The sequence below is a fragment of the Magnolia sinica genome, chromosome 1 (genome assembly GCF_029962835.1).
Source record: "Magnolia sinica isolate HGM2019 chromosome 1, MsV1, whole genome shotgun sequence".
Classification (NCBI taxonomy): domain Eukaryota; kingdom Viridiplantae; phylum Streptophyta; class Magnoliopsida; order Magnoliales; family Magnoliaceae; genus Magnolia; species Magnolia sinica.
Genome location: NC_080573.1, coordinates 133198535 through 133259482, shown reverse-complemented (window position 1 = coordinate 133259482; position 60948 = coordinate 133198535). Strand labels below are relative to the sequence as shown.

At 39.4% G+C, this 60948-nt stretch overlaps 2 protein-coding genes across 8 annotated transcripts; one reads left to right on the top strand and one right to left on the bottom strand.

The window, feature by feature from the left end:
• The first annotated feature begins 402 nt into the window (after positions 1–402).
• On the top strand, positions 403–34483 carry LOC131218449 (protein ROOT HAIR DEFECTIVE 3-like). 4 transcript variants are annotated; one of them, XM_058213020.1, is made up of 24 exons: positions 403–504; positions 6515–6661; positions 10514–10580; positions 10694–10796; positions 12055–12125; positions 12253–12316; positions 12402–12467; positions 12594–12641; positions 12739–12801; positions 14558–14614; positions 15270–15428; positions 15522–15590; positions 15684–15775; positions 17078–17156; positions 18437–18602; positions 25958–26082; positions 26268–26530; positions 26610–26706; positions 27083–27244; positions 28442–28546; positions 32579–32647; positions 32923–33017; positions 33108–33204; positions 33630–34483. In XM_058213020.1, exons 1-24 carry the CDS (start codon positions 501–503, stop codon positions 33933–33935), a joined length of 2574 nt encoding a protein of 857 aa, XP_058069003.1. In that variant the 5' UTR covers positions 403–500; the 3' UTR covers positions 33936–34483. The 4 variants fall into 4 exon arrangements, 3 of the variants coding, with proteins under 3 accessions (XP_058069003.1, XP_058069007.1, XP_058069012.1); XR_009157758.1 differs by lacking the exon at positions 33630–34483 and having other exon boundaries at positions 32579–32630; positions 33108–33161; XM_058213024.1 differs by lacking the exon at positions 32579–32647.
• Positions 34484–36631: 2148 nt separating this feature from the next.
• On the bottom strand, positions 36632–47644 carry LOC131218480 (probable beta-1,3-galactosyltransferase 12). 4 transcript variants are annotated; one of them, XM_058213043.1, is made up of 8 exons: positions 47064–47638; positions 44428–44580; positions 44258–44340; positions 44077–44176; positions 43752–43865; positions 38995–39137; positions 37479–37599; positions 36632–37112 (listed from the first exon to the last, which is right to left on the bottom strand). In XM_058213043.1, the coding sequence occupies exons 1-7, from the start codon at positions 47495–47497 to the stop codon at positions 37511–37513; spliced, it is 1116 nt and encodes a 371-aa protein (XP_058069026.1). In that variant the 5' UTR covers positions 47498–47638; the 3' UTR covers positions 36632–37112; positions 37479–37510. The 4 variants fall into 4 exon arrangements, 2 of the variants coding, with proteins under 2 accessions (XP_058069026.1, XP_058069020.1); XM_058213037.1 differs by having other exon boundaries at positions 37515–37599; positions 47064–47635; XR_009157769.1 differs by lacking the exon at positions 36632–37112 and having other exon boundaries at positions 37549–37599; positions 38995–39144; positions 43686–43865; positions 47064–47644.
• Positions 47645–60948: the final 13304 nt, after the last annotated feature.

Genomic DNA, 60948 nt, shown 5'->3' with positions numbered 1-60948 from the left:
TACCCACCGTTGAAACCTTTCTATGTGGCCACCGTGATATTTTTTTTTTTACCATTCCACCTATTCATAAGGTCATGTAGACGTGGATGAAGTGAAAACATAGATATCCGAAACTTCTCCAGCTCCCAAGAAGTTTTTAATGGTAGATGTTCAATCCCAACTTTGTGGTCCACTTAAGAGTTGAACCTGACTCATTTTTTGGATGGTATCTTAAAATGATACTAGAAAAACTATGAACGGAGTGGATAAAACACTTACATCACGGTAAGCCCCACAGATCCCTGCCCGGACGGATTACCGTCCAGGCGGGGGTAGGACGCAATCCGCGTCCTACCACCTTTTACCCTTCATTTATTGTTAGTTTTTCAAACAGAGCAGCCTCCCATGCGGAGCATTGGCAGTTTGGCACATGAGATTGTCCCTGCTGTCCTCTCCCGCTAGTTGTTTCTCCGTGGATTTATCAATCTCCATCCCGGCTTTCGATCGGATCTTTCCCTCTCATGGGTATGCCTCCGATTCTCCATTTCTTGGATCCACTCTTTCCATTTCCAGGCTAGAAATTCGTTTCTGTTTGTGATCTTTTTGCCGCGGATGATGTGTTTTGGGTGTTGGGTTCCAATGCAGTCTGTTCTTTATCTGCATTGTTAATGGGTTTGTTCAATTGGATGTGTTTGGGGCGTAGGATTCGATTTCAATCTGGTTTTTACGCAATTTTGTGATCTGCGTTTCGATCACTTTTTTGGTGTTTTGACGGATTTATGAATTTCTTGAATTGGAATTTGATGTTGGTTATGGCTGTTTTCATTGAATTAATTCAAATTGCGGAGGGAGATTGATTGTTGAATGTTGCATTCTGTTTTTTTTTTGTTTTTTTTTTTTGGTTTGTTGTATTTGATTTTGGGCCATAATGATGGTGTAGTGGGGTGGGGTGCCTCAGCTTTATACAGTCGATCTTGTGGTTGCTCGATTATGTGATCCATACGTGACCCGCCATTGGTTGGCATGCTATTGAATTAATTTGTTGTTGCGAAGGAACCCTCTGCGGTATCTTCTACTCGAGCCCTTCCCTATCGCACATGCATTGCGATTCTGCATGGCCATGATGACTGGATGTTCGAAAATCAGATATTTTCTGATGTCTTTAGATTGAATATAGACATCAATCCACACATAGCCCAACGGGAAAACTTGCAATTTTAACTTCCCCTGTCCATCCACCCATAAATGTGAATCCTTTTTTTTTTTTTAACCTCCGGTCTGATTGCATTTGGTCAGGATAGTAGATATCCATGGCTTCAGGCCTCCCGGTCCGACCCTCCCTCACAACTCACCCAATAATTAAATTCACGTCATTGCCTGATGGTTGAAGCTTGGCTGCCAGATTGAGAAGCAGATGCAGGAATAATGCCAGAACCAGATGTGAGAAGCCTAACATTTTCAACGTTTTTTTGTAGTGAAACAAGTGCAGAGAAAACTTCTTCTTCTTCTTCTTTTTTTTTGGAAGGAAAGGTTTTTATTGTAAGGCACAGACAAGAAACCGAGAAAAACAAAATGGCCAAACAGCTAAGAAACACTGTTCACCCAACTTGGAAATTAAATGCAATCTACCCAAGACATAACATCCAAATATGCTTTATCAATGTTTTCGGTATCGTTATCGCATAATGTATCGCATCTTTGGGAAACAAATACATATCGGTTATCGGATGGGATATATTATGCGTAATGTATTGCTGTTGTTGGGAAACATGGGGAAATGTTGGGAAATTGGTTGATTTTTCAATGAAACTTCTGGGATTGTTAAAAAAGACATCAATATACACTTAGAAATCAAAACATCACAGAAAACTGGTACACATAATAGATTTCCTTTGTATAGGGTCCTATGCTATGTGCTATCTGACTGAACTGATGTAAGTATATTCAAAGTTTATTCATATAATTTATAAATGTAAGAATACTTGTATGGAAATACAAATAATACATTTAAAAGAAAAAGAAGCAGAAAACTGGAAATATACCTGTGAGTAATGTGTCTATGGCTTAGAACCACACAGAGTTGTGCGGTGGCTCAAAATCATAATCTCCTTCTCGACGGGGCTAGGCATAGTACTGTTGTTCCACAAACCAACAATACTATGCTTAGGGGCTTGTTTGGTAAAACTTATTTTCAACACTTATCATTGAAATATGCTATTTTCAGTGATTTTCCCTCATTTAGACTGTTTGGCAAATTCAAGAAATTAAGTGCTTAATCCGGATTTCACTAAAATTTTTTTTGGTTTTTTAAAGCTTCCCTCAGTTGACTTAAGACTAAACACGGAATGCGGTAAGTGATTTTGTTTAAAACCTTTGGTCACTTTTGACCAAAATATCCTTAAATTTTTTTTTTTTTTAAAAATAATTGACAACCTTACCCTTGTAAAGGACTTTTGTGGAAGCTTTGAAAGGACTCGATTGAAGAATACTTGGCAAAGTTCTGTGGACCCCATCATAGTGTATATGTTATATCCACACTGTCCATCCATTTTCCTAAATCATTTTAGGGCATGAGCCAAAAAATGAGCCAGATCCAAAGCTTAAGTGGACCACACCACAAAAAGCAATGGGGACAATGACGTCCACCATTGAAGCCTTCCTAGGGGCCACCATGATGTTTATTTGTCATCCAACCTGTTCATAAGGTCACACAAACCTGGATGAAGGGAAAACAAATATCAGCTTGATCCAAAACTTTTGCAGTCCCCAAGAAGTTTTCAATGGTAGGCATTCAATCCCCATTGTTTTTTATGGTGTGGTCCACTTGAGCTTTGGGTTTGCCTAATTTTTTAGCTCATGCCATAAAATGATTTGACCAAATGGATGGACATTGTGGATATAACACATACATCATGGTGGAGCACGCACAACTTTGCCACGTCAACACATTACCTAGGTGTCATGTTGCGCTTTGAAAGGAAGCGGATTAGGTGTTACCCGGGTAACACGTTAGTGGGTGTTACCTTGACCATGGGGCTCACCTTGATGTGTGTGCTGTATATCCATGCCTGTCCATCAATTTTTCTAGCTCATTTTGGGTTGTGGTCCCAAAAATGAAGCAAATCCAAATCTCCAGTGGACCACATAGTGTGGAATGAATGCCACTGTCAAAAACTTCTTGAGGGCCACAAATTTTTTGGATCATGCTGATATTTGTGTTTACCCTTCATCCAGGCCTGTGTGACCTTATCAACAGGTTGGATGGCAAATAAACATTAAGTTGGCCTTAGGAATTTTTTAGTGGTGTATGTTCAATGACCACTGTTTCCCATAGTATGGTCCACTTAAGATTTGGATATGCTCAATGTTTAAAATATCGGTATTGTGTTACGTATCGCACCCTCAAGATACAAATACGTATCGGTTATCGCATGGGATATATCGGTTGTATCGTGTAATGTATCGTTGTTGTTGGAAACATGGGGAAACATTGGAAACTGGTCAAATTTTTCAACAAAATTTCAGTGATTGTTAAAAAAGACATCAATACACACTTACAAATCAAAACATTACAAAAAACAAGTGCGTGTAATGGGTTTTCTTTGTATGGGATCCTAATCTATGCGTTGTCTAATTGAATTGATGCAAGTATATTCAAAGTCTATTCATATAATTTATAAATGTAAGAAGACATGTGAAAACATAAGCAATACATTCAAAAAGAAGAATCACTAGATTAGGTTACATACATGTTTGCTTTTGATTTTATTTTATTTTTTCCAATTTTCTGCAACTCGTTCCTTCTCCTCTAAATCTCGAAATTGAAGTTCCCAATCCATGATTTTTCATGCCATGCAGAACATGAAAAAATCATGGATTTATAACAATTTGACACTGATTTAACATGATTTATAGAAAAAAAAAAGGATTGAAAAAAAAAATGTTCACTGGATCGAACATGTGGGATATATCCCCATACTTGTGTGTTTCGTATCGCATAAGTGGGATACAAGATATATCGTGGGATATATCGACCAATATCGTCGATATTTAAAACACTGGATATGCTTCATTTTTGGGACCATACCCTAAAATGAGTCGGGAAAATTAATGGGATTAGGTGGTGTGGATGTACAATATATACATTAAGGTGGGCCCATTGTTAGGGTAGCGCCCATTATGGTGCTACCCCTGCTCCACCAAAATCGGGGATTCGATTCAGTGACCTCTCCAGTTGATGTTGGAAAAGGTCCCACTATGTTGTATGTGTTTTATCCACACCGTCCATCCATTTGTCCATATCATTTTAGGGCATGAGCCCAAAAATGAGGCATATTCAAATCTCAAATGGACCACAACATAGGAAACAATAGTGATTGAACACCTACCATTAAAAACTTCTTGGGGGCACAAAAATTTTGGATCAAGCTTGTATTTGTGTTTTCTGTTCATCTGGGCCTGTGTGACCTATTCAACAGGTTGGATGGAAAATAAACATTACAGTGGACCCTGGAAGTTTTTAATGATGGCCATTTAATTACCATTGTTTCTTGTGGTGTGGTCGACCTGAGATTTGGATGTACCTCATCTTTGGGATCATGCACGAAAATGATCTGACAAAATGGATGGACGGCTTAGATAAAACACAGACAACATGGTGGTGTCCACAGAGCACCGACCAATCTTTGTATCGCCAACTTGGTGTGCTTGTCTCCTAATGACACCAATTAAAGGATTATGATTATTCTATTAATAAGAATATAGTGCATGGTCCATGGTGTTGCCCATCTCACCAGTGCACTTTATTCATAGAACTAAAGGGCACACTTGTATTATTACCCACTCGCCTCATTACACAATCAATTCATGTCGTTGCACGTGGCAAACACGAAAGATCCAAACTATTCATGTACTCAACTTTATTTGGTGGGGGAAGTATTAATTTTTATTAGATTGGACATAGGTATGCCAAATTCGGAGGCATAGCAAAAACAGGTTTCATCTAATACTCTACAAAAGATAGAAATTAAGACAATATGGGCAAATGTGACAAATTGCCAATTTTCAGACATTTGTAATTTGTGTTTATCAAATTAGTTTTTTTTTTTTTTTTTTTTTGTGAAAAAGTGCTTATTTTCAGATATCAAATCTTTTTCCAGACAAATTACCAAATAAAATTTCCAGTGCTAATAAGTGTTAAAATTCAGTACTTAAATTAATTTTCAGTTTACCAAACGACACCTAGGTTATAATAGAAATTGATACCAGGGAAGATACTCTCTAATATAGCGCTGGTATTCATCCTCTCCGATTTGAGAAAATTTAGAGGAATTTTAGATTTTCCCCAAATCGGTGCATCTTCTCCCAAATCCCAAGACACTCCTGAATACTCTGAAATGGGGACCTATTGACCGCTGATTGAAGTGGAATTTTGAATTTATTTATTTTTAACATTTTTAATTAAAAAATAATATTTTTTTTTCAAAAAATCCCCAAATTACCAAGAATCACTAGATCAAGTTACATACATGTTTGATTTTGTGTTTGGACACAGATTGCTACCAACTTATGAGAAATTGGAAATTTTTTATTTTTCCCAATGTTTCGCAGCTCGGCCCATCTCCCCTTGAATCTCGAAATCGAATCTCCAAATCTATGATTTTTCATGCAAAACATGAAGAATCATGGATTTGTAACCATTTAACATGATTTACTAAAAAAAAAGGATCGAAAATCGAAAATGCTCATCGAATCAAATAGGTGGAATATATTGCACTACCTGTGCGTTTCGTATTGCACAAGTTGGATACAAGATATATCAAGGGATATATCGGCCGAAATCATTGATACTGAAAACATTGTGCCTTATGAAAGACAATTTTGGACTGGTTGAATTGATTTTGGAAACATCTATCATTTCTTTCTGCCTTAATGGCCCATAGAACAACTAGGGGAGAGAGCCTCCACCACTTCCTTCCCGATTGGTCCACACTTCTGCCATGCTAGGCAAGGAATAACCTGCCAATAGTTTTAGGCGTCACTCATTAGACTCAAAGTGGACCGATGAAGCTATTCTAGATTTCCTTAGCAAAAGCACAATGGATGAAGAGATGGTTGAATGGCTCTGCGTCCCATGTAGCGAGTTGGCAAAGTGTAGAATAAACATGATGCTATTGTAAATAAGGGCTAGAACCTGATGGGGAGCACATTTGTTGTCTTGTCATTTTGGCATTTCTTTACCCTAAGGCAAATTCATCATGTATGCTTGGGAACTGCTTTTGTTTTTCAAAATGATCTTGCATGGGATGTTTTTTTTATATGGAGTAGTATGATGTGAATTTGGAAAAAAATTTTTTATTTTCTATGCCATGTTTCTTTGTTCTTTTTATTTTTACATCTATTTTATTTTCTCCTCTTTCTTTTCAAACTAATGGTTGCATATTTGCAGGGGTTCTTTGCTGTATGTCTGACATGTACAAGTTCTAAACACCCGTGAGTTATATTTCCTAACCAATATGCTTATTTCTTTCCCCAGAAATAGGCGAGTGTTGCTCTACTCACCTCATCGATGGGGATGGCGTATTTAATGTACCTGGCGTCGAAAATTTTATGAAGGCCGTGAACCTGGGCGAATGCGGACTTTCCTATGCTGTGGTTTCCATCATGGGCCCGCAAAGTAGTGGTATGAGTTGTTTGTTCCTTTTCTCACTATTTGTGTCCTTCATTATCTCACCTCCATTAAGTATCTCTACCATTTTTTTATTATTTAAATGGTCAGCATCTCTACTGTGTTAGGGAGACATCTTCCATATAACTAATTTCTACCAACTCCAAACGGATGATTTAGCTCTCCTTTCCCTTTACTTTAAACCAGTTCCCTTTCCCAGTTATTTTGACTTTCTTGAATGACTTGAATCATGAAAATAGCATTATCGCACATGCACGTTCTTAGTTTAGCATGCAATTAATATTTTTTTTATTGTAGAGAGAGAGAGAGAGGGAGAGAGTTATAACCGTTAATTTTGCATATTTTTTATCGTCGATTTATTTTATTTTTTTTTTCCGTATCTTCAACTCCTATTCTGGTCGAAGAGTCAGATTTTAATCCTTTTAATGGGAGTTGAAGAAGCAAATAAACATGCCAATATACGGGGTGTATCGTGTATGATTTTGATTTTGAATATTAATTTTTATAGCTTGCTTTCCACCCAGACCATTTAATTCTACAGAATGCTTGATAAGAAGGAAAAAGGTCTGCAATTAGTTTTTCTATGTATATAGATGATTCATGGATGTCAGTTTGAAGTTATCGGTATCACCATTACTGCAGCCGCCACCACCATATAGCCTTGTCCTAGTTTGAACTCAATCACATAAAAAATTTCTATAGTTTTTTTTACACACCCTCAAACCCACACACACCACAATGGGTACTCGAACCCATGAACTTAGTGTTGAAACCAGTGAGGTAATTAATTATATTGCAATTTGGGAAACATTTAGAAAGAATTTGGAACTTAAATCTTTTTCTTTCGTCTGTATTATTGCGGTCATTTACGGCCATGTTGGGGAATAGGACAAACAAACCCCTAAAACATTCTATATTTGAGTCACATTTGTTTGTTTAGTATTATTTTAAAGCCCTAAGCCCTAATGTTCCATATGCTTTAATTTTTTTGCAGAATATCTATGACACTTACCAGTGATTTAAGTGTGAAATCGTAAACAACACTTTTGAAAGATCTTACTGTGTGATGTGTATAAATGAGTTACTAATGAGTAACTGCCTCTATGCTTTTGGGTTTTCATTTCATTATTTGAACTTGCCTGATATTTGGTCTCCTCTTTGTTTCTTGTTCAAGTGGGCGTGCACACACACACATATGAGAAATGCTCACACAAACTAGTTGGACATTTCAAATTGGCCTAACTAGTTGTACATTAAATAACAAAATTAATTGTCTCTATTCACATGTAATGCCCCCTCATGAGAGGCTATGTAACATCAAGTCCTACATAAGTATGATGGGAACACGTGTTAAAGATCTGGCCTGTTCATTAAAAAAGGCCCACTAACTAAATTTTATTTGCCAAAAATTAGTAAATGGTCTTCATCACCGGAGCCACATGCAAGTTAAATATGGATTATTGGAATGGATTTCTAACAACCTACTTTTCTTGTCGAAGAATATCCTACTATTAATCATTAAAAAAAAAAAAAAAATTTATGTCCTTCACATGCTTACAAGGTACCCTACCAGATTAATGGGCAGAATTTCTTACACATATTGCATTGTCCGAATACATCACTTGAGTAAAACTTCTCTCTCATTAGCCCCATTTCTTACTCTCTCTCTCTCTCTCTCTTCAATTAAGGCTCACTCTCTTCATTTTATACTCTCTCTCTCTCTCTCTCTCTCTCTCTCTCTCTTCATTTAATGCTCTCTCCCCCTATACGATTGCATTTTTTCATGGGAACTTCATCTCTCTTTAACATCTAGAAAAATAATATATAGGGGAAATGCTAGGGCACGTGTGTAAATGTGACACACATGGGAATACATGAGTTAGTCATCTGGATGGGCCATCCATGTGAATTCCCTAGCCTAAAATCATGCCCATGCACTTATGAAGTGGCACACTAACATGAGAAAAATGAACTATGAGGACGAATGGCAAACATTCCGTATTCAATGTACAAGTTTGGTATGCCTAATGATTAACCAACCTCATTTTTTCGGTCATGACTTTTGTGGTGGGCTCAATCTGATGAATTGTGAAACATTCCTAGCCTTTGATCCATGGATACTTGTTTGTTGAAATAGGACCATTGGATATTTTTATTTTAACTGTCCAATAAATGTCCACCAATCCAATTGTCAGTAATCAACTAAACATAATTTTTGATACACCTAAAAGTGGACCCATCATATGAACAATTAACTGGACTTGTATGTGACACATTCAGTTTCCAAGTAATTTTTAAATGCCCATGTATCATCCATCACTCTCCCGAAGTATCAATTATCCTTCCCTCCGTACTTTAGTTGACCTTTTTGCACTTGCCTCTCACTCGTCAAAGAGGTCCTCTACGAAGATGTGTTGTATCAAAAGCCTGGCTGGTCACACCTGTACAATTAAATAGATGGCTAAGATAAATTGATTAGTGGTCCAAATTCAATGTATATTGTGGCCCACCTGACGATCATATCAGCCTGATTCTTGAGAAAAGGCATCTATGTAGGACCTGCTTGATTGGCTGCTTGGATGTGCCACATGCAGAGTTTGATCAAGTTTTAGTCTATGGATTGCCCATGCACCAAAAGATTGGTGTCCACCAAATAGATGGTTGAGATTGCAAGTGCTGCAACAGTCGACACTCATTTGAAGCAAGCCAAAGATTTGATGGCTAGGACCTTCCACTGTGGAATGGGGAATCCATGGTGGGGCCGATCATACCAATTATCTGGATTACCGAACCGTTTGCCCCAAATTGTGCTAATTGAAAACCCAAGCAAACTTGTACATATTCTCGAGTACATTTTTGGGGTGGCCCCACGTACAATCTAGTAGTTTTTTTTTTAATGGTGGATGTCTATCCCAACCGTGCCCTGTGGTGTGGCCTAGAAGAAAATTACGGGACACACATAATGGCTGGATTGGATGCCATTTAAACATTATAGTAGCCCCACATATTGATTTGTACAAGGGGGAGTAAGTGGAAAACCACAAGCATTTGTCCTTTTGCCCACTTCATAAGTGCATAGGCATGATTTTGGGCCAAGGAATTCACATGGTTGGCCCATTCGGATGACTAGCTCATGTATTTCACATGTGCGTCACATTTACACATGTGCCCTAGCATTTCCCCCTACATATTATTTTGCTAGATGTGAGAGAGATGAAGCTTCCATGAAAGAATGTAATTGGAGAGAGAGAGAAGTAATAGGGGGGGGTGTTTCAAACGAAAATGGGCTAATGAGAGAAGTTCAAAGTTCTCCATGTGTGATGTATTCAGGCAATGCACCACATGTGTAAGAAATTCAATCCGTTAATCAAGTCGGGTAGGAGATAAAAATATTCTTTTTCTATGATTAATATTAAGATATTCTTTTACAAGAAAAGTGGGCTGCTAGAAATTTATTGCAATAGTCCATATTGAACTCGCATGTGTGCCTCCAGTGATGAGGACCATTTACTAAATTTTGGCAGATAAAATTTAATTAGTGGGCCCTATTTGATGAACGGGTGGATCTTTGGCATGTTATCCTATTACTCCTATGGAGGACTTGATGTTACGTAGCCTCTCATGAGGGGCATTACATGTGAATAGAGAGCGTTATTTTTGCTATTTAATGCACAACTAGTTGAACCAATTTGAAATGTCCAACTAGTTGTGTGTGAGCATCTCTCTCTCTCTCTCTCTCTATATATATATATATATATATATATATATTTATATATATATCAGTATTGTTTTACATAAGGGAGATTATTTGGGGAGTCTTATCATATCTGTTATAATTTTGGGCAGGGAAGAGCACTCTCTTGAACTATCTTTTCAGCACCAACTTTAAGGAGATGGATGCTTTCAGAGGGAGGTAAGTTTTCACATCATTGGTGTCTTACTTCTGACAACTTTCATTTTGTTTAGCTCTGCTCGACTTGAACTTTGATAATGTTAGGAAACTTAAAGGGACATCTTTATGTTCAGGTCTCAAACTACTAAAGGCATCTGGTTGGCAAAGTGTGTTGGTATTGACCCTTGTACACTTGTTATGGATTTGGAGGGCACTGATGGAAGGGAACGAGGAGAGGTGTTTTTACTTATTTCTCAGTCTTATTCTTTATTCCCATCTCTATGTGTTTTTTAATTTGCTTTCTATAGGCCTTATTAGGTCACATTACCACTTCATTAGGCTTTACCTTTAGGGTGGAATATCGAGATCCTGTCATTCCGATGCCTCGTTTTCTATTTTGGTTATTAGAATGTTACAAGTCTGATGCTATTTTAATCCCAAAATTATGAAAAAAAAAAGGGGATAAAATAAATTGAGCAAATATCATTTCCTTAGCTATATATTGCTGGAGATAACTGCTGACTGTTTTGAACACAGGAATTTTACTAGGATCTGATGCTTTACCTTAAATGCTGCCAGTATCATTCAAAATAGGAGAGATACAAGATACTCAGTATCATCCTAGCCTTCCAGTCAGCAATTTGGAGTGATCCATGAAAATTTCCTTTCTTTATTGGAAAGATTTGTAGCATTTTCATGTCTTTTAAAAAGATTTTTTATGCATGTTACTACATGCATGGCGCCCACTTCTTCCGTTAGTGCCATCTGAATTAGAGAATGTGGACTGTATAATGTGCAAGATCCTCCTAGAAAGATGCATGAAACACAAAAAGTTTTATGAAATATGCAAAGTGCTCCTAGAAGGAGCACGGAATTTTTTTAAAAAAAGGGACAGTATTGGAACTTGGGAACATCTAGCTTATGTTACATGAAGAATAATACTGATTGGAGGCTCTGCTCTTATTTTTCCATTTTTGGTAGGCTTATATACTCATTGGATGCTCTTGCAAGACTATCATTAGCTATACACTCATTGAATGCACTAAATACTGATTGGATGCTTTTTCTCTTAGTTTTCCAATTTGAATAAGCTTATAGTTTCTCTACCTTGTTCTCATAATTATCTTCCTAGAACAAACCTCGTTACTTATGCAGAAACGATAAGGGTTATGCATGCTTGTTAAGGTTAGTAAAGATGGCTGTTTACAGATGCTCTAGAACATTGTGGTAAACAAAGAGCATATTATTCTTGCCCTTTTGTTGGGCATAATTTCAGATTATAACTAGATATTCAATAAAGAAAATGCTATCGGAAGTTGACACCCAATCTGACTGATAATATCCCAATACTTTGCACTTTTGGTTGGTTTGTTATATAACAAAAAAGTAGAAAAGGTATTGTATTTTCAGTTGAAGGGGGTGTAAAAAGTAGGTTCCATTCAATAAATGCCACAATCTTTTTGCTGTGATATTTATTTTAATATTTTGATTCCAGGATGATACTGCATTTGAGAAGCAGAGTGCCCTTTTTGCTCTTGCAGTTTCAGATATAGTGCTCATAAATTTGTAAGGACATTGGCTAAGCTATGGCCTCTTTTTGTTCTGCTCATTAGTTGGTTATTTTTTTAGTTTCAAGCAAGAGGCCTTGTGTTAGCCTCTCTGATTTTTCTCGGTCCTTTTTAATTCATTTTAGGTGGTGTCATGACATTGGCCGTGAACAGGCTGCAAATAAGCCTCTTCTGAAGACTGTATTTCAGGTATTTTCTGTGCATGTGAATCGAAGCAATTACTAAATTTGAGAAGTTCATCTATTCATCTTTATGACATGCTATTTCTTAACAGGTCATGATGCGCTTGTTTAGTCCTCGTAAAACAACTTTGTTATTTGTCATACGTGATAAAACCAAGGTAACAAATATCCATTGATTCTTTATTGAGAGGTGTACCTGGATAAAGCTTTTTAGTCTGCCTAGGAACTCCTCCATTTTACTTCATGTTTACTTTGTTGACACCTTTTCTTTTGTTTGCATATAGACGCCACTTGAAAATTTGGAACCTGTTCTGAGGGAAGATATTAAGAAGGTACCCTATATGATGCTTTCTTCATATGTATCAGTTACGAATTTACAATATCATCATATTTCTAATGTTATCTCATTTTCTGATACTCTGTATGCAGATATGGGATTCCGTTCCCAAACCAGAAGCACACAAGGAAACCCCACTCAGTGAATTTTTCAACGTAAGACATTCGTTGTAATCATCATCTAAGCATTATCCCAACTAATTGGAGTTGGCTACATGAATCCTTTTTTGCCATTCCATTCTATCAAGGGCCATAACTTCAATTAGACCATAGGTCAAGTCTTTTCTTACTACCTCCACCCATGTCCTTTTGGGCCTTCCCTTTTCCCTTTTGGGGCCTTCAAGAACCAACTCACTCATAGCTGGCGCAATTCTCGGTCTCTGTTGCACATGACCAAACCATCTATCTACTTTCCCTTATCTTAATGCCTAATGGTGCTACCCCTAACTTCCCTCGAATGCATTCATTTCTAATTCTATTGACGCAGGACAGCCCTAATTATGATGCATGCTCATGGAGATAATTAAACAGCGGAAATAAAAGGAATAAATGATCTAAAATTCTAACAATAATCATCATAACTGAGAAAATCATAAAGGAAACATGCAATGGAGCGGGCCATCACTACAACCATGGAGTATGGAATTCAATTACTACTTAGGTTGGATCCGGCGAGGGATGAGACCTCCCGATCTTGCATGGTCACACCCAATCGATCAATGAAGATCACTAGTCCGAAGAACCAAGAAGTTTCTCGGATTAGGGATTTGAGAATTTGGGGATTTAGGGTTTAGATCGGTTCTCAAGATTTTGATCGAAGAGGAATTAGCCAAAACAAAAAAAATAGAAGAAAGAAAGTTATTACCTTGAGGAAGTTGGAGGGGCACAAGAAGAAATTAGAAGAAGAAGATCAAGGGGAGAGAAGAAGCACCATTAGAGAGAAGAGAGGAAGGAGGCAACCAAAGGGTTTGCTTTTCATTCATCAATAGTTGAAATTCGTGTTTAGGGCTTTACCCCACTTAAATAAGCACATAAAGACATAAAATTACTAAAATACCCCTAGGATAAGCAAATAAAGATATAAGATTACTAAAAGACCGCTAACTAAGTCAAAAAACGTGCAAATAACATAAGTATGGGAAAGTTTGGGCGCTCGGTCCTCTTTCTCCAATCTTCCTTCACATGTGTCTTCCCTAAGTGGGGTCTTTTATATGTCCAATCACATGTGAAAGGTCTTCAGCTCCTCAATATTCGCCTATCCACAAGGACGGCACTTGTGGTTGGCGCTTTCTTCGTTGGTACACCTTGAATGCACCTGTGTCCGCATCATCTATACTTCCTTGTCTTGCCACTCATCCATCTCAACATCCTCATTTCAGCTACTCTCATCCTATGAACATGTTGTTCCTTAACTGCCCAACATTCTGTCCCATAGAGCATGGCTGGTCTTGTAGCCATCATATAAAATGTCCCTTTCAGTTTGAGTGGTAAACGACAGTCACATAAAACTCCAGAGGCACCTCCATTTATTCCACCCCGCTTGAATTCTATGGGCAACATCGTTCTTAATCTCTGCACTCTCATGAATTATAGATCCAAGATATCGGAAGTGGTCATTTTGGGAAGCTGTCAGCAACGTTAACTAATTCCTTGTTCCCTCACCTATTTTTACTAATTGCACTCCATATACTTGGTTTTAATTTGACTATATATATCCTTTTTATTTTAAAGCAACCTTCCATAAATCTCGCTTTGTGTTTATACCCTCCCTCATCTTGTCAATGAAAATATCATTTGCAAACACAATACACCATGGGAAGTTGTTGATCACCAATAGAAGCTGTGTTTTGCTTCCATAGCCATGAATGCATCTCTAGCTATATTCTTACTATGACTATTATTAAACATTCAGGTTGAAGTTGTGGCTCTTTCAAGTTATGAAGAGAAGGAAGAACTCTTTAAAGAGCAGGTAATTCACCTGATATACTGGACATATGTCATTTGTATATGTTAAAATTGGAAAAAGTTCATTTTGATCATTTACTGTGCAATTTTTTGATGAACTCTTTAAAAGTTCATTTTGATCTTTTATTGTGCAAATCTTATTCACCTTGAACAGTATAAATAGAGGTTTGCTAGGCGGTCTCACTGCTCAGAGGTCCCCTTTCTGTCGCACTACATGGTGATCCAGACCACTCATGCCGTAGGCTGTAACTTGGATGGCAAACAGAAGACATCCTTCTGATTAGAGATCCACATCATCCATACATGTTGAAATCTGGACAGTTGCCTCTAACACGCATTTGCATGGGAAGTCAGGATCACTTATCAGCAAGGATTTTGCTGTGTGGCCCTTCTACCATGGGTCCTTTTCTATGAACAACCTGGATCATTGTGGTGGGGCAGAGGGATGAGCTTCCCTGGTATTTCTTATATAAATAATAGTCGGCAATCTATATGCTCATATAATAAAATCAGTTAATGCCACATACATAGTACTGATAATATTCACCGGTAACTTTTTGACTAAATTTGCTCTTTGTAGATGATTGAATTAGCCTTTTTTTTTTTTCCTGAAGAGTTGATTGAATCAGTTTTAACTCAACTCTGATCGTTAAATGAAGGTTGCAAGTTTAAGGCAGAGATTTTTTCATTCTATAGCTCCTGGTGGACTTGCTGGAGATCGGCGGGCTGTTGTTCCGGCGTCAGGGTTTTCTTTTAGTGCGCAAGAGATCTGGAAAATTATCAAGGAGAACAAAGACCTTGATCTTCCTGCTCACAAGGTGAATTTATTGTCTCAAGTTGAATTATCCAAGAAAGGATGCACTTTGCCATGGTGGTGATTGTCATCTTCTTTTTAACCATTCCATTTGCAGGTTATGGTTGCCACCGTGCGTTGTGAAGAAATTGCCAATGAAAAGCTTGCTCATCTAAGTGATAATGAGGTACTTGTCTTCAGCATCCAAAGTCTGTTAACTTCTAATCATTCCACAATGCATAATTGTTAATTTGATCCACAATTCTATGAGGATATGCAGGATTGGCTTCAATTGCAAGAAGCCGTACAATCTGGCCTAGTTCCAGGATTTGGAAGAAAGCTCAGCTTAATCCTAGATGCATGTCTGTCAGAGTGAGCACTCTTCCATTGTTCGAAAGTGGTTCTATGTTGTTGTTCAGTATCTGTGATGCGGTTTATAATAGGAACTGGCACTACTTGTAGTTTATGGTTACATGATTGTTTGTCAGCACCCTGTGGGTTAAGTTGCATGGTTGTGGGTATGGCTGCTAGAATCTGACATGGTTACAAGTGTCGGATTTGTCAAACCCCAAAACAAAGATTCATGGATTCGGAAGTGTAATTTAGTTTGTTTTAGAAACTTTATTTCTAATATAATATATGGGTCATAATGGATCATATCAAGGGGGCTGTGAAGTATCATATAAACTCAGTGGCATATTATCCATATCAAACATTTGTATTTAATAGAATAAGTGTAGCTAAAATGAGGATGTTTAAATGGATGAGTGGCAAGACGTGGAAGGATAGAATTAGAAATGAATGCATTTGGGGAAACTTAAGAGCAACACCAATAGGTAATAAGATGAGGGAAAGTATACTCAGATGGTTTGGTCATGTGCAACATAGAAAAAGAATCGTGCTGGTTAAAGGAGTGAGTTGGTTCGAGTTGAAGGCTCTAACAGAGCAAGGAGAAGGCCCAAAAAGGGTGTGGATGGACGTAGAAAGAAAATACTTGATGACCTATGGTATAATTGAAGGTTTGGCCCTTGATAGAGTGGATTGGTGGAACAACATTTATATGGCTGACCCGAATTAAGTGGGATGAGGCTTAGATTGTGATGACGGCGATAAAACATTTCTATTTAAGAAGGGTGGAAAACAAAACTTATGGTATATTTAAGATTATGTTGTCTAATATGTAAGTAAAATAAATAAATAAATAAATAAATAAAATGGAAGTGTTATGTTGGAACTTGGAACTTGTGACATCTAATATGGGTAATTGGCCTTGGAAGAGTCTATGCAACATGTTTATAGGCTAATAGTACATTATGCCAATTCACCTTGACCTTAACTTTCCACGCAGTTGAAAGTTCATCTGTTGTGAAAATTTTCATTCGTTTATTCACATACACAAGGGGTTAATAGGCATGTTACACCTTTAATTGTTCCTAAAGAGTTCATGAATGCCTGTAGACTGCATTGCTAATACCTTTTATCCTGATGTTGGTTGACTTAGTATGGCTTTATTTCTTTTATTTTTCTTTCTTATCTCTTATCCAGTTGTTCAGTTGTCAGATTTCTATAGCCTGACACTCTTTAAGGACCCTCTTTTCTTTGTGTAAAATTTGTTGATCTTCTAGTTGACTCGTGGTACTTAATTAATTGTTTACTTCATTCTTCTTTTCACAGATATGACATGGAAGCTACTTACTTTGACGAAGGAGTCAGGTCTGCAAAGAGGCAGCAATTGGAATTGAAAGTGCTGCATGTACGGTTCTACACATCCTCTCTTGGAGATAGGAATTTTTTGTCCTGTTAATGTTCGACACATAACAGCCTAAATACCAAATGAAATAGGTGTCATCGTTGTCATTTCCATGAGAATATGGACTTCAGCAACCCATCAGAAAGGTTGGGGTCCTGGTTTTCAAAGAAATAACTTCTGCTATTGGACATACATCTTAGATACATCTTTTTTGACCATGGAAACTTTTGTCTGCATTTTTTATAGATCTTCTAACTTTGGTTTCAGAAAATCCTTGTTGTTAAGGGTCCCTTAAGAACCACTATTTTCTCAAAACTGCAGTTAGAAAAAAAAATAAATTTAAATAAAGAAGGCAGGGAGTTTTCTTTATAAATATCAATACATGCAAATAAATAAAATTGTTTTCCAGCATGAATCGATGTATGAAGCATAAAAGAGCAATAAACAGACTACACTATGACATGCACCAATTTTATTGTTTGATGTATTGGAAGAATTTGAAATTAAAAATAAAAAAGAATAACTCTGCTCGTCTTCATTGCCATTGGGCTCTGTACTTTCTTTTTTTCTGGTTGGTCACTGCAAATAAGGTTTGCAAAAATACATAATGGTAAGGGCGACCATTCACTATCCCATTTCGAGAAGATGAGAATGTTAAGGTATTAAGCATTGAATTTGGTAAAATTGGTGGTATTGAATCTGCTAAGAGCATCCCCCATGCTGGGAGTATCCTCATTGAAACACTTCTTTGGATGTTTCTGAGATGCAAAATTATATGTTGCGGATGAGATATGGGATGAACAAAAGTTACTGTTGAATGCCTCCAGATGCACATTTGCATTGTTGGCAGGTGTACTATCTATCACTGGTGTCCCCTTTGGCATGTCACAGTAACAAAGGTTCATCATAGGCACGTCCATTTGGTGTTGTTAGAATGCAAAAAAAAAGAAAAAAAAGAAAAAAAGATACCAATCTAAGGTAATCCGTCTGGTTGGTACTTTTGTATTGTTCAAATATTACGTGATTAAACCCCCCATGTTTATATACATTAGTCTACTCAAGTCACATTTCCCTGGATTCCAAACTCTAATTTTATAAAATTTGTGGGGTTCTTCGTTAGTTATGCTGATTCAAAGTCAGAAAGAAAGGCCAATTCGAAGTTGATTCAAGTTTTTGATCATTTAAGAGATGTTTCTTAGTAATGTAAGTTTCATTAAAAATCAAGAAAATGTTCAATCCCTGTTCTTTTTCTCATTGCTTTTTTTTTTTTGCTAAAATTGTAGCTAGTCCATCCTGCGTATCAATCCATGTTAGGACACCTACGGTCCAGAACTCTTGATAATTTCAAGGAAGCCTTTGATAAGGCTCTAGAAAAGGGGGAAAGATTTGCTGTGGCTGCTCGTGTCTGCATTCAATCTTCGATGTCCGTATTTGATGAAGGGCGTGCAGGTACCTAATCAGAATTTTCCTTATTGTTGTGATCAGTGTTTTAAATATCGATGATATTGGCCGATATATCCCACGATATTTCTTGTATCCCGCTTGTGCGATACGAAACGCACAAGTAGTGGGATACATCCCACATGTTTGATCCGGTGAGCCTTTTTTATTTTCGATCATTTTTTTTATTTTCTGTAAATCATGTTAAATCAGTGTCGAATTGTTACAAATCTATATTTTTTCATGTTTTGCATAAAAAATCATGGATTGGGAGCTTCGGTTTTGAGATTTGGATCAGAAGGACTGAGTTGTGGAAAATTACTAAAAAAAATCCCAATTTCTCACAAATCGGTTGCAATCTTTGTGTTCAAACATAAAATCAAACATGTATGTAACCTGATTTAGTGATTATTCTTTTGCTTTTGAATGTATTGCTTGTGTTTCCACACGTCTTCTTACATTTATAAATTATATGAATAAACTTTAAATATACTCGCATCAATTCAGTTAGACAACGCATAGATTAGGAACCCATACAAAGAAAACCTATTATGTGCACTTATTTTTTGTAATTTTTTGATTTGTAAGTGTATTGATGTCGTTTTTAACAATCACTGAAATTTCATTGAAAATTTTGACCAATTTCCAATGTTTCCCCATGTTTTCAACCACAACGATACATTATGCTATACAACTGATATATCCCATGCGATAACCGATATGTATCCGTATCCCAATGGTGCGATACGTAATGCGATACCGATATTTCGAACACTGGTTGTGATTTATTTTACTGTTCTCTTATCTGGATAGATTCTATTTCACCTATTTGTACTTTTTTTTTCCTTTTTCCTTCCATTCTTTTATTTATTTGTTTTTGGAGTGTAGTTCTCTTTCTAATTATGTGTTAGTACAGAATATGCAAATGGCAGCCCTTACTGCTATGGAATTGTTGTGCTGTTACAACTCCTTCGTCCTTAATCTGCTAAAGAGATATAAATAAAATACGGAACATTTTTTCTATCAATTCATTCTATTCTAGGCACAAATGAGCTAGAAGTAAGCTTCTCAGTGCCTCTTTAGCATGAAATAATCTGGTGTTCGATCTGACTGTTCCATGTTTCAATTGCTTAGGTGTACTCCTTTCTATCCTACAGCCTGCCTTGCAGTTTCTGTCGCATATGCAGTTCTTGGTTGCTGCTATTCGCACTTATTCCTGCCAATGAAACAAATGCCAAGTGTTTGTTTGCTCACAGACATGAGTTTTGTTCCACTTTTACAGAGCGTTTGTTCACGGCAATTTTGCCTTAATGAGGAAAGGTCCAATTTTAATAACGTATAACACCAGTTAGAGCTGATCCATTCAATCTACATGCGATATTTAGGAATCAATATATAAAAGCATAAGAAATGTTAACTCTGAAGAGATCCCATGGGCTGACTGGAGTGTTAGCTGACAAGAGCAGGGCTGCTGCCCATTTGCAGTTTTTCTATCATTTTCTTTTGCCTTCATTCAATATTAGAGAAAATAGACTTTGATGTTGAGGCGCTAAAGGCAGGACAAGGTGAATGCAAAGATGAAAGGGTGTGGATACCAGCAAAGGGTAAAAGCCGGGAGGGGTCAAAGAAATTTTCTGTTTTTATTGCAGGTTTTTATCCAAACTGGGTTTATCTGTTTTAGCAGGTTATGTTGGAGCAATACGGGAAGATGTTGAGGGTTTTATGCGATGGGTTTTCAGGAAAACTAAAAAGGTTTGGTTTTGTGAGATTTTTATACCTTGATGAAGCTAGGAAAATGATGGGTATATTGCATGGACAGAAAGCAGGGGCCAGGAACCTTACGTTCAACTTGGTGAAAGTGGAGAAACCTGGAGGTTTCAACTTTCAAGGACTAAGAGTAGGCCGCTCATATTTGGATGTGCAAAAGCCGAGGCCGGCTGAGGGAAGACGGGGGAGGCAACAATTATACTCTCTTTCTCGGTTTGGGCAAGCCTATCTCAAGGATCTGAAGGAGCAATATCCTATAGGGATGCTTGTAGTGGGATTGCTGTCGAAGGAATATAAGGAGCTCAAAAGGAGATTATAGAGGGGAATATGTGAGTGATCATTAAGGCTCAATGGCAAAAAACTGGAGATGCTTGTTGAAGGCTTGCTTGATTGGGAATGCCAACTTCTAAAATATTTGTTGGCAGCATGCATGTGCCCCACATGTGGTACACAAGTTAAGAGTGGGCAACCCCTAGTGGGGCTCACTTATCACGTGGCAGTAGGGTGGGCTAGCAGCCCACTGCCTTTGCCACCGCCTTTCCCATCTCCTATATAAGGGATGGGAGGTGTTGTTCCTACACGCACTAGAGAGAAAATGAGAGGTGAGAGGAGAGAGAGAGAGAAAGGAGAGGAGAGAGTGGGAGAGAGAGAGAATTTGTGATCGTGCCTGGTGTATTCTTATTTCTTGGTGTAAGTGCAACACATGGTGGTGTGAGGGCGCATTGTGTAAGTGGTGTACACGTTGCAATATAGAGAAGGGTCCGCTCCTGTGATTGCTCGAGGCCGCATGTGTCAGCATACCATCATCGTCGTCGAATCAGGTAAGTGGATTGATTTTATGTATCTCCAATTTGCGGATGATAACATCTTGTTTTGTGATGCTAACACGGCCCAAATGGCTTATGTCTAAGGTATTCTCACATGTTTTGAGGCGATGTCTAGCCTGCAGGTTACTAGGAAAAGTCTTGTGATGGGTGTAGCTATTAATGAAGACTTGGTGAGATTGTAAAGTGGCTACTCTCCCGCTTATATATCTGGGTCTACATCTTGGAGAAAACTCGAGATCGGCCGTGTTTTGGGACCTGGCGGTGGAGAGAATGGGTAAGAAGCTTGCTAGCTAGACAGTAAATTATCCCTCTCTAGTAGGGAGAATTAGTCATTAAGGTGGCTTTACCAAATCTTCCTGTGTATTTTCTGTCACTTTTTTAGATCGTTGCATTTGTGGCTTTGAAAATCGAGCATATTCAAGGGATTTCCTTCAGGAGGGGTGTGAAGCGAATCATAGTTTCATCTTGTTAACTGGAAGAACGTGCAAAAGCCCATGAATGAAGTCAGTCTAGGAATCAGGATGTTAGAGAAGGAAATCTATCACTTCTAAGTGATTGCTTGTGATTTGATGAGATTTCGTGAGGAATCGACTGTTGTGGAGGAAACTGATTCGGTTAAATATGGCAAGTCTGAAGGCAGTTGGTTCCCAGGAGTGGGATCTAGGAGGAATGGGTCAGTAGTTTGGAGAGAGTAAAATGGGTCCCCAAGGGCAAGTGATAGTGACACGCTTGTAAAACGGGTTTAAAGTTGGGAAGTGGCACTCGCTACTTGGTCTGTAAGGGAGATAAAATGTACTTCTGGTTGGAAGCATGGCTTGATGACATCCCATTGGCACTCTCTTGTCAGTGTCTATTTTCTCTTGCTGTAAGTAAGGGGGAAATTGTTCTGGATTTGCTTTGAGCTGATTGGAAGTTCAGTGGTGTGGAATATCAGGCTATGGTAGAATCCTGATGAAGAGGAATCAATTCTGTTTTTTTATTTGCTTAGAAGGCTAGCAGATGTGGAAATCGATAGTTCCATTGAGGATAGGAAGATATGGAAATGGGCCTCGAACATATCTTTCTTGGTGAGGTTGATGTTTTCTAGACTGGCGGAGTGAGAAAATGTCTTTCCCCATGTGTGGAAGTTTGGAAGAACCCGGTGCCTCCAAGAGTGGAAGGTTCTTTTGGATTGCAGTGGCCAATAAAATTCTAATGGTGGATCACCTCAAGAAGTGGAAAAGCAATAGAGCATCGGGCGTGTGGAAAGAGATAGATGGTTTGAGAGGAAATGTTTTGGAGGGGATAGGTGTCTCATTAGGGGAGGCAAGGAGTATTCGTTTTTAGGTTGATGTTTGAACTTTGAGAAAAGCCCCTACAAGAAGAATTTCCAAATTTTGCTAGAAAATTGGTGGATCAAAACATTATTGTTGTTAATTGTTACTCAATAGAAGGGAATGTGATAATTTGGGCTCCTCTATCCAGAAGAAACTTGTTTGAAGAGGAAATAGAAGCGACAATCAAATTGTTGGGATTGCTCCGGGAGGTATCACCAGTGGTAGGAGAGGGATTCCATGGTGTGGATAAAAGAAAAATCAGGTAAATTTGTTGTAAAATCATTCTAAAACCTCCTAGCAGGGTCATCATTGGAGGGGTTTTAAGTGACACAAGTCCGGTATGGTATTATAGGGCTCCTCCTAAAGTGATGACTTTGGCTTGGCTTGTGGGAAGGAATAAGGTGTTAACATAATCTTTGTAGAAGGGGGATGGTATTGCTGAATTTCTGTTTGGCGTGCATGCAGAATGAAGAGTTGGTTAATCATCTTTTTCTCTATTGTCCTTTTGCTAGGGAAGCATGGGATGGATTTCTTAGAGAATTTGGAACAAATTGGGTTATGTCAGAATCTTTAGATAGCTTTTCCTGGGCATGGAATGGAGGAATGGGTAAGGAAGGGAAACCATTATGGAAGTTTTTCTTGCTAGCATGAATTTGGGCCGGGTGGGAGGAAAGGAACAATAGATGCTTTTGGAATCATAGAAGGGTAGTCTATGTTTTCAAATGAGCTTTAGCTAATGTAATGGAATGGGTGAATGCTTGAAAAGGTGTAGGGTAGTTTCTGTTTTTGGCTTTCTTGTTTTTCCCTTTTTGTATAGTGTATTCCTTTGGCTTCGGCCTGTTATAATAAATCACCGCCTTTAAGAAAAACACACTCAAGAAACAGAATTTTATGTGCCTAATTGATGTGTGATGTGCAAGTTTGAAGAAACAACTGGTCGTTTTTTGTTTTTTTTTTTTTTAATTCACTTTGAGGAGATTTGGGCTTTATTTCTCACAAAATTTTGCGTATTTAGTGCGTCAATTGGAGTAATGCTGCTTGAATGGTTCAACAGACCTTTTAAAGGTCAGAACAACTCTAGCTCGACCCTTGTCTTCTTCGGGGTTCTATGGGGGTTTGGAAGTAGAGGAATGGCGCGATTTTTTTGCTGTTAATGACAAAGTGGTGCTCAGCATAACCTTAAGGAGGAGAATCATGTCTATGATCATTAATTGGGCACTAGCAAGCCCCGAATTCAATGACCTCCCATTTTACGAATTTTGGGAGATTGGAGTGGGGATTTTGGATATCCTTGCTATTGTGACTCGCCGGTTCTGTTGTTTTTGCATTGCTTTTGTTTCTTCGTTTCTTTTCCCTTTTTGTTTTCCCTTTCTTTGTATGATAGGATCACCTCCTGCTATCAGGTGGCTTCTATTCGTTTCTTGGTTTTAATGAAATCAGTCACCATTCGCACCCACAAAGAAAAAGAAATGATTTGTTCAACATGGAATAATTTACCATTAACAGTAGCAGCAGCAGCAGCAGTAACAAAAAGCTACTTGGATCTAGAAGGTGACAATGATGACTACCCATCAAATTTGAAGAATGAAAGGTTATTTTCATTCAGCCTTTTGGGAATATATTGAATATTCACAATGGGATGTCTCAAGGATTAAATTTTTTCCTGCAAATGGGAATAGGATGTAGCTAATAGATGAAAATCGACAACCACACACAGTTGTATCAAACCCTAGGACCAAATCATGCCCCAAACACACCCAATTCGAGATAGAGATTCTTCTGCTACCAACGAAAGGGAAAAATATGAAAAAACCAATGAATAATTGAAGCTCTCACCAATTTTAATGGGCTGGATCATACACCTCACACGTGCAAATATGCAATTGCACAAACCCTAGCCCAAGGCTTGTAGAAAAGATAAGAAAATGTCCCAAAATCTGTTGGACAATTTTTGTTATTGAGTTTTATATGAAAGGGAACAAAAGAAAAGCCCTAGAACTAATTTGGGCCTTACATGAAAGCATAAACTATGGGTTGGATGTTATAATCTCAACCCTACAATCTTATTTTAAAGGAAAAGGACTAAAATACCCCTATCTACATAAGTGAGACATTTGCAAAGCAAAATAAACTAAAATTCGTCCAAAAATAAAGCAAAAATCACAACTTAAGGAAAATGCCACCGAAAGACACTTTTGTGGACCCAAAAGTGTACCACCAGTGCCATAATACGTGGTCCGTTGATGCGTCTACGAGTTTTGCCCATTATAGAAGGTATTTGGATCCCTTTTCATGCTCTAATCCATGCCAAAACTCATCGGCAAGTAAATCATCCCGATCCATCAATATTATGTCATCCGTGTCCTCATCAGAATATTCACAATGTTATCACATTCTTCTCGGCTGTCCATTCTCTTGGTGCGTATGGTCTCCTCTTCTGAGGCTCTTCAGTGTTACATGGGTTATATGCCAAAATCTGTTAATTGTATGCTGGAAGCGTGGAAAATGTGTTATTTTTCCAGGAAAGGAAAATATTGTGGCAGCTATTCCTTCTGGCAGTCCGGTGGGCTATTTGGATGGAGCAAAACAAGTGGGCCTTTTGTAAGTAATTAAAGTTTCCAGACAGTGGCTTCGAGGGTGAATATCCTGATAATCTCATGGGCATCTGTCTTCAAGGGAGCACATTGCGGAGCTTGGAATGCAATATTGGAGGACCGTGTTCACCCGGTTGCAGTCTGGTGTGTTTGGGTTCCCCCCTGCAAGGGCATTGGAAATTGAATGTGGATGGAGCTCCCTGGGCAATCTGGGCTCATCAGGCATAGGAGTCATTTGTAACAGTTCAGGTGATGTGCTAGGTGCCTTTTCGGGTCCGGTATTCTACTGAAGCAGAGGTGTGAGCAATCTGGTGAGGTGACACGCGTCTTGCCATTAATTGGGCTTGATCATCTTCTCCCTACCCCTGGCAGCTAGTCCATTGGATTGAGGAAGTTAGAGAGTTAAGTGAAACTGCCTTGGTTTCCTTTTCTCATGTCAGGAGGGAAGCAAATTCAGCAGCCGATGATATTCCTAGGAACAGAAGCTCTTTGCTTGCAATTGTTGTTGGGGATTCATTGCACCTAATGTAGCTGATGTTTTTCTCTCTTTCAGATCTCTGTTTCCTTTTCATTGTTTTTGGGTTCTTTTTAATAAAATTCTGAATCTTCATAACTTTTCCTGCAAATAATCCAATAACGAAATTGTACTTTTTGACCAGCATCCCCTAAAAAATTAGTAGTACAGATGTTCCAAGTGTGGAGTATTGACAATCTTCCTTGTCTTGAACTGATTTCTAGATCTAATTTTCTGGAACATGTTCCGTGCACTTTGTTCTATTTACTATCAGATGTTTCCCTGCATTTTGGTCCAATTACTAGTGTCAGAATGTGAAATTTACTAATTGTAATTAAGCCTACAGATGCAGCTATTAAACAAGCAAGTTGGGATTCATCTAGAGTTCGGGATAAGCTTCGACGTGATATTGATGCACATGTAGCTTCTGTCCGTGCTGCTAAACTGTCTGAACTTAATGCCCTATATGAGGTATGGGATCTTGGATTTCCTCCTATGTTGGTCCCCTTGGTCTTGGAATTGTCTCTTCAAGTGTTAGAAATTTGTGATTGTTGGATTTATTAATGTACTTTATGCTATAATTTTTGCAAATACAAAATTAAATTCATTATGGATACTGCATTGGTGGCAATTAAGTGTTTTTAATATGCTTGTAGGGACAACTCAATGCAGCACTTGCAGAACCTGTGGAAGCTCTTCTAGATGCAGCGGGCAGCGATACCTGGCCTGCAATAAAAAAACTTCTCAAACGCGAGACTGAGTCAGCTCTCTCTGGATTCTCGTCTTCTCTATCTGGCTTTGAAATTGACCAAACAACCATGGAAAAAATGCTTGCAAGCCTAGAAGACTATGCAAGAAATGTTGTTGAAACAAAGGCAAGAGAAGAAGCCGCAAGGGTCTTGATTCGTATGAAGGAAAGGTAGCGGTTCATTTGATTGTTTATAGACTGAGCTGTTTGTATTTTGTACAATGGGAGTAACCATTTAAAATGTTTGCAGATTCTCAACATTGTTTAGCCATGATTCTGACTCGATGCCTAGAGTTTGGACTGGGAAGGAAGACATCCGAGCAATCACGAAAACTGCTCGTTCTGCGGTACTTACAACTTATCATATCTGCAAAATAACTGTCTGAAGTTGAGCCTCTGCCCTATTGGTGGTTGTAATCCCAATTCCTACTCGCATAGTATTGGTGGTCAGAGGTTCTGCCTATTTATAGAAGAAAAAAAAAAGATAAAAAAAAACCTGCCTGGTCTTTGAGTAAGATTAAGAAGGCAGAAACATGAGGGTATGTTGGCATTGTAAGATAACATGATGGTATATTGGTCATTTCAAAAGGCTACTGGGGAGAACCCATGAGCTTAATTATGAGAATGCCTGTAGTGACAAAAGCATCTGCAATATATGTATGTTTGAATTCTCACTTCTTATAGCAAGGATCTCTAATTATCTTCATCTTTTGTTTTTATCAGTCCCTGAAGCTGCTCTCTGTTATGGCTGCAATACGTTTGGATGACAAGAATGATAAAATCGAGACTATTCTCTCAGTTGCTCTAGCAGAGTCAGCTAATGGCAATGTTACTGACAGGAGCATCATTTCATCTGACCCACTCGCTTCAAGCACTTGGGAAGAGGTGACATTTATAGCTTCTGAAATTCTTTCTTGATGTGTTTGGCCCATGAGCATTTGTTTGATTTTGAAAGAGTAGTGAAATGTTTCTTCAAAAAAAAATAAAAAATCGAAGAGGAATCCACACTCTGAGTTTTCTTTTTCATGGTATTGGGGTAGGGATGATCCTCTAATACTGGATTTACCAGACAGTTGCTTTCAGCATTGCATTTGGCTATGTGCAATCAATTTGCACCTTCTTGTTGTTTCAGTTTGCTGAAGTCCATGTTCCTGAAACATTTCAACCTATCCATGTTAGAAACCTTTCTTTATTGAGCCACAACCTTGGTTCCAGAATTAAATCTTCATAGATGGTGAAAATAGAGAGAGGGAGCTCTTTATAAATTCTTCCTTATCGTTTGGTTGTAAGCTCAGTGTTTAGCACAGGCACTGCCTGTCACCGAGGCACACGCTGCCCGGGTTTCCATGCACATACCTATAATGGTCACCTAGGGTCAAGCCCAACAGCAATTGTCCTTGACTAGGGGTGGATAAAATGGTCAATTATTCCCTCATGAATCATTAATGAAGGTCTTTTCATCCCTCCAAACCCTACAAAAAAACATATCTACATGGTTTTGGGTGTAAATGGGTTGTGCAAGGAAGAGCCTTGTTCTGGCCCAGCCAGCTAATAATCATGCAGGTCCAAACCTGGCTCAGCCTACTAGCCTGGTACTCATTCCAATAGCATTAAATAGGTCAAGCTGGGGGTGTGGTTGTCCTGTCGCCTTTATGCATATCCAAGCTTAGAACCAGTGCGACTCATCATGAGTCCTCAAAGCTCGTGCCCAAACCCAGCATGTGGCCATTAGACTCCACCCAAATCCGGCCAAAGCGGGCTGGACAATAGTTGGGCCTGGCCAGCCCAGCTCACTTTCACCCATATACCTGGCTCTCCAGCAAGTTTGGTATGAAGAATGAGTTTTTAGTTCATGGTTTTCCATGAAATGAAATACTTGCTGTTTAGATGAGTAGAGGAAGGAGCATTGTTGTCATTCTAGCAGTTGACCTATTGCTTGTTTATAATGCACATCATTTCCTTTGTATGTTACATTTTAGAACCTAAGCCTGCGTCATTTGCCTCCAAAGGTTTTTTGTGAAGTGCATGTGATCTGCATTGAGGTATGATCACTCATTTTTACTGTTGAAATTTTGTTATCAGGTTTCACTGACAAAAACTTTGATTTCTCCCGTCCAATGTAAATCTCTGTGGAGACAATTCAAGGCAGAGACAGAATACACTGTAACCCAGGCCATTTCTGCTCAGGTATAAATACTTCATAGATCTTTCTCTAAAAAATAATTCATTATTGTGATTTTGAATGTCAAGTTTAGTTCTTCTTTTTCTTTTAAACCTCCTAATTGTGCATGATGACATGAATTATCATGGCACATTTACGTGCCACCGTTGTTGTTCTTGTCGGAGACTTCTCGGTTCCTTCAGAAAAGTTGTCTTCCATCTTTTTTTTTTCGGTGGGCGGGGAACCGCCTTGTATTGGTTATGTAACACACAAACACATAATATTAAAATTTAAAACTCTGCCCAGTAGCGATGTGCCAGTGGTACCAAACCCTGGTAAAGGAGGGTTGATGTCAGGGAGGCAGCATTTTGTTGAACTTCTGCCAAGCAATCGTGAGAAGCCAACACCAAATAGCTGGGACAGGGCTTTAATCATGGTGGTGGTGGTGAGCATGATATGATGATGATGTCAAAATTACAGAAAATGCTTGCTTTAGTGCTGATGCTTTCCTTTTAAGTGTTGATATGAAATGCCTCGTAGAATTACCCTATTGAAATTTGAAGGTCAGTTCTTTTTGGAGGAATATAACTGTTTTTCTTTTTTCTTTTTTCTTCGACTTGGTCTTGCCTTCCCCGTTTGTGAAGTTTGATTGCATATGCAAATGATTAGAAGTTTTGGGCATTATAATTTATTGAAATTTAGACTGCAGAGTCTCCGTAGATTTGCGAAACTAAAATACATCCACTTTGAAGCTTGAAGCTATTAAAATTGAAAGACTAGTTTTTTTTTTTTTTTTTTAAATAAAATAATATAACTGATGAAAATTCTCATTCTTCTATATATTGTGGTGTGAGTACATTTTCAGTGGCAGATTGTGCAAATGATGTCTGAGGGAAAGTGATTGGCATACATGCTCTTCACTTTCTTGATGGAAAATTTCAATTGACTTGGCATGAGGAACTGTTTTGGATAAACAAGAAGCATTTCACAGCCATTCCAGGGGAATAATTTATTGCCTCAGTTTCCCATATTTTGGCCTTCTTAAGGTCACCAAGTCTTGCTTAACATGTGGTATGCTATTTCTGTCCTATCAATGTGGAATTCCTCTAAACTTAGATAATAACTTCAACAATGTCCCTCTAGTATGGCTTCAGACATGATACAGTGAGATGCTCTCTTGGCATATGAATAGGGAACAAGTTCTACATGCATCCTACGCCACCGCACGAGTAGGAGAAAGAATTCCATTTTGGTGAAAGTGTGAAAATGACATGAAATAGTTAACAAGTAGATAATCACATTTATTCTATAGCCTTGTGGTTGTCCATTATGACCAGGACCTTTTGTGTTGTAGATGTCACCAAGAACAGGGGCCTGTTGGTATCCATCCTCTTTTTCCTTCTTTTTTTTTTGCCACCTTGTATTGCAGATTGCATAGATGCACATGTAAGCAGTGTTCGAAATATCGGTATCGCACTATGTATCGCACCCTTGAGATACAGATATGTATCGGTTATCGCATGGGATATATCGTTTGTATCGCATAATTTATCGCACTTTTTGGGAAACATGGGGAAACATTAAGGAAATGGTTGAAATTTTTAATGAAACTTTGAGGATTGTTAAAAAAGCCTTTAATACACAATTTTAAATTATAACATTTCAAAAAAAATATGTACATAATAAGTTTTCTTTGTCTAGGGTCCTAAGTTATGTGATGTTTAACTGAACTAATGCAACTATATTTAAATTGGATGTATGATATTTATAAATATATCATAGTCATGTATAAAAACATAACTATTTAGAGATATCATTTTAGGCCATGAGAAAAGAATGAGTCAGATCAAAAGCTCGAGTGGACCCCACCACAGAAAACAGTGGAGAGAGTGACGCCCACCATTAAAAATTTCTAAGGACCACAAAAGTTTTCGATCAAGCTGAAATTTATTTTTTCCCTTCTTTCATGTCTGTCTTAACTTATAGACAGGTTGGATTTCAGATAAACATCATAGTGGACCTTTGGAAGGTTTCAACGGTCGGCGTCCCTCTCCCCACTGTTTTCTGTGGTGGGGTCCACTCCAGATTTGGATCTGACTCATTTTTTGTCTCATGCCTTAAAATAATATAGCCAAATGTATGGACGGTTTACACCGCATACATCATGGTGGGCCCTATAGAACTTGGTGCGTCACTTCAGTAACCGGTTTGGCTACGCAACTTGTCAGGACGTGGATTGCGTACTACCCCCGCCCATCCTTAGCTTCGAACGGGCTGTTCTGTGGGCGGGCCCACAATGATGTATCTATACATCCAAGTCGTCAATCCCTTTTCTCATATTATTTTAAGGCATGAGCACAAAATTGAGGCAGATCCAACGTTCAAGTGGACCACACCAACGTTCAAGTGGACCACACCAAATAATAAGCTTGGTTGCATTAAAATGCACAAAGCATTAAATGTCAGTTGCATTAATGCTAGTGGTCAGTGCTCTGTGGGCCCCACCATAATGTATTTGTTTCATGCATTCCGTTCATCCATTTTTACGGATCATTTAAGGGATTGATACAAAAAATTATAGGGATATAAATCGTAGGTGGACCACGCCACAGGAAAACAATAATGATTGGATATCCACCATTAAAATCCTCCTAAGGCCCACTGTACTGTTTATTTGACATCCAATCTGTTGATTGGGTCCTAAAGACCCAGATGAAGGGAAGAAATAAATATCAGGTTGATCCAAAGCTTTTATGCTCCCAAAACGTTTTTAAAGGTCACCGCTCATTCAACACTGTTTCCTGTAATGTGGTCTACTTGAGTTGCGTATATGGTTTAATTTTGGGCTCAACGTCTAAAATGATCATTAAAAATGGATGGACGGCGTGGATGGACCACATACATTAAATGTGGGCCCAAGTGAGTTTATTGAGTACCATAAGAGCGTACTAAGTAACGCACCACGCACCGATTGCATTTTGACGGAAGCGGACTGCGTACTGAGTAACTCAGCGTACTGAGAAAACTCTGTGGGGCCCACCGTCATTCATGCACTGTATCAACTCCGTAAATAAGCTTTTTAATATAATTTTAGGGCTTTAAACCAAAATTTAATCATATCCAGAGTTTAAGTGGACCACACCACCTGAAATAGTGTGAATTGAAGTCTACTGTTGAAAAGTTCTCGAGGCCCATAGAAGTTTTAGATCAAGATGATATTTGTGTTTTCCATTCATCCATGTCTGCGTGATCTTATGAACAGTTTGGATGACAAATAAACATCACCGGGGGCCTTAGAAATGTTTCAACGGTGGAAATCAATACTTCCATTGTTTCCTTTGGTATGGTGTACTTGAGATTTTGATATACTTCAGTTTTGGGCTCAACCGCTAAAATGATCTGGAAAAACGTATGGACGGTGTGGATAAATCACATGAATTCACAGTGGGCCCAACAAAGTTTACTCAGGACGACGAGTGTCTGAATAACTCAGTACACGTCCCAATTTCAGTAACCCATCAGCGCGACCCCTTTCACCCATTCGCGTCTCTCTCCTTCCCATTCCCTCTCCTTCACGAACGCATGCCTTCCGAGATTCCGGCGAGGTTTCCTCAATCCGGCGTGATTTCTCGCCGAAATCTCGAAAAAATTTCCACGGACGCTCTCCAATCAGCGAAGAAAGAGGGAAATGGAAGAAAATTGCAAGAAAAAGAGGAAAAGCGTATTTACCTGTCGAATGGCCCACCTCCGATCACCGATCTTCGCTGTAGCCTACAGGTACTCTTCGATTTCTCTCTTTTTTCTTTTTTTCTTTTTTCTGATTCATTTTTTTTTTTTACCGCGCGATATTGTCGATATATCAAGCGATATCGACGATATATCGGCCGATATCTGGATTTTGGGTTTTTTGGTATCTTCCGGGGGTTATCGCGAGGGTTTCGTCTCGCAGGGGTGCGATAACGATAATATCGGCCGATATATCGGCCGATAGTATCGATATTTCGAACACTGCATGTAAGAAGTTTGCTTTAATCCACATTTCACCCACTGTCAAACAGGAGAGCCATCTGTCTGGTGGATTCTGCTGTGTGGATTCACTGAAAAAATCAGGTCATTCTTGTAATCAGGTGTGCTTTTTTCAAATAAATGGACGCTAGAAAAATATTGGCAAATATTGTAGCCATCTATTTGTTTGGAACACCTTGGACCGCCTGATGAGCAGACCCCTATTTTTGGGCCAGGTCATCTGATATTGCGGCCCACCTGATGGAGGGCTCATTGTTCAACATGTGCGCCATCTAGTCAAACTTTAGCAGTGGCATACAGAGGGAGCAGCATCATACATGTCTAAAGAAGATTTTATTATGTTCAGTGTTAATTATGTCCAGTTTGTTATTTTCAGGAAGCCCATAAACGTAATAACAATGGGTTACCACCTCCGTGGGCAATGCTTGCCATTGCTGTGTTGGGATTCAATGAATTTATGACTCTTTTAAGGTAATGGTGATGCATTAGTCATGTGATGACAATGAATGCTGAATCGTTTTATTTCTCATCCCTCCGACACCAATCCACCTTTGTTTACAGGAATCCTTTGTATCTCTTCATTATATTCATTGTTTATCTATTGGCCAAAGCACTCTGGACCCAGCTAGACATCTCAGGCGAATTCCGAAATGGCACTGTGAGTAGTAAATCTATGAACACAAGCTTGTTTCATGTGCCCATCCTGCTGTGAAGTTCACATGTTGATATGGTTGGGTGATCAGAACCATCCATCTTCTGGTGCTGCCATGAATGGCCCATCGTCCAAAAAGGACACAATGGATGACCCTGTTCTTCTGTGTACAGTCGACAAAAATTATCAACATTAAATTCCACAAATCCATTTTAGAGAATTCGTTGTGTATTTTTGGACCAAGGCCCTTCTGTAGCGATCCACATGGATGGTTCTGATTGCCGAACCATCTCTGCATGTGGGCCCATGGACCAAGGAATGCTGGATGAGTGTCGATAATGCAAAACAAACTCTTTGGATAAGTCATCTCCTTTCTTAAGCTGAAACAGTGACAAAAATTCTGATTATCGTGTTATATCTTGGGAGTGCAGCTTCCTGGGCTTCTCTCCTTGTCTACTAAGTTCCTTCCAACCATCATGAACCTTCTCAAGAGACTAGCAGATGAAGGCCAAAAACCAACGGCTTCTGATCCTCAAAGAAACCCGGCACTGGAATCAAGGAGCTTCAAGAACAGTACATACAGCGATTCAACATCTGACACATCATCTCAGATAAACCCTGCACTGGAATCAGCGAGCTTCAAGAATGGTACTACAGACAGCAATTCGAAAACCGATGCATCATCGAATATAACATCATTCGAAAATGGCGTTGAGTACTCAAGCCGTTCGAGGTAAAGGTGCTGTGAAAGCAGTTCAGTCTGCTCATCTTGATTGCTCATGTTTGGGTTTCAGTCATGCAAGAACCCCGTTCATGCCAGATGCCATTTTGGTTATTTATGGTGGGTTTGGTCAGAGGAACATACATAATGTTGTATCAGTACTCTCCACTCCTTCAATGGTGATGAGTGGAATTGCTTCTTCTTCTTTTTTGGTTTGAGAGGAAGGCTTGATTCGAGGCGGTGGTTTTGTTTTCGGGGCTATAATTTTATACTGGGGGATTAGGTTTTATCTTCCCCCGTTAATTAGAGTTTTCATTTGCTCTTGCTATTGTTTTTAGCCCTAATCTTTCCAGCTTCTTTATAACTAATAGTTGCTATCATTTCTCCTATGTGTTGTAAGTTGGGCTGTCTGACGGACATCAGTGTCTGATCTTGGGTGTTGTTTATCAACCTCTTGATGAGAGGAAGTTTTGGAATTTTGTAAGGAATATGATTGAGTAATTTCTGCTTCCCTTAAGGAAAACAAGATATGGCGCCATGTTAATATGATATTCTTCAAGGTCATCTACATGGTAAGCAGTTTCATTGTTGTGGGCTGGAAACAAGAGGAAAATCGACCTGTTTTAATTTGTGTTTCGAATGCTGTGCTGCTGCTGTAAGTTGCAGAAGCAAATTTGATTTAGCGGTGACTACAGCAGACCCAAGTTGCAGAAGCAAAATTGATTTAGCGGTGACTACAGCAGACCCAAGGACTAGAATTTGTAGTTCTGCATTGTGATGTGAACGAAAACTCAACTCAACTGGGTTGAATCAACTCGATGTCTTGGCCCAGTCTTTGACTGGATATTTGACACATAAATTTAAAATAGATATTATAGGATAAATTATGTAAAATAGCTATAGTATTCACAACTAAGCATCTGGTGTGTTGGCAGAGCCCCTTGCTACCATTGTACAGGTCAGGGTTGCGGAATTCCATCCTCTCATTTTGCAGAATTCCACCCTCCCATTTTCTAAGGCTGTTTTGACACATCTTAAGGGGCATTTCAGGCACAGACCCCCTTTTGAGCCAAACCAGGGTTTTTACCATGCATTTGGATGCGCTTTGCACACCCCCATTTCACCATCTGCTCGACAAGATAGGCTCTAAAATGCTGACACAGTGAAAACCATTTGGATTGGTTTTTGCCAAGTTGACTGAAAAAGTAGGCTTGAAACCCCACATTTCACAAAAGCATCGAAACATGCCCTTACCTTTAGATTGGAATTAGGTGGATTGGCCCCGGTCACTGTGACTCATATCAGCTCGACAAGTCTTGCTAAGTCAGGACCAAGTCGATCATTTGAGTGAGTTTCACAGTGACTCTAAATCTCATTGAGTCGAGCCAACTCAGCCAAGTTTCAACTCCAGTGAGTTTTAGAACTGTGTGAAACTAGTCAAAGCCAAAGGCGGAGTTGTCCACAAGGGAGATTGTTTTATTGGTTCTGGGTGGGGTGATTGCAATGAAACAGGGTTATAGATGCTAAAAGAGATTTAGATCTCTCACTCTTAGGGGGGCCATCTGAAAAGATTATTGATGGTGTCTCTCGAGGAACTATATGATGTGTTACCTGTCTTTGCAAAGTTATATGGATTCTCAACTCTGACAATCACAGTTCTAAGACCTAAAAGCTCGACTTCGACATGTTGTCCAGACAGACCCATGTTGACCCAAAGGATTGATCGAATATTTACTTGACTGAATAATTTAAAATTGTATAGCTATAAATACTTGAAAGAGTTAATATGAATACAAATTATGCCAAAAAAATGTTTTCGAGGGAAAATATTGATAGTCACAAGGTGAATATCATGTTGGTTAGGAACTTTGGTTAAGAAGCAGAGATCTGAATTTGGAACTTCTTGTGCCTATTATATATATATAGCTTAACCAGGCAAGTGACTCAGTTCAAGTCATCATGAGTCATGTCAAGTAGGCCAAGTCTAACAAGCCGACATGAAAACTCTTGTTATGTAGGGACCTACTCACTCTCAAGAGTGAGTTCCCCAAGGACTTCAAGCTTGAAATATCATGGGGGCAAGTTGACTCAGCCAGGTTTCAAGGGAGTCTGCGAGTTTTACAACTCTGCTGACAAGTAAGCTCGTTGGTCTTGTAATCCAGACCATTCTTTGTGGCTTCCCATAGCTTGATCTCATAGACTGGAAGATTGTGGTAACGTATCCTGAGACGTTTTCAGTTGAATGCGGACCCGTGTTGTATCTCTTCTTAACCATCCACTGATTGGCAGAGGAAACTTTGAGGCATAGTCCAACCATGGTGGTGCACAACAGACCAATGCTCTGGATAGTCAAACCATATGAGCCTCAACTTGTCAGAATTGAAGATGCAATTATAATTCCTCATAGACAACAAACATAAATTTTCAGTTTCTGCAGCATTTGCAATCTCACCACCACCTTTACCCAGAGAACGTGTCTGAGACTAAGCCCTTGCACCAGGGATTCCTGCTTCTTTGACATATGCTTTGTTATTTCAAAAGGAAGAAAGTCAATCATCAAGAAAAGAGAAGGAATATGTTATCTTATGATAGCCATCAACATTCAGTCTCTATCAATCAACATGTAGGCATCATCATATTTCCAATATGTTTTCCTATTTGCCAATACACCAACATCTTGTGTTGAAGATTCAAGGGGAAGATGCAAAAATATGTACAACCACATGCTTAATTTGATATTATATGAACACAATCAACGCATTCTATGAGAAGGATCAGATGAACACCTGCCTGCATAGTATGCATAAATCAATGCCCGTCAATCACCCACAAATTTGTACAAAAATACAACATTGCAATAAAGAGTTTCAGGCACCCATATCATCTGACCTTTCAATGATTTTACACACAGGAATTCAGGCACACAGCTTAACAGTGAATAGTCACTTGCAGTACAAGTTGAAAGTGTATTCATCTCCCCCTGAGAGGCGAGTATGAGTGCCAAGTGTATCGTTTCCCCACTTAGATGTAACGGGAGAATCCAAGGTTGAGTCCCCCTCTCTGAGGTAACGTCATTGTACATGCAGCTATGCTATCAGCTCACGAGATTGATGGAGGCAACATGAGGCATGGGTCAGTTGCATGATGTGTATTGAAGGACAAGTACCTGATAAGTCTGCTCAACTGAGTTTACCTGCCAAGTAAAAGAAGGCCATTAAACCTTTTGGCTCCAGTGACATGACAAGAAGAACCAGCCAGACCACATTCAAACTGGCAACTGATGCATGAGATGTATGACAAATATTGTTGAGAGGATCTATACCATGGGGTAATCATTGGTAGGCCCCAAGCTTAACACTTGTTACTAAAAGAAGGCAAATTGCTAAGGATGATCACTCCATCACATGGTGATCTAGGCCATTCACCTTCAAGGTCCTTTGTAATACGAGTATGACCCTTTTATTTGTTGTTTCATACAAAGGGGGGAAAAAAGCGAAAACCTAATTGCCTTTCCATGAAACAGAAACTTTCCAATATAAAATGTGAATGCAGTCATCACCTCTAACAGCAGAGTTTTTGGGGGACTTGACACTACCTGTCCTCAGGCGGCAGTGTTGGACTTTTTGAGCACATGCTAATTTTGTGAAGCTCCCTCAGCCTGTTTGTAGGATTGCACAAACCTGAAAAATTGCACCGATTGTTCTTTCATTAAAGCATTCTGATGCGTGCATGTTTATCTGATTTTTTTAGAGTGAGAAAAGGACATGCAAAAAGGATGGAGATTCCTCTTTCTTACATACATTGAAGCATCACAAGTGAGCAAGCTCTGACCTGTTCATCAAGTGGATCCATGTTGTACATAGCCTGGGCCAATAATCAGGTGGTCACTAAATAGGTGGGCTGCATGCGTATACTGAATGACCATTGGTCTGTCAATTTTTATTGTACACAAGAAGCCCAACTGATGTGTGGACCATCTGGCATTTCTAATGAAGGCACATACACTGATGAATGGACTGGATTTCACATAGGTGTGCAGTACATGTGCATGGACCACAAATAGTGGTCTCAATCCTCTTCAAGCAAAGTCAGATTAGCAGGGCCAGCTGACCATGGTGTGCTGAAAAGGCCGTTATGTAAAGGTATCTGTTGTGGCAACCGTTACACATTATAGGGTCATAAAGGCCGTAACAACCGTTATGCGAAAAAAAAAAAGACTTGTAACTACCATTAAAGGCCTGTTACGCCCCCTAAAAAGGCCATAACAACCCCGTAATGGTTTGTTACGAGGCAGATACAGGTTTTCCAATTTATTTTTTCAACATTACAGGGCAGATATAGGTTTTTTCGGGTTTTTCCTTTTAATAATAATTATTTTCAAGAGAGAGAGAGAGAGAGACCGTAACAGACATTACAGGGGCCGTAACAGCCGTTACGACCCATATCAAAAAGGTAACGGCGGTGGCTGTTACCGCCACCATTACCGTTACAGAATGCCTTATAGCTGACAGCATTAAGAACGGTCTATTATAACAAAGCAGCATGGAGCAAGAATGAGATATTGGCACAAATGATCATCAATAATTATGTACACAGTTATCTAACATCGTACCAATAAATAACCCGTCTTTCCTGATCTTACGCTATAGTACATATTTCTACAACTTTTTGCACTCCGATCTTTCCTTTATCGTTTTTTTTCCTTTTAGATGAAATACTATCTATCTCTCACAATTAAGATCAATATTTCAACATATGATTATATGAATTGAACAATAGTAACCGGGTTGTTTTTTTTTTTTGGTGACAACACAAGGTGTCCCTGCCCCATTTTGAGGCGAGACTATTCCCTGCGGATGCATGCAACCACGTGCATCGGGTAATGCTGGGGAGGGGAGTCAAACCCACGGTGCTGGCCGCTCGAACAATAGTAACTGGTTGGAAACATAACCATGAAATCAGCTCATAGTTGATTTTATAAAGCCTTTAAAACCTTAAATATATTGTACAAGAACTGTCATAGTGTCATAACAATAGGAAGTTCATAGAGAGAATTTTCAATGAAATTGCTTTACCTGAACATTTTGGAATGTCCCAGACTGCAATAGATGTGGGCGTACATCGAGGATCGCATATTGCTCGGTTATCTTCGTGATTGACATTCATTGCCAGCATCCATGAACCAACACTGACATCCTCGTTGCTAAACATTCTCAGACTGGAAACTAGAAAACACATCGAGTTAATGCAAATTTCAAGAGCAAAGGTTTTTTTCTTTTTAAGAAGGCTCGCAAAACATGAGGAAAGAAAACAGACAAATGAAAAGGTTAGGAAAAGAAAAGAAAAAAGAAAGAAGAAAGAAAGAAAGAAAAGAAAAGAAAAGAAAAAAGAAAACCTTTCTAAACAAGGATAATGTGGCTACAAGAGGCTCGTCTCAAATAAAAGACTGTCAACAAAGCCCATTTAATACATCACAAAGATAACACACCATAAAAAGGCAGCATCACTTGGACCAAATGATATATAAAGTGAAAGAAGCTTTGAGAAAGATGAAAATAGGAAAGGCCATTGGACCACATGGTATATTAACAGAGGTTTAAAAGTGTATGGGAGATATTGGGTTATTTTGGTTGACATAGTTGCTCAACAAGATTGCAAGATCAAAGAAAATGCCAGACAAATGGAGAAAAAGTATTGTGGTACCTATTTATAAGAATAAAGGAGATATACAGAGCTGCACTAACTACATAAAGGAGACCCTCCTCTCACTATATTTCGCCATCAATTGTCTAACTATCATCAATTTGGTTTCGTGTTGGGGAGGTCTACCACCAAAGCTATTTTCCTACTTAGACAATTGATGGCGAAATATAGTGAGAGGAGGATCTCCACACGGTCTTTATTGACTTAAGAATAAGCTTACGATGGGGTCCCTGGAGAGTTAATCTGATGGGTGTTGGGAAAGAAAGTAGTTTCAAGAGGATATATTGACCTGATTAAGGATATGTATGAGGGAGAATTAACAAAAGTAAGGACCACTGGTGGAGGGACAAGTGAGTTCCCAATTACTGTAGGCTTCCACCAAGGGTAAGGAATAGCATTGAGTCGTACCTTTTCGCATTGGTTATGGATGAGTTAACAAGGAATTTACAGGAAGATATTCCATTGTGTATATTGTTTGCAAATGACATAGTTTTGATTGATAAGACTAAGGTGTCAACATTAAACACAAAGCTACATTTATGGAAGGGTGCTATAAAATCTAAGGATTTAAAATTAGCTAGACTAAAACAGCGTATGAAGTGTCATTCTAGTAACAATAGGAGTGGGAATGAGAAATTTAGTTAAGAGATTGAGAAGGATGCTGCCCATAAAATCCAAGTGGGGTGGAAGAAATGGAGATGCACCTCTGTAGTTTTATGTGATCGCCGTGTGCCACTCAAAACTGAAAGGGAAATTTTATATGATGACTATAAGACCAGCCATATTTTATGGGACAGAATGTTGGGCAGTTAAGGTATTAAACAAAGAACGCATCTCATTTAGTTCCTTCATGCCTACTATAACTAGTTATTTTGATTTTTTACTAGCTGCTTCAATCATAACACCAAGTCTATTGATTTGTCTGAGCAAGTTTTTAGGGGTTCAAAAACTTCAAATGGATCAAGTCAATGCATCAAAACATCCCACAAAAACAGTACAACAGTAATCAAATTGAATTTTTTGAATATTTCTTTAGGTATGAAATAAGGTTATTGGTTTTATGTTTGTCCTAGAAAGCCAGTTGGACTTGATTGATTGTTTTTCTTGATTGGAACTTGGTCATTAGTGACCTTTATGGATGAATGGAACAGGGTCATTAGTGACCCATTTTCCATGTGGTTGCATTATTAACTGTGATCGGAAACTTGGATGTATCGAGGCATTGTAGGGATTCCTTATAGAATCTCTTATGTGCCTAGGGGAAAGAATGAAGTGGAAATAACAGCCTAGAGGGGTTATTGGAGAGTTGATGTTCCATTATTCTCGAGCAACTGAAAGCTCCATGGCCACCCTAGTGGGCTTGAGTAACCTGGGATTTGCTTGTGGTCATCTTGTGTGATATGAACCGATGATGAGTCGAGATTGTTAATCTCACCATCAGGTATCTAATTGCCAACGCCCTTCACACATACAAGTACTTGATAATTCATATGTTAATATGGACCTATTTTGAAGCTTCATTAAATATTTGTATTGGATGGATCGCATCAAGTATCCTAAGTATCCTTCGTTCTTGGATTGGATTGACATGGTAATGTACTATTCAAACTGAGGTTGCAGAAGATTTTCAGGGATCTTGATATAATAGTTTTGATGCACCTTCTGATGCTACATTAATGGCTGACACATAGGTGTTATTGGGTTCTCACATATAGATTCGGCTAAGGCCCAATACAAAATCCACTTGTTGCCCGGGACTAAGATTAGTGGCTAGATCTTGCCTCTTAGATGCTACATTAAGCTTCAATTATAGGCTGGCGTGATTAGATGCTCTCAAAAGGTTTTATGATGAATCTCAACTGTTGCATCTTTTGTTTTCACCGTGTATTTATTTTTATCTAGCTTAATAGAAATCTAATTATCAGATCTTTTGATGTACATTCTAGACTTTTGCATTGGGTTTTAGAAGCCTGGATTGATGCCACAATAAGTGGGGACATCAGTCTATTTGGGTATATGGATTAGGCAAGTGGATGACTTTTGATGCGGAATGGTATTACAGAAGTCCGTTGGGTGGCAGAGTGTCAAAACAAGATATCACTTGAAACCTTGGAGCTCCTCCTGCATAGAATTTATTCCCAGGGGGAATGGAATCCCTCAACCACGAAGGGATGTCCAAACCCTAGAGAGAGGGAGAGACTCAGAAAGAAAAAGAGGAAGAGAGAGAGGGTGACTCTTCTCTATTCCCTTCCCTTCTACACAACGGTCCACCCATCTATTGCTCTCAGCCTTCTAATCTTTTCTTTCTTTTTTTTTCCTTTCATATGAGAGATTAGGAGATACCTCATTTAGAGGAACAATTCTTCGCATTTAAGGACACATGATTATAAGGTAAGATCCAAACCATACAAATTTAGTTTATGAAATTTGATCGTATCTAGATGAAGATTTGATCCTACGTTAATTAAAAATCATATTTTAAAGTTTTTATGCTTCTGACTTTTGAAAATCCAAACAAAATCATGTTCTACAAGACCATGAAGTTTCTTCTTTACCCTCAAAAGGCCCGTTGTCCTACTGCGCTGACGCCATTTGTAATGACTGATGATGCAAGTAATGGGCTCAACTATATTTGTCTTCGATCAACGCCTCTAGCCTGCTCTAATACCAACTTGAAACAGTGATGGGTTGAGATAAAGAGCAAAAGATAAGAAGGAAGAGAGAGTTGAAAAAGTGACTAACACTCTTTACGTGAGGGAAAGGTGAAAAGAACCCTCTTTGGGGAGAGGAATAGAGAACCTGAGAACAGATGCAAACAATCAGTCCAAGGAGCAGAGCTTACAGCTCGCGGGCACACTCACTCTATCAATGTATGTTTTGCACAACCAGTCAATGAGGAAATCAGAACAACAGTTTAAACCATTAGTTGTATGCACTTTACAGACGTGGAATCTTCTAGTTCTTCCTATTTCACCCGAAACCGGTTGATTTAGCCATGAGCAGGTTGAAGAGAGCACCAACATGCCTTGGAGGACCAAACCCACGTATGTGGCCAAATGTGGGGATGACTTGTGGAAAGGGGTGAACAACCAACCAAGGTTGTATATATCTGATTTAACATGAAGAATAGTCCAGTATGGTACTCCACAGGACTACACAAGAATACACTAAAAAATTTATGTCTTATCTTTCTACAACCTTAGGCCAAAGGACAAGCTCATCACAAATTAGGCAGGCTGGAGACTGACTTTTACAAATATTTGTTAATATCCCATACTGAGTACCATGTGAATCTCATTTATAGATTCATCGTGACTTTCACGATGCATACGAATAAGATGGCTGAGATTCATCGTGACTTTCACGATGCATAAGAATAACATGGCTCATATATTGGATGATAGTTATTAACAACAAACTCGCGAAGAACTTTAAAGGGGACTTCATGAAACAATGAATCTGCAGCAACCTAGATAACCCCTTTGTTATCATACTGCAACAAAATACGTGAAGATCTTTGTTGTGAAGCACAATTATGCAGCAGGAATAGCATTGATGTTCCTAAATCAAGTTCCACAAGGAAAATTCAATTTGACTTGGCCAACCAAACTCAATCCATGGAAATTACGATCATTTCACCAGTATTGTGTATAGCCATAACGGTATTATGCAAGTCCATGGCTCCACTAGGCTCATTAACATTCCATACTTAATATATTTAAACTGGATTGACAAACATTGAATTGAATCATGAATTGGACCAACTTTTGGATCTTGGAATTCTTATAGACTACATATCCGCCACAGAATGAAGACTGATCTTCCTTGCGTTGCCAGCATTTAATCAAATGGTGCTGAAAGCCCCATGAAGTCCATCATTTGGTACATTTGATTATGAAAAATAAGTAAATGCATGGATTACTAATAAAAAGTGTCTACTATGTAATGGGAAGAATCCTGTTTTATGCAGTTAAAAGTTATCAAGGAAAGCAACATTGGTAAATTGAGAGAGTAACAAAGCAATCTTGTCAATGACCAAGAGAAAGAATCAACAGTATTAGACCTGATGAGTTGTTGGTATAGCTCTTCAGAGTCAAAATGTAAAGCATAACAAAAGCAAGTAGCTGACCTGTCATTTTTTGCAATTGCCAGTGCTGCCACCACCTCTGCGGACAGAGCATATATAGGACCATAAGCATGCAAGAAATACTCGTTTCCGATTAAATGTCCTGATTTTTCATACCTGAAATTTTTGGTAAAAATATCCCTTGATTAATTGTGTACACAATATACATACACATATATACACATTGTTTTCCCCCTGGTTTATTGTAAAACAGACCAATGCCAATATACAAAAATTGTATAACAGAGCAAGAAGTGCATTCCCACTTACAAACCCCATACAAAATTTAGATGTTTTCCAGGAATATGCTTATAGAAATGAAATCTACCATTTCATCTTCGGATCAGTGATGACCGGGCCCTTCTTCATGCAGCCAATGTAAGTGAGAGGATGAGGTCGCTCCTTAGCTAGAAGAGTTGCAAGTCGATCTAATATGTGAAGGATAAAGGTATTATATTGCATGCTATAGGAGGTTAAAGAACAATTAGACAGTGCCAAGTAGAAAATACCTGGCCGCAGATAAATGTCGTCATCAGCTTTGACATAAAACTCCGCTTCAAAAAGCTCAAAGGCTGCTTTGAAAAACGCCAACCTAGAAGGAGAGATATAAGTCTAGACTAAATTATACATTGCGAATTTGTAATATGTGAAGGAATTCCTCCCGAAGCCTAAGTCTTACGTCTTGTAGGGCAGTCTTAAGTAGTCTTCTTCAATGTCTATAAGCATAAAATCCTTGTATTGGTCCACCTCTTTCTGAAGAGCTGCCATTTTCTTTGCATCTTTCGTCCGTCCAATTACAAACCTAAAAGCTAATCCAGTCGCTTGCTCCAAGCTGCAAAAAGCAGATGGTAAGTAAATTTGGTATAGCAGAAATGAAAATGAACAAATTGGAGGAAAAAAAAAAACAACTCTATATAGGTTTATCTTTCAACCCTCATGCTCATGCATGTTTCATATCTGCTTGGAGATAATTACTTCAAGCTATCGTTGTAGTTGATGTCAGAAATGATGCTCAGAACCAGTCATGGTATGGAGGGGAATGATGCACTAGTAAGTTAGGATTGAAAGAAAGAATTGATGCTTATAGGAATAAACACGAACTGTTAAAGCATGAGAAAATTGATGCATGGCAACAAATAAAGGGGCACACTCAAGTGGTACCAGGACCACCATAACCTTACGGTGGTACCAACCAGATGTGGAGCCTAGTGATGTGTTCACAGAATACAACCCATCCATCAGATGCTTCGCCTAAAATAAATAAATAAATAAACAGCCCAAAAATCAGCCCGATCCAAAACTCAGGTGGGCCATAGCACATGGAACATGTTGAGAGGGAAAGACCACTATTGTCTATAGAGAGGGAGCTACTGTGTTGTATATATGGAATCCAGTCCGTTCAGACCCCTTCACCTAGGGTTGATGAAGGATCAAGCCAGGTTTTTTTATGACTCAGGTGTGCCCCTGTTAAATTCAAGGGTAGGTGTTCCCTCCCAGTTCATTTCCTTTTATGTGGCCCAATTCAGTTTTGGATTGGGATGAGTATTGGTCCCTAGGGGTTTCGTGAGGTGATGCATCTGATGGATGGGTTGGATGGTGTGAATACATCATGTGGACCCACATCTGGCCAGTACCATTGTAAGGCTATGGTGGTTCCAGTACCATTGGAGTGCACCCCATAAATAAGATGTGAGAGATTCACGAATTAAGTTGCTGTATTAAATAAACATTAATTAGAATCATGTATCATGGTTTTGATATTTGTTAAAAGATTCTCCAAACTGATTAATGGAACACTATTCGAGAAGGCATTTTCTTGTAGATTCTAGCTGATGCATAATCGTGCATTGGAAAAAAACAAATCAGAAAGAAGCCAGTTTTATTTTGGTGCAAGGTCCATTGTAACTATCAACAGTTATAATCTACAGCTAATGCCGTGCCTACGAAGGAACGAACTTTTATTTGGGGCTCTATACTGGGGAAAGAGTTCGAGAAACCTAGAAGGTAGGGGTTCTAAGAGTGAGGTAGCTAAGGAGGCAAAAATCTTTTCTTCATAGATGGTGTGAAGACAGTGTTGTAGCTAAATGAGGTAGCAGATATTTCTACATCAAACCTTGCAACTACCAAAGATTGCATGAGATAAGAAGCTGAACAGGACTCATGATACCATACAATCAGAGAAAAAACAAAACAAAACAAAATAAAACAAGAACTGGTATCATAAAATGTATTCAAGAAAGGTTCAAAATATTGTTTGAATTTTGAAGCACGGTAACAATGGATGAATTTATCATCATACACTCCAATAAGAAATGGAACCTTCAGATGTTATTGACCTTGGTCCAATATTGAATTACATTTAAATTATCTGGCAGGTAGATGGACATTCTAATACTATGTCTGGTATTGGAATGTATCAACAATACAAATCGGTAAGAACGGTACTTTTTATACATGCCATACCATGATACATACATTTGTATCATATCGCCCCAGATGAATTTATGGTGATTCACTCCTGATCCAATTTGATACAGTCCAACATTTAAAACCTTTGATAGTACGAGGTAACCATGAATGACAAAAATGGGACAAAAGAAGGGAGTTGAATTCTTCAAGCTTTGGATAATCGATGAATAGCAGGACAACACAAAGTTAACAAAATTAGATTAGCACACTAAAACTGCACCACCATCCAATTCAATCCAAAGTCCAAAACAATTCATCGAACAAATAGAGCAATTCAGATTAACATCAATTCTCAACAACCACCCAGAAAAAATGACAGTGCAATAGACATTTAACTGGCGAATTAAGGAAAAGAAACCCAATCCAGTTTCCATATCTGGCGGGCTGAACTCTTATCATCCACATGGCACGACAATCAATGATCCAGATTGCTCATCAGATGAACCCCACAAATGATAAGGCACAATAGTGATGGACATCTTAATTCTCCAGTTGGCGACCAATGAATCGATGACAGAAGAAAATCTTAAACGATCAGCATTGGACAGGCAAAGATCACAGAACGGAAGGGAGAATCTCCAGTGAGGCCCGCCTGACAAATCGCCAGGATCACAGGCCATTGTTCCTTGTATCCAATTTTATTAAAGTGCACCGAATGAGAAGACTGATAAGGTGCGACTCAGTTTAGATTTCCCCACAGAAAGAAAATTCACAGAAACCAGAACAGATCCAAAAGTATTCAAATCAAATTCAATTCTCCAAATTCCAATCAACTAACTACTTCAGGAGCCGATACCAGTCACGTGATTCGAATCCTGTCAAGATTTCAACAAGGCGAGATCTCACCGGAGGATCCCATCCGTATCGGATGGGAACCACGTGCTGCGAAGCGCGGCCCGCCGATCTGCCGATGAGAACCCGGTCTGGATGCCGACAAAGCCGAGCAGCTTCGGCCGGTCGACGAGGACGTTTCCGTCATTGCCGTCAGATCTCTGGGAATTCGAGAGGCGGTGGAAGGTTCTGAGAGTGTCCTCAATGCGGCCGCAGCGGAAGACGGGCAGCGGCTTAGGGCGGACGACAGCGAAGACGGAGAAGAAGATTCCAGATATGCCGAAAAGGAAGCAGATGACAGAGAAGATGATGGGGATAGGGATGCGAAATGCGGGTTGGGGTAAGGGCTTTTTGGTCTTTTTCCTGTCCATGTCATCGTCTTTGGAGGAAGGATACTCGTAGGGAGAGGGGCGGGAGAATGAAGGGAGGAGAGCCGGTGGTGGTGGCATTCTTGTTATTTGTTCGGGTTTGGTGGTCAATCTTCTGTCTGCAGCTGTTAGGTTCTTGGATCAGAGACTGAGAGAGAGAAAGGGAAAGGGAGAGAGCGAGGAGGGGGTTTTAAAAGAGACGATGATTGTCTCGACTCACGATAAGAGTTCGTTCTGCAACTCATGGGGCGCACTTGTAGAGATGCTTTACTAAGATCGGAACCCTCCACTGTATTGGCGCTCTTTTGAACAACCCACGGGATGCCCCTAACTTTTTTAGGTTGCAAGGAAGTTACCTGAGGTTGTAAGGAAGTTTGTTACCGGCAATTCTGTTTGGATGTAAGTTGTAACTTACTTATAGATAATTTTGTTTTTGTGTTTGAATAACCTGTAACTTTATTATAGATAATAAGTTAGATATTCACTCTAAATAGAGTTGAAATAGAAAATCATTGAAAAATCGGATTGACATATAAAAGAGATGTGATAAAATTATTCTATTTTATTAAGCCCATGTAAATGAATAGTTTGGCTGATTTTTAGGTTAAACTAATCAACAGGTGGGCCATAAAAATGGGCTCATATTTTCAAAATGCTAGTAATGTGAGCAAAAAACTTGAGGTAACATATTCAAGTAAAAATTTTCATTTTCTTCATAAGATATGTTTACAATATCGTAAGGGAAAGAAAGATAAAAACAAATAACATTAAACTAAAGTATTTTATTTAAGATGAGCTAATTGAGGGGACTATATAAACTGTAACTAAGACATCATAACTTCAGTGATCATCCCAAGTTAACCTCCCTCACAAGCACACCTTAGTGCCAGTTTGGACATCTATTATTCCGTGGATTGTGGGATCTAATAATCCATGCATTCACAAATTATAGGAGGAATGTATATTTCATCCGCGAAAACATGGATTGCTTGGGATCTGATAACCTTCCATGAATGTATATTCATTTTACTCTTCAGGCACTGAAGTTATCATTTTCTAATTTTCAGTTCAGGCCCTTGAAGTTATCAACTTCTAATTTTCAGTTGTTACTGTAACACAATTCTGTGTAGATGGAGATTGACTGGTGATGATCCCTGTGGTGAATCATGGAAGGGAATCTCCTGTGCAGGGCTAGCTGTCATAGCCATGTGCATGTCTCATTTTGTGATGTTCTGTTGTCTTTCAAAATTTTAGTTATTTTTTAATATCCAGTCACTACAATGCAGCTATCTTGTTGGGTCAAACAAAGAAAAAAGAATAAGAAAAAGGAGTTAATAGAAAAAAAAGAAAAAGAGAAGATAAGAGAAAGACTAACTTGTTGTTATGATACCAAAAAGAAAAGAAGAAGAAGAAGATATCTAGTCGCTTTTCAGAAATAGTAGAGGCTAATTTCCACAAGCCAAGCATCCCTTCCAATAATCGAAATAGTTCCGCTTAACAATGTTGATTTCATCAATGAATGTCAAAACTGTAAGTTAAAAATAAATAAATAAATAAATAAATCTTACCAGAGATACTGATATGTACAATTAATATTTTTCCCAAAAAAAAAAAGAAATTTTGAGAAACCTACAAAAATGAATAGCTTGAGAAAATGAAGGTTGACATTTATTGATGAAAAGAACTGAAACAATGCAGTCCAGGCCATCTGCAACACAGTCCCACCTGATGCAAGGGTCATGAAAAGAACTGAAATAATGCAGTCCAGGCCATCTGTAGCACAATCTAGGCCATCTTCCTACAACTGCACTGCTCAAGATTCAAACGTGGGACTCATATTGTCACGCCCCAAACTCGGAAACCAGACTCACAACATTTCTGATGGCGAATCCGGTGCCGACAGCCTCCGTAGTACCCTATTCTCGGCTCTTAGCGTCCATACGCCAGATTCCAATCCCGGGATCCTACAAGGAGGATTTGTCAATATACATTTAACTCGTAATAAGCATAACCACAAGTATACCCAAATTACAAAGGCAACATCATCATCATATATCCACTAATATAATCATTTGAATACAATGTTGAAAGGGAAATACATATATAAAATATCAAAGCTCCAGAAGTCAGCTACATGCTCCAAGATCCACGCTGCTGCAACCTAATGCCACCTGCACGCATTTATCGTGCATAAGCTTATAGAAAACTTAGAGGATGGTGAAAGTGTGTGAGCAATATATGGGTGCTCAGCATGTAATATCAAAGTAAACGGAGATACTAATAAGTCCACGAGCCATACAATATTAGAGTGAGCAGAAATACTGACAAGTCTATGAGTCATATGATATCAGAGTACGCAATACAAATCAGCTATGCAAATGAGGAGTTAAAGAGAGCCAAATATCAGATGTTAAGGGTACAATGTAATATGTAAATCTTACTAAGTCCGTCTAAGCCATATAAGTGCAAAAACATAGCAATCTAAAATGTCATATGCCTGCGGATGTAATGCAATATGTGATGCGAATGAAATGACCAAGCTGGAGTGTAAAGTCGGGATGATAGTACGTAGTATCGCAGGCTACGGGGTCCACTACAAGGGACTTCTATCCAAACCAGTCCTATACCTAAATTCGGATAGTCAGACTCAATGTGGTAAACTCCTGATCTCAGGTTAGTCGTGGGTCCCAACTAAAATCTTGGCCATTACGAAGGTACACGTAACAAGTAGTTGCGCACTACCAGCCCGAGTGGATAGTGAAAGAATGAATGAGTATGTAGTACCTACTCAATAAATCCACATATTAGTATTGTACATCTGGGATCATCACCGGGGTCTAATACACTCTTCGTCAACTTGCCGTCCCATTAAGCACACAATACAACTGGGTAAGTGGAAGAGACCTCACTACCCGCCTACCAATATCAGCCCGGCTCATTGATAGCGGACTCATTTAAGAGCTGATCAGACTCAGCGTAACTATGCCTACTCCCTCAGGCAGGTAAGGTCACACCCCCTCCCAACCGACCACGACATAGTGGGAGATGCGGCCTATTGGTATACGACCCTCATGCGTTCATATATATCTACTCGGTCTCGACGTCGGGGCGTCCTCTGGTACTAAAAAGGTTTAGAGATTTTCACGATACTTATAACATATTTCCGGTGTCTCATCTGGCCATCCATGATATGCTTGTGGAGGCTACGACCCTGATGTCGCTAGGGCGTACAGTAATCACAACAGACAATGCAAGATGCATGAGTCATACAATCCAATCATGCATCAGTCCTGCGCATATCATGCGCTCATGTGAGATAACCTCCGCCTATCAGGGAGTTACATAACAACCTGCCCAATGACATATGCAATGGTCAACCACATCTCATAACAAACATGCAGATGATGCGTATGTGCATGTATCATGATGCTATGCTGTCACATACTCATAATCGGTATCAATAACTGGTATGAACAATCGACCTCGACAATGTGGTCATTTAACCAAAATTGTCCCCAAGTAATGGCCCACATAAAGCCTAACATATAATGGACCCATGGCCTCACACAAGGGCCTAATATACAACACCATGGGCCTCACTCGAGAGCTTAATACACATCACGATGAGCCTCTCACATGGGCCTAATATACATCACAATGGCTCCATCGCCTGGCCCTCAAATGCACCACAATGGGCCTCATCACATAGGCCTCATATACATCACATTGGGCCTTAAACACGAGCTGAATATACATCACAATGGGCCTCAAATACGGGTTGTATATACTTCATATTGGGCCTCGACGATCGGCCTCGGTAATCGGCCTCGATATTTGGCATCGACAATCGGAATCGGCCTTGATAATCAGAATCGACCTTGATGATCGGCCTCAACAATCGGAATCGGCCTCGATAATTGGAATCGGCCTCAATAATCGAAATCGGCTTCGATAATTGGGATCAGCCCCGATAATCGGAATCGGCCTCAATAATCAGAATTGGCCTCGATAATCAGAATCAGCCTCAATAATCAAAATCAGGCTCAATAATCGGAATCGGCCTCGATGATTGGCCTCAATAATCGGAATCGGCCTCAACAATCGGAATCGGCCTTGATGATCGGAATCGGAATCGGCCTCGATAATCGAAGTCGGCTTTGATAACCATAATCGGCCTCGACAATTGGAATTGGCCTTAACAATTGGCCTCGACAAATCAGAATCAGCCTCGACAATCGGAATCGGTATTGACAATCGGAATCGGCTTCGATAATCAGCCTAAACAATCGGAATCGGCCTCGACAATCGGAATCGACCTCGATAATCGACCTTAACAATCGGAATCGGTATCGACAATTGGAATCGGCCTCAACAATCGGAATAAAGAATCGGAATCGGCCTCAACAATCGACCTCGACAATCGGAATCGGCCTCAACCCTCGATAATCGGTGAGAATGGGCCTAACAAAGCCTAAGGGATGGTCATAGTGTGGACATTTAACCATCATTGCTCCTAAGGAGCGGCCCACATAGGGCCTAACATAATATATAGTGGGCCCATGGCCTCACATACAATCATGATGGGCCTCACTCAAGGGCCATATCTACATCACATCAGGCCTCGCTATATGGGCCTCATATATATCACATTGGGCCTCGAATACATAATAGGTGGGCCCTACACCTGGGCCTCAAATACATCATATGGGCCTCATCACACGAGCCTCAAATACACAACAGGTAGGCCCTACCCTTGGGCCTCAAATACATCACATGGGCCTAATCGTATGGGCCGGAAATATATCACAATGGGCTACGACACATGGGTTGGAAATATATCACAATGGGCCACGACATATGGGCAGAAAGTACATCACAATGAGCCTTACCAAATGGGCCGAAAATGCATCACAATGGGCCTCTCATACATCACTTTTGGCCTCACCGAACGTGCTGCGTAAACACCACATTAAGGTGGGCCCTGCACGTCCCAAGTGGGCCCCATACACATCATCTGGGAATAGATGGATGGCATGGCTGTAAATACATACATCATATCGTGCTCCACGACACACTGTGTAGACGGACGGTGTGGAACACAACACATCATCAAGGTAGGGTCCACCATAACGCTATTTTCCATCGAGTCTGTTCATAAGGTTACAAGGACCTGGTTGACATGAAAAACAAAGATCATATAGATCTAAGACTTTTGTTCACCCAAGAGGGTTTCAATGGTATGCATTCAATCTCCACTGATTTTGTAGTGTGGTCCACCTGATAGACTGCGTGGATATACAACACATTCGTCAAAGGTGGACCCCACCTGCTGGACGGTGTGGATGGCACCCTTACATCACAGTGGGGGGTCTCCATAGCTCGTCCAGATGGATGGCTGGGCATAGATACAGCAAGGTGGGCTCCCACGTGGTGTGGCCCCACCAAGATACACACACACACACACACACACACACATATATTATATAATACATAACTCAGGTGGTTCCCACGTGGGCCACCATAATATAATATAATATTATTATATATTATATCATGATATATATATATATATATATAATTATATATAATATTAAAATTTTAAAAAAAGGCAACATCCAGAGGCTCTGAACGCCTAGGACGAACGGTGTGGATTAAAGGGACCCACAAAACTTGCTGCTAGTCAATACAACAACGTGTATGCGTACAACAGCCAATCCTCTACACGGTGGGTCCCACCGTCCCATGTGTGGACGGTGCTGGATATCCCACGTCAGGTGGGTCCTATGACCTAGACGGTATGGGCATTCCACATACCTCACGTGGGACCCATGATCCTGTGCTGACACCCATACAGCAGCTACGTAGCTGGGGTGAGATACACCAGCCAATCCACTTCCACGTTACCAAGGTGGGTCCACACGTGTGGGACCCACCTACCAACCAAGCTGATATTTGTTTATCCCTTCAACCTAGGTGTGCACACGGGCGGTTCGGTCCGATTCTGGGGTGAAACAAGAACCGAACTGTTCCTAACGGTTCCCGAACCGTTAGCACCCTAGAACCGAACCGGAACCGGACTGTTAAAACCAGTTCGGTTCCGGATCGGTTCCACGGTTCCAAGCTTTTTTATAATCTAGCTCAATTGCATATTTTATTTTATAATCTAACCCATGTCCATTCGTGTTGTGATCCATTTGATGAATGGTTTAGATATTGTATAAGGTGTGCAAAAATACCTTTATATGGAAACCATAAATCATGAGTCAAATAGTGCATTGTAAACCATAAATCATGAGTCAAATATGGAAACAATCAAAGGGTTCCTAGTTCGGTTTCAAGTTCAGTTCTAGGTTCGGTTCCACGGTTCGGATCCATGGTTCGGTTCTACGGATCGGTTCATGGTTCGGTTCAGTTCTACATACCCTCATATCGAGAACCGAACCGATGTAATCGGATCTTTGAATTTTGAAACCAGAACCGGAACCGGTACACTCTAGAACCGGACCAAACCGGACCATTTGGTCGGTTCCGGTCTGGCTCCACGGTTCTACCGGTTCGATGTGCACCCCTACTTCAACCATCCCTGCATGACCGGCCGGTCATGCAGGCCATACGGGGCAGCCATGGTTGGGTCGTAGGTGGTCAGCAAGGTGGCCAACAGAATGGATATCGTGGATAGAATTTAACATGATAGGTGGGCCATCAACAGGAAGAGAGAGAGAGAGAGAGAGAGAGAGAGAGAGAGAGAGAGAGAGATCGGACGGTGGAGGGACCCCGCCACTATGGGCCCCTAATATAATCACAACACATATATGAAATGGGTCTCACTTGTCCCAAATATCAAAGGTTAAGATCTACTCTAGAACACCCACCTTTCCTTCTTCTTCCTCCCTAGTGCTCCAATGCTCCCAAGAAGCTCCTTCAATGGTGGATATGATGATATAAGGGTTGGATGGTGAGGATTGAGGGGGGTAAGAAGTGGGCCACACCGAGCTCTCTCTTGGAGGGTTTGGACGTTGGATCTCTCCTTGTGTTGGTTGGAATGAGAGAGAGAGGGGTGATGGATTGATAAGGGATGGGTAAGAGGTGATGGAGTGATGGGGAGTGATGGGTGTGTACTTTGTTATAAGAGGAAGTTGACTTTAGGTAAGGTTGTGTAAGAGAGGGATGGGTTGGGTTACTTGTACTTGATTGATGGATTGATGTAATGTTTCGTAGATATTCTCTCGGAATTGCAATGCGTGGTGTTTTTCTTGAACTAAACGCGGGCCCACATCTCCTAGCCTGAGTATCGCCTCGGCGCGGCATCAGAATCGCGACGACGGCGCGGTCGCGAGGGTACAAGTCTCGGGTCGAGCCGACTCTAATATACAGGACACGACTCAGGATCGCGCGCAAACCCCGATAACAGATCACAGGTGGCCGAAATTCAACCGGGAGGACCGCGGAGGCATACAAAACGGTACGAGCTAGGATACATGTGACGCCCCGTCATTGTGGTCACATGTGGGCGGGCGCACATGTGGGCGGGCCCCAAGATGGCTGGCAGGCTACTGTGCACACAATGAAGGTGAAACTTTATCCCACATCGAAAGTGTCGTCTGAAGTTGTGGTGGTTATATGTGGAGTTGTCACCCTATACTGTATGAAGCCTTTTGGGGAGGTTCCCCAAGAACAAAACCGTGCGGGCTGTGCCCAGAGCGGACAATATCATACAGTGTGGGCGTGGGCTATTACAAATGGTATCAGAGCTGAGGACGGCTCTGCCCTCGGTGGGTTATATTGTGACGCCCCGTTACTATGGGCGGGCACACGTGGGCGGGCCCCAAGATGGCTGGCAGGCTACTGTGCACACACTGAAGGTGAAACTTTGTCCCACATCAGAATTGTCGTCTGAAGTTGTGGTGGTTATATGTGGAGTTGTCACCCTATATTGTATGAGGCCTTTTGGGGGAGTTCCCCAAGAACAAAACCGTGCGGGCTGTGTCCAGAGCGGACAATATCATAAAGTGTAGGCGTGGGCTATTATAATACAGGTCTTACACATATTGTGGTTTTTAAAGGTCCTTTCTTCTTCTTTTTTATCATTTGTTTTAGGTGTTATTTCCAAAAAAAGAAACTATGGATAGCTATTTACAAACATAGCTTTATGACCATACACAGGGTACCTTCTTGACAAAGGGAAGACCCACATAGCAGGAAGCAAAAAAAAAAAAAAACTGCATCAACCTCAAACAGCCACAACACCTGCAGCTTGACAAAAGGAAGGGCCACATAGAAGGAAAACCCATTATATGGGTCCTGCAAACATGGGCTTCTCCTAAAGTAACCTATGGCATTTCAATTACTTAAAATTTTATGGTTAAACCTACCTAAAATAATAACCAGAAATGGATGGACGACATGGATATATCACATAAAATCATGGTGGGGCCCACATAGCACCATCATTAGTAGACTATTGTCCATGGGCTATTGACGAGTTATGTGGGCCCACTATGATGTATTTGTTTCATCCACACCATCTATCCATTATTCCAGATCATTTTAAGTCATCAGCCCAAAAATAAGGTACATCAAAATTTCAGGTGGACCACATCACTGGAAACAATGTTGATTGAACACCCACCATTAAAAACTTTTGGTGGGCCACCAATGTTTTTGATCAAACTGATATTTGTTTTGTTCCCTTCATCCAGGTCTTTATGATGTAATCAACAGCTTGGATGTGAAACAAACAGTACAGTGGGCCTTATGAGTTTTTTAATAGTGGACTTTCAATCATTATTGTTTTTGGTGGTGTGGTCCACCTGAGATTTAGATATCCCTCGTTTTTGGAATCAAGCCCTAAACGATCCAAAAGAATGGATGAACGGCATGGATAAAACAAATACAATATGGTCGGCCCCACAGATCATCAGCCATTATCCACGCCTCCTCACCAAGCTGCGTCTGTCAACGCATAAGCAAATTTTATTTTATTTTTTTAAAAAGAAAAACGCAATAGAAAGAGAGAAAATGGGTTTTCAACCTTGCTGAAGCTCGATGAGAGAGGGAGAAAGAGACTTGAGAGAGGGAAATGGAGGCTGAGAGAGGGAGAAGGAGACTTGAGATAGGGAAACAGAGGCTGAGAGAGAGAGAATGAGACTTGAGAGAGAGAAACATATCCTGATAGACTTCAATGGCCGCTTGCAGCCTTCAATGGCCGTTCAGCCTTCACTCTGTTTGAAGATAGGTAGGCTTCTTCAATGCAACTGCGATTCTTTCCAAAATTTTATTTCAAAATTTCCAACCGTTACCTGTATCAAAGATACGGGTAACTTGAAAAATGACTCAAGTGCCTTATCATTTTCACCTCTTTCTCCTATAAGAAAGTCACAGGTTGAGAGAAAGTTACTTGTGACTTTCCTCTCCCAAACACCAACTATAACAAAGTCACCTGTAACTTTGTTACATTTTAGAAAAGTTACAGGCATCCAAACAAGCCCTTAATCTCAAATTTCGACGATATAGTGTAGAATTGGCTCTAATGCCTCGCTTGGCACCTTGAATTCAGAATACTTAGATTAAAAATCTCCATAATTTGAAATTCCGTGGATTGGAAATCCTTATGTTCAGAATCCCCGCTTATCTAAAAGTAGTTATGCACTTATATTATGTAATATAATTATAAGAGTTTGAATTTAATTATTAAATCAACTTTAATATCCTTAATTAGCGTAAGTATTTAATGTTTTACATGACGATTGAAATAAGCCCATTAAAATATCTAGACTGCTCATATCATTTTACTCAAGAAATTTTAGTGATGTAGTTGATTATCTAATTGTTTCTGGATATCATGTAGCCCATGTGTCCAATAATAAATTAGTAGACCAGTGACACGTATGTTACACATGCAGATCACATGCCTTGAAAAGTGAGAGAAAAAAAATGAGATGATTGGAAATCCAGACTAAGGAGAGGGATTGCAAAACTCACAAAGAGTGAGGATTTGAAATCCTTTGGATTTGGAATACCCCCTGATCTACCAAAATAAATAATAGATTTGAATACCCTCAAATTCCTTCAAATTGTTGGTACATTGAAAAGCTTTCTTTTCTTATATCCAAATGCACCTGTTTAGCTAATAAAATTTCTTCCTTCTAGTTAGGGGTGCACACGGGCCGGTTCGGTTTGGTCTAGTTATGAGGTGAAACCGGTATAGAACCATTCCTAATGGTTCCACGAAAATATGATATGGAGCCGGACTGTTTGCACCCTAGAACCGAATTGCAACCTGACCATAAAAACCTGTCCAGTTCTACAGTTCTCGGCTTTTTGTAATCCAGCCTAAATGCATGTTTTTATTTATTTATTATTATGATAATCCAGTCCATGTCCATTCGTGTTGTGATCCATTTGATGAATGGTCTAGATATCGTATTATAATTCAGCTCATGAGAGATATGAGAATGGGGGCTGGGCAGCATGAGGTGCCTAAGAGATTAGGGTTTTATTTTTTTATTTTTGGTTATTACTTTTTATGGTTTTTTTTCTTTAAAAATATTTATTGATTGGATGGTCCAAGGTTCGGTTCCAAGTTTGGTTCTATAGTCCAATTCCAATTCCAGGTTCGATTCCAAGTTCGATCCCACAGTCTGATTTGGCTCTACATAACCCCAAACAGAGAATTGAACCGAACTAACTAGTTCGTTGATTTTTGAAACTGAAACTGGAAAGGTGCACTTCAGAACCGGAGGTTTGGTCAGCTATGATCCGGTTTACCGTTTCTACTGGTTCCATGTGCACCCCTACTTCTAGTGCATGGCAGCTCCCGCCCATGAATTGTTCCTATTTGTGGATTATTTATACATGTGGACTCTAATGGGACTACGCGTGCTGGTGATTTTAGTTGAGTCTAGAGCTGTACACAAGTCAAACCTAGTCGAGCTTAGCCCAGCTTGAGCTAATCTTTCATATTTATATATATATATATATATATATATATATATATATATATATATATATATATATATTATTTACTTAAATAAATATATATACAAAATATTTATACTAAGTGAATCCAATCCAAGTCGAATCGGATCGAACCAAGTCAAGTTCAAGTCAAGTTCTAAGTTGAGTTGAGTTAATCAAGCTAGCTCGGTTCGTGTACAGCTTTAGTTGATTCTCATAGTAGGGAAACAAAAACTTCATTTATTTTTTATTGATATTGTGTTAATATTTATTTGAAGGAAAATTTAAAAAAGCCTACCTAATTAATATGCTATTTACACTTTCATACTTTTTCAAAAATTCTCTACAACCACCCTTTGCGTCACAACTATTATGAGAGCAAAAGGGTCGGTGGCTCAAGTGGGGGGCCCACCTTGATGTTTATGGAAAATCTTTCCAACCATCAGGTGTGTCACCCCAAGTTAGGCTTAGAGCCCAAAAATCAGCTCCATATGTAATTTATGTGGACTGCATGATTGGAACTATTGTGTAGAGCAATGCTTGCCCTCCAAATTGTTTCCATTAATGTGTCCCCATTGAATCATGGATAGATATGATTTTTGGAACATAGGCGGAAATGTTTTAGTTAAATCTAGGGATTGGAGTAGATTTCATATAATTATCACGGTGAGCCTCGTAAAAGTAAGGGTGGGCATCCCTCTTTCAATTGTTTCCTCTGGTGTGACCTACCAAAATCACATATTAGCCTATATTTTGCCTCTATGCCTAATATAATACTAAATATCTAATAATTAGATGGATCTTACATCAACATCACGATAAGCCTGGTCAAAATCAAAAGGGCTTCCATTCAACTCTTTTTTTACATAATACTGTAATGTTGTCCATAAGAGCCTGTACTTGATTTTTGGTGAGGTCCGCTGTGATGTTTATGTAAGATATACTCCAACCATCATATGCAAAATCATAGTTTAGATCTAATACTAAAAAAAATAAGAATGACTTGTGATTTAAGTGGGCCACACCAAAGAAAATAGTTGGGAGACATTTCCACCATTGAGTTTTACAGGACCCACCATGATGATTATATGAAATCCACTTCAACTATTAGATGACACACAAAAGTTTAGGCATGAGACCTAAAAGTTAGGCATATTCATGATTAAAGTGGACTATACCAATGGAAACATTTTGAAGGGTGATTGTTGTCCGACACACTATTTCCAATCATATGGTTCACCTGAAATTAGGGATGGGATTGATTTTTTGGGCCCTGGCCTAACATGAGATGACACACTTGGTGGCCGGGGTGAATTTTAAATAAATATTACAGTGGGACCCATCCAAACAGTGGGGCCATTTGCTTACATGCCATCCAACCGGCTGTAAAACAAATGTAAAGGAAGCGAAACGGTAATAATAATAATACCGTAAGGTAGTTACGTGAAAACTTCTTTGAAAATAGTATCACAGTATAAATTTTATATTTGTGAGGTAATTTCTTGTAAAATTTCCTACCCCGGTGGAAGGAAGCGGATTGCGTACGTTCCCCAGCCGGTCTCTAGCAAAGGATGAGCCGATCTGGGCCACCGTGGTGTATCTGTTTATCCACGCTGTCCAGCCCTTCTCTCAGACCATTTTAATTAGATAGATCCAATGGTCAAGTGGACCACACCAAATACTAAACTCAGGATGCATTAAATGCAAGAGTCGTCTCTAGTGTGGTCCAATTAGGCGTTTGATCTGCCTCATTTTCTGGCACATACCTTAAAATAGCCTGAGAGAAGGGATGGATGGAGTGGATAAATATATTGCAGTGGGCTCAACACAGATCTGTGGTCCTACGGTTAAAAGCTTGTAAAGGCCCACCATAATGATTATGTAATGTCTATTTGCCATCTAACCTGTCAATTAGGTCAATTAGTTCAGATAAATGGACGAAGGGAAGAACCAAATATCAACTTCATCTAAAACTTTTGTAGCCAATTGAAAGTTGTTAACAGTCAATCACCACAATTACCTATATGATGATCCACATGAGATTTGGATTGGCTTCATTTTTTGGCCCGTGCCCTATAATTAAGATGGACAGCGTGGATATAGAACACATGCATCAAGGTAGGCCCCACAATAAGGGCCAGTGACTTGGGTGAGGCTCTGCTCCCCATGGGCGCATGTGTTACAATGTGACACGTAAGATTTGAGCTTTCCATGAGGTGACTTATATTTTAAGAATAAAAAATCAGGCCATTTCACTCCTCCAATGGGCCCCACCATATCAAAAAATGAATGGCTAAAAAAAATTAACAATCTATTTAGTTTGTGCGTTATGGCCTATCTGAAGATATTATCTAACTCTTTTTCTTTTTCTTTTTTTTGTTAACGGTGTGGATTTAGCTTACAAAATATGAACACTAAGAAGATTGTTTTTCTATATTTTTTTCTCCATACAAAGGTTGTATAAATAAAGTGGAAGTATAGGTTGTAGAGTGAATCTGGACCTGGTATAAAGATGGAATTATATTATCTCTAGTATTATATTTTTCCATAGTTGGAAATTGTCTAGCACTGTGAGT

What these genes read in the sequence shown, in the direction of transcription:
- LOC131218449 (XM_058213020.1), top strand. An exon ending in ATGGATGCTTTCAGAGGGAG is followed by an intron (nt 10,581 to 10,693) that starts GTAAGTTTTCAC and finishes CTTTATGTTCAG; the next exon opens with GTCTCAAACTACTAAAGGCA. An exon ending in GCGAATTCCGAAATGGCACT is followed by an intron (nt 33,205 to 33,629) that starts GTGAGTAGTAAA and finishes TTGGGAGTGCAG; the next exon opens with CTTCCTGGGCTTCTCTCCTT.
- LOC131218480 (XM_058213043.1), bottom strand. Translation starts at nt 47,497, where the DNA reads ATGCCACCACCACCGGCTCTCCTCCCTTCATTCTCCCGCCCCTCTCCC. An exon ending in GCAATTGCAAAAAATGACAG is followed by an intron (nt 39,138 to 43,751) that starts GTCAGCTACTTG and finishes TCTAGTTTCCAG; the next exon opens with TCTGAGAATGTTTAGCAACG. An exon ending in GGACATTCCAAAATGTTCAG is followed by an intron (nt 37,600 to 38,994) that starts GTAAAGCAATTT and finishes GCAATTTTTCAG; the next exon opens with GTTTGTGCAATCCTACAAAC.